Below are 72,089 nucleotides of genomic sequence, written 5' to 3' on the forward strand. Positions count from 1 at the left end.
CAATATTTGAAAAGAAAAAGGACCCCACCTTTACATCAATCAATCAAAACATGAACACGATTACACACTATTCCATTTTATATAGACATTAGTGTATAATTTATCTATTAAGTTCAAGGCCCCAATAATACAATAATGATAGCTAATCCGTCCCGAGCTGCTATAAGTCATTTTGTGACAGAAAATTTTCTGTATATAGCTGTATGGATACAAAGTTTTCTTTTGAGGTTCATGTCTGATTACATTGAATTATTTGACTTATTGAAATACCTGCAGTAAAATTAGATAACAGCTGAGGCACCATGATCATGTGACAACTTGCAGCAGAGAGTTAAGTTATCATTGAGAAGTAAGCGATTTATTATAGCTGAAAATACTAAAATTTCCTGGAATTGGGGATGGACATTCCCACAAGATGTAATAGAAATGAAAAAGTGTTTGAGAAAACTGCATAGAATTATAGACCATTTTTAGTTTATTCACTTGATTTAAGACTTCTGTGATCCACGACCTTGATTTTTCTGTGGTGTTCATCTTTTGTCTCCAGTTTTGGGCGTTTGTTTGTTTGTTAGGCCGTGTGCAACCTTCGTGTGGGCCTCTTATAAAAAAAGGTCTTTTTTAAAAAGAATCTTAACCCCGAACATGTTGACATTTTAATTTTTTATTCTTTTAAAACTGTTATTTTACGTTATTAACTGGAACACCAAACGCTAAACAAGTTGATTATTATTCCTATTCTGACAAAGAATTATATGGGACAAATTCGTTAGTTTTTTGGATTGTGAGTGCAGAGTTCTGTATTCTTACATTTTTTTAATATGCCATAGGCCATGCAGGAGATCTACACAACAAAACAGAGACAGAAACACAGCAAATGAACACATCATCGTCCTATACAGAATAGATAATGAATAGGGTGATAGACCCGAAGGGATGTGGTCGCCATATTCGCAACATTGTAAAAACACACATTATTATATGACGTTGTACACAATTTACGTATAGTTCATTTTTCACTACATTGTAAAACATTCTGTGACGTTTTTCACAATTTCAGGTTTCACAACATTGTAAGACATTATTATGTGACGTTGTACACGATTTCAGGTTTTCACAACATTGTAAGACATTATTATGTGACGTTGTACACAATTTGGTTTTCACAAAATGAACAAAAACTGTGGAGAGTGTGATCCGCATCTACTAAGTACAAAAGTAAGTGAGGCTTACTCTACAATCTGCTTATTTCATGTGTTCTTTCAAGCATTGATCTGTTTGGTAGGGACTGTTGGTAACAGCTTGGTTCTTACTGTATCCTTGTCCAGCAAAACCAAACAAAAGAAGAACGCAGATTTGACAGCGATCATAGTCTTGGCTTTTGTTGATTTATTTGTCTGTATGTTTTTGGTGCCATATGAGATTCATAAAGCCAACAACTACTACACGCAACTTAGTACCATCACGTGTAAAACATTTGAATGGATCCAGTCCTCTTCTTTAGCTATGTCCTGTTTCGTCCTCTTGGTTGTCGCTGTTGAGCGGTGTAAGTGTATCTGCAGTGGCCAACCACAAGAGTTCGGCTACTCCAAAAAGTTACGATACATCCTTTTGGCAGTGGTTGTTATATCCGCGATAGTTACATGCCCGACGCTCATTTTTAAAGGAATTCAAATAAGGCCAGTGGATATGCATTTGTTGCATCGTCTGGGTATATATGGATATAATGAAAGCTCTTTTCTCGTGAACATTTCTACCGTTACAGCTTGTGAATATTTAGATGCTTATTACAACACATGGACGTTACAAGTGTACGGTATTGTTTTCATTGCTATATTTATCGCCCTTATTATTATAACCACAATATGTTATGGAAAAATTTACATGGTGCTAAATGGTAGACCAAATGTTTCACGAAGAAAAATTATGAAAGTGGCACCAATGAAATCAAGGAATCTACCACAGACGGCGGAAGATCGGGAAACTCTTGCGCAAACTCGAAGTGCAAGTACAAAGCAGACGCAAAGCCGGGAAAACAAGATGGTAGAAACTCTTGCGCAAACTCGAAGTGCAAGTACAAAACAGACGCAAAGGCGGGAAAACAAGATGGCGGAAACTCTTGCGCAAACTCAATGTGCAAGTACAAAAGAGACGCAAAGGCGGGAAAACAAGATGGCCGAAACTCTTGCGCAAACTCAAAGTACAAGTACAAAAGAGAGGCAAACGCGTCAACTGCATAGTGAATCTCCAATCGGCGATATCGAAGAGGTCGATTTGTTTTATTCCCCCGAGACAAAAACGGGTGAACCGAAAATATCCACAAGTCTTACAAAGAAGACACACGAAAATCGAGTAAACGGCACCAACCAAGTTACAAGCGACCTCTCATATCATTTCAAATCACCAAATCACAGGAGACAGATTTTTATTGCGAAAATTTTGTTTCTGATCACTGGGCTTTTCATCGTATCATGGTTGCCATTTTGGGTGATAAACATGTGCTATTTATACATTCCCGATTTAGACAGCCGTCTTAACAAAGTAGAGGTCGCTGTCATACATACTTTGTATCATTTATATTTTTTAAATAATGCTACCAATCCCCTATTATATGCTATATATAGTGCCCAATTTAGGCGACAATGCAAAAATATATTTCAATCTTTTTGGCTTCGTGTTAAAAGGGTGTTTAGTCCCACAAAATAAATTAGACTCGCAAAGGGAGAAAGATTCGAATGGTCATTGGATTGATTCCACGAACCCTTTCTGTTTACTATGAACTCGTAAACTCGGAGTAAAATGAATGATAATTTAAACTGTTCATTGTTATTTGTTGTCAACTCATAATAATTCAACTCGTAATTTAAACTGTTTACTAGTATCTGTTTTCAACTCACTAAATGTGTTAATTTAAACTGTTTTAACAGTAGTATCTGTTTCAACTCACTAACTGTGTTAATAAAAACTGTTTACTAGTATCTGTACGTGTTAATTTAAAATAGTTATTATTGACTGATAGCGAAATGTTATTTTTAAACTGTTAACTTTTAATTGTTGTCAACGTCTGTAGTAATAGTAAAGTGTTATTTTAAACTGTTAACTAATATCTGTTGTCAACTTCTGTAATAATAGTAAAATTGAATTTTAAACTGTTAACTAGTATTTAATATTAAAAGTAGCTTTGTCTCTAACTCAATATCATCTTACAAGTTGAAAACACGAATTATTTGTCAATTCAAATCAACATTGATGTTGTAATCTTACCGGGAAAAGGTAGGCTTCTGATATTCAATATTAAATTTTAAGACAAAATAAACGTTTTACCATTGGTACACGAATCGTGTACCATAATGCATTTCAGCTTCATTTGTAACAAGTGACCAGAACGAACGAGGCTAGACATATTCAACAACTCATGTCAAACGGTGACGCCATATCTTATCTTGAGAGTATGCGCAATAAACTGGAATAACCAGACGCTAGAAATTGCCATTCGGTTGAGACTCGTACCGTATCTCGCTGGACATAAATGATTTGAAATTAGAGTCAAATCGGAAACAATTGAATGTAAATCAGTTTATATACAATCAGATTACATTATTATATGCGCTACGATCCATTTGGTTCAATTCCTAGGTCCCAAATATTAGCGATTTAGCTCCTTAAACTCATACACGGGTAGTAAAATTTTAGTCGGAATGTATGCATCCGAGGAATAAACATTTCTAATAAACATTTGGGCACTGTGATGTCTCTGGCGTCTAGGACGATTAGGCGTGTTTTCGTTGGCAACTTGGAACTTTGAGGGAAGATTAGGAGCGAATTTAGATTAACGTCAGTCTGATTAAAACACACACCCTATTTCGTTTCGTTTTTTTATAGTTCAAAATTTCGTTTTACTTGACTTCACAACACTAGGATCTGGAAGAGTTCGGGCGTTCTAGTTGATATGAGAAATTAGCCAATGAAACGGTCTGTTACGACGGCAAGTTCTTGGCGTGCTCTGTACGGAACTATGGGCAAACCCCTAGAAACGTCAACGCTGATTGATTAATCAATGTCTGACGTCATAGGGTTAAAAGTCGCCCATATGACCCCTGACGCGACCTCCCACTATAATTGGTCAGATCTTCCTGTAGTGTAGGCGATCGAAAATATAAAAAAAAACGAAACGAAATATAGAACTGTGTTAAAATATCAATATTTAGATATTGTTCCCAGTATTATATAATTGTATTGTGCATCACTGTATGTAGGCCTATTATTAATGTAGTGCATCACATCAGGGGAGTTAACTCTGTTTTTATTAAAATGTTTGAACTGTCATGGCTTCTTTCTTAAACAAACTGTATTTTAATCAGATTGGATTGACGTGTATGTAGTAAACAATGGCTTTAAGCACATGTGACTTTATATGGTCATTGTGCTCTTTAATATGCATTTACTATTGTAATACATCGATCTTTTACGGCATTTAGGAGTCCGAAAGATTCCATTTAGAAGATGAACCCAAATCAACTAAATATCAAATTAATCAAATGTAGATGATAATATTGATGGACAACTATGTTGTGTATTTACTAATCAGAGAATAGCAAATTGAGATTATATTATAATTATATACCTGACTGTCATGTTGGTGGGGTCAACAGAGAAATGCAATTAAAACGACTATCACACTAACGTATAATCGATGTGAAATAAAATGTTGTTTAACGTGTGGCAAAATAAGATCAAATAAAATGGGGTTAAACGTGTGGCAAAGCAAGTTAAAATGAGAGAGAGAGAGAGAGAGAGAGAGAGAGAGAGAGAGGGTTTAACGTCCACTCGACACAAACTAGGTAATTTCGGGACTAACACATGGTTCAATTTTATTTCAATAATTCGCTTACGCGTAGGGGTCTTTAGCTGTTGGAGGAAACCGGAGGACCAGGAGAAAACCCACGAGGTTGGACAGGCGACCCTACTCCTTGTCCCGTACAACCGGAGAAGCGAACCCCCAACAAGTTGACTCAATGACAGGCCGCATGATACAGCGCGCGCGTGCTAACCATTCGGCTAGAATGAAATGGGGTTTAACGCGTGGCAAAGCAAGATCAAATGAAAAGGGGTTTAACCTCCTTCTGTTCCGCTCCGACTGGCCTCACGAAGACAGGCATACGCCCTACAGTGTGTTATGAGCGAAATTTTACCCGGCCTGCGGCGCTATGGCCTTCTCTTATGTCGAATTTCAACTGCCAAGGGTTGTTTTATGTGCACACCAATGTGCACATGGGACTTGGTTGTAGGGTCAGTAGAATTGATTGCTACATGTATTTTTATATTAAATTGTCAGAGTATCTAAATGACAAAAATTATTGTCAATTTCAAGAATAATTGAGGCGACTTGTTTTGATACATTTCGATCAGCTTTTGTCATTGATATGCTTTGATATAGTTTGGTTGTGGTGTCTTAATTTAGACACAAATGGCGGTCGATGATGATGATTGATATATTATAGCAATGGTTATTATTTACAGTGATTTAGTTAGTGTGTGTGTGGAGAGAGAGAGAGAGAGAGAGAGAGAGAGAGAGAGAGAGAGAGAGAGAGAGAGAGAGAGAGAGTTTAACGTCCACTCGACACAATGTAGGTCATTTCAGGACAATTCAATAATTCTCTAGCGTGTAGGGATCTTTAGCAGTGGGAAGAAACCATAGAAACCCGCAGAAAAACCCCAAGGTTGGGCACTCGACCCTATTCCTTGCCACGCCCAAGCGGGGATTCGAAACCAAGCCACGACTTGTCTCAATCATAAACTTTGAGACCCTAAACCACTAGCCCCCCCCCCCCCTCCCCGCAATTCACAAACATTTAAAACATCTATAGTTTAGTTAGAAATTATTCAAATTTAGCCAGAAAGTCATGGTGTTAGGATATGAAATAAGAAATGTTAGACGGTCGAAAGGTCAAACGCTGACATGGAGTCAAGTGGCGTGGTTGCAATCACCTGCTTGTACGTGACAATGAATCTGTCTGCCCAACCTCGTGGGTATACTCTGGGTCGTCCAGTTTCCTCCCACTGCTAAAGAACCATAAGTGCATGCGAATTATTGAAATATTGAAATAAATGTCTTAGTTTGTGTCGAATGGACGTTAAACAATTAGTGGTTCAAATCCATATTGGGACTCGACAATAGTTAACTCCCCTTAATTGATTCCAACTGTATTTCACTTTCCAGTTGACGAGTGTTAATTCTGATCTCTTTTTCCACCCCCACCTTGTCCTGCATATCTGTACTGATCTATTCACGGCAAGAACAACTTCAAGAACAATTTCGCTTCCAAATTTGGGGTACAATGAAATAAAACCGTGTTTAACGTCCGACTTTTCTGCACCGACTGGATGTGCTATTTGGAAAATTTTACCCGGCGGTGGCACTACGACCTACTCTCATACCCAATTCCAATTGCCAAGGGTTCTTTTAGGCGCACGCCAATGTGTATAAGAGACCTCGGGTTTACGTCCCATCCGAACGACAAGACAGCTGTCCCTGTCTGGCCCCACCTCCTGCACCAATGACAAGGAGAAACCACACCGGGAAATCCCACGGAATTTTCTCGGCCAACATCCGAGACCTTCAGGCTAACGAGCCCCTGTCTTACTCAATGAGCCACCAAGGACCGCAAATGTTTGAGTGAGGAAATCAATAATGAGTTAAACTCCATCTGTGATAAACCGTAGCTGTAAAATGTCGCGATAAAATTGATTGCCAAAAATAAAGGGCGATAATGATTCAAGTCTGGAATAAGAAGCTTGTGTCGAATGAACACATGGCAAGCCTACAATCAACTCTTTAGATCATCGGATGGCACAGATGTAAACGGATTGAAATACGATCACCATTTAACGATTTAATTTAAAAATGGAGAAGCGAGACTGAGTCTCGATTAACAAGTAACGTTGCTACGATAATGAGCGATAATAATCTAACGAACGGGAGAGAGAGAGAGAGAGAGAGAGAGAGGGGTTTAACGTCCACTCGACACAAACTAGGTCATTTCGGGACTAACACATGGTTCAACTTAATTCGCTTGCGCGTAGGGGTCTTTAGTAGTGGGAGGATACCAGAGGACCCGGAGAAAACCCACGAGGCTGGACAGGCGACCCTACTCCTTGTCACGTACAACCAGGAAATCGAAACCACGCCAGTTGACTCAATGACAGACCTTATGATACAGCGAACACGTGCTAACCATTTGGCTATCCAACGCCCTATTGTGACCTAACCTATTACTTATAAGACAGTCACCTTTCGTCACTGACTCTTGGAGTAGTAGTTCATGTCGACCAATTGTTTGCTGGACTTAAATGTGTCGATAAACTTGAACTGTAAGGTTTAATATTTGCAGTTATTTTGTAACGGAAAATCCAACAAAGACAAGATACGACACTCATACAATAAGAATAGAATAGGGCAAACCCAAAAGCTTAAAATAAACCAGAAAAACACCTTTCTAATCTTAGACGTTATGCACAGAAATCCTGTAAAAACTCTACGTACAGGTCAGAGTTTTCGAAATATTTTTCAAATTTACTGTGATTTTTTCGGGTAGTCCTACGAAGGAGCTCTATCGAAACCTTATAAATGTTCTGCAGGTCAGAGGTCCTCTTTCTGGCTAGTCCCGGGAAGAAATCCGGACAAAGCAGTACACTGGAACCCCTACCTACAGAACCACTCACAGCAATAAAAATGTAAATGGTCGATAAAATTAAACATATTTTTGTTATATTGCAATCTGATTAAAACACAGAACCTATTTCGTTTCGTTTTTTGTAGTTCAAAATTTCGTTTTACTTGTCTTATTGATGTGAGGAATTAGCCAATGAAACGGTCTGTTACGGCGACTTCTTGGCGTTCTCTGCGTGGAACTGAGAGTATATCCCTGGAAACGTCAACGCTAATTGATTAATCAATGTCTGACGTCATAGGGTCAAAAGCCACTAGTTTGACGCCTGACGTGAACTCCCACTATAACTTGTCAGATCTTCATGTAGTATTAAAAAAAAACGAAACGAAATATAGATCTGTATATTAATCAGTTTGATTATATTGGTACTTCAAACAAAATCGGTGTTTATAAGCCTTAAAGCGAGAATTTCAAATTTTCTAAGAAAGTCAAAACATAATTATTTCTATGTCTTTTGCTCAATAGGTTATCAACTCACTATTATACGACCATGGGCATTATTTCCCACCCTTAAAAATCTATGACACAGGAAATAACAACACAATTACCTCCCCTGTTTTGCTATTGACAACACGGGGCAGCCATTTTCCAACGTTGGAATTTGAAGTTAAAAATGATATTTTTGCCAATTTCTCAGCTGGCAATAGCGAATTATAGGATTAATAGGATTATTTTTTAACAAGGTAGGACTGTTTATGGATACCATCTATTTTAAGGCTTTATTTCAATACATTTTAAAAATATAACTTGAAAATTTGAAATTTCCGCTTGAAGATAACATAATTAACACAAACATTTGAAAAAACAACATAATAGATTAGCGTGGGAAACCTGTATTCGTTCATGGAAAAATGTTGGTTCAAGTGTGAACATAATGCTGGTTTTGAATGATGACGCAGTTAAGATAATTTTTTTTTACACATTTGGTTTGTCATATTGAACAGTGCAAACCTAATTTTTAAAAGTCATTAAGTGGGTCACCTATGATTGCATATGTTACTCTGCTTGTTTCCAGAAAATTCTGAATAAATGATGACGCAGTTACGATTATCAAATTTGACAAGTTTGGTTTGTCATATTGAATATGGAAAACCCAAATCATTAAGCGGGTCACCTATGCTTGCATAAGTTATTCAACTTGTTTCCAGAAAATTCTGAATAAATGATGACGCAGTTAAGATAGTCAAATTTGACCCATTTGGTTTGTCATACAGAATAGTGAAAACCCAAATCTATGGAAGCCTATTGCGGCCATTTCATAGTCTCGGCTTCTCGCCGCGAGGGTTTTCAAAGGCGAGAACGCGGAGGAGCGAGAAGTCGAAGGAAGATGGAGCGAGAAGTCGGGCTAAAAATAATCTCGTGTCCTCGGGGCGAGATCCTCGCATTCTCGATCTGTTTTCTCGCGTTCTCGCTCACTCGCCCTCGATTTCTCGCGGCTTGAAGTGGAGATTATGAAATGGCCGTAATAGGCTTCCATACAAATCACCATTATTGCATGAATTTCATTTGTTTCCAGGAAAATCTATTTTTAGTGTGGGCGACACTATATAAGACGATTGCGCGACGGCGACAACTCAGTATGACTGTGGTATCACTTTAGTGGAAGTAGACGTTCAGGAACCAACTCTATCAACAGCGGTATGTATATACCTATATCATTCATATAGGATAGGTTAATACTGTTCTCCCTACATGTTTTAACATACCTGTATCATTCATATAGGATGGATTAATACTTATAGGAGAGGTTAATACTGTTTTATCACCCAATAATACATTCTACAGTAGATATCGCTTGTGTGATATATTTCATAATCTACTGCGATATCAACACTCGTTGATAAAGTAAAAAAAACCTCGGCTTTATCAACGAGTGTTGATATTTTTTGATACCATAAAAGACGAGTATAGGAGATTCTCTATCTACCTACACGTTAAAACATACCTGCAGTATTCGCGTCGTACGTCGCCTTTTCCAACGTTAAGCTTTAGAGAAAAAAGGCGACGTAGACTTTTTAACACCCCCTTGAAAAAGTGACGCGTCGCCCCTCGTGTCGCTTTTTCTGAACGAATATTGTTTATAGTTTTGGTGATGAAATGCACATGTACACCAGCAGAAATCATTTGCAGTTTATTTGCCGTTGCATTGGACAGTAATCTATATTGGACACAAGGGACTGCCAGAAATATCCTTTATATAACAAGACATTTCTATAATATCTAGTTTATGTGCTATATTATTATTTTAAAGTTCTATTCTAAACTTAAAATCGCAAACTCTAGTGTGAATGAGTGACCTCGTGCACTTTGTAGATCATACACTATAGCTAAACAAACAATGGCTGGGTACTGATAACGATGTGGGTATGGTTTACAGTTGTTTTATTGGTTCTCAAGTGTAGCATGAATATTCCTTTACATACAAAATTAATACGAGAATATAATTTTATTTTAATTTTTTTTTGATATCCTACGACGAATTATAAGCATCCTTGAAGAAATCAGATTAAGATCGATGTTGAAAGAATCTAAGGTTGCGTTCACTTCTGCACTAGTTAACCTAGACACTCAATCCATAATCATTGAATGGTGTAGTGTCCTTTATAAAGGGCGATGTCGCTTTTTTTTCTCCATTGCTTAACATTAAAAAAAAAGGCGACGCGCGACGCAGGAAGTGACCGAAGCAGAACACCAAATATTTTGATAAGCCACATTATGCATATACCTGTACCATTCACTGTTCCTGTAAAGTCAGTGTGCTAGACTGTCTCTGTTCTAGCCTTCTCCTCTTCCTCGATACTTGCAGAAGTTGTTCTAATTGTTTCCAAAAAAATCTATTTTTAGTGGGCGAATCTTTTTAAAAAGATTTTCATCGTTCTACGACCCTTTGTGCCCTTTTCCGAAGACACTGTGATCGTGATAGACGTTACAGTTCTTAACAGATGTTTTTGGTGAGAAGCATCGGGTTTACAGAAGACAGTTATTATTTGGCTCTGGGTTTTACATATTTTCATGCCTAATTGAATCTAGTATTTCTATTTCATTCCAGGAAAATGTTGAAACTGGTTAAAAGGCCAAAAAGTACAGTACACACAGCCAAATCAGGCTGTCGTGGAACTATCAAGAAGTATAAAACTAAAAAAACTAAGACAACGGGTCGTGTTGCTAAGCGGGTAAGTTATAATAATATATCATCTGATAGGACTGTCACGACAAGAACGTTTTATACATTACTGTATCACCTATCAGAAAGAAAGAAAGAAAGAAATATGGTTTTATGGCACGTCAGCTCCAACCGGGCTATATCGCGCCAAACATATGGTGAATCTAACGAGACAAATTAAAACGATATCACATAAATGAATTTATATATGTAAATAACAACAAATATCACAGAAAATATATTAATTAAAAAAATATATAACAAATCTTTTACATATATAAATATTTAAAAAGATATACATGATTAAATATATTCAATTTAAATTGAGAATAAAAGTTTGTCTCTTTTAAAAATGTTAGCACTTTATCATATAGCTCCGGTTGAGCAAATAGCTGACGTAATGACTGGCAACGGTAGTATTTAGATCTAATATACTTGAGATGTTTGCACTCAATCATGATGTGTTTTACTGTCAAAGGAACATGACAGTGAACACATTCCGGTTGAGGCTCTCGCTTCAAAATGAAAATATTGAGTTAAAAAGGTATGACCAATGCGACACAAAACAACTTCATCCCTCCTGTTGGTTCAATAAGAGTTGGGCCAATCTGCTAGGAGAGGCTTAATGTGATGAAGTTTATTTGTTCCTGCAAGATCCCAAGATCGTTGCCAGCGGTCATAAATAAAAAATTATTTATACATGATTTAAAATCTTTTTATGGTATTAAAAAGGGTGATTGGGGAAGATCTAAAGCAATCGTCTATCAGAGTTGTCCTTGAGATTTGCGAAGATGCATTATGTAAGAGCTAGGTCTGCCAATTTATATATAGAGATCTTGAATTAGGATTCAAATGTTTTATGAATTATTAATCAATCATTTATTCACATCACAAGCCTATAATCAACGCTCTAGATCACCGTTTGGTTGTGATTTTGAACGGATTGAATCTCGATCACCATTTGATAATTTAATTTAAAAATGGATAATCGAGACATTGTAACAACGGTAGCAATGACAATCTGGATAATCGAGACATTGTAACAACGGTAGCAATGACAATCTGGATAATCGAGACATTGTAACAACGGTAGCAATGACAATCTGGACTACGCTATTTTTTAAATGTTCATAACTTCGCACAGTATGAAATAATTTGATTGAAATTTTAATCCTATTCATTTTTCATTATCTATTTTTAAACTAAAATAGCAAGAATTATCAGCTCTTTATCTTAATTTTACACAATGCATCCTGAATAAATTAAATTAATCCCTTCTTTTTCCTTCAGCCCAGAAAAATTCCAAAGAAAGTTGCCAGCCAAATCAGGCTATCAAACACAACAAGAGGAGCTGTACAGCGAAATCATACAAAGAACACTGCTGGTATTACCAGACGAATGACTGTCAGTCGAAAGGGTGTCACATTAAGTCTAACAAGGCGTGTAACCAGAAGGTTGACGATTCCTGCTGGATGCAACAGGTATTTTATGAGTTTGTAATGATTAATGCGTTTAATGCAAAATACACAGAAAAAATAAATATTAAACAGTCAATATGGAAATTTACTTTTGTAATGAATAATGAATTTCGCGCAAAATAAATAACAAAGAAAAATTAAACAATATAAATATAAATCTATCATTGATAAATATATGCTAGTTATTTTTGATTCCTATATACTGCGCATGACACACGTCTCTGGAATCTACTACTAGGCTTCTCTCGTATTTGTTAAGCAATAATAAAATAAAAAATTTGACTGGACATTATATACATGTAGAAAACTCCAAACGCTTAGTTGATGATGTCACTAATGACCTTAAAGGAAATTCAACTAAATTTTATGAAAGTTATCAACCGATCTGTATAACTATTATATTAATAATGACTATTGAATTTCTGCAATTTCTGTTAATAACTTCTACCGTTAAGGCCCTCCTTTCACCCTGTGAACGCTCTAACGACAAACGTTATCATACCATCTGTAAGAGATTGATATCAGTGCCTTGTCACGGCCCCTGTTACCTTCAACAGAATAAATGTGCGACAACCCATGTCGACTCTGGGATGATTGGCTGCCGTGGGCGTATGTTTCTTTACCTGGCAACCTATCGGACAGAAATAAGTCGTTTCTTTTGTCGTTAGATTATGTGTAGTCTGCGAATCGCCCAGAGGAGTTTTGACATTCTTCACATTTCAGTACAACCACTAGAAATATTTTAACTCCTTTCTTTATTATTTTAATCCCTAAATTAATCCAATCTTTTTTTTTTCAGACCAACACATAAAGTTATGAAGAAAACTAAAACTAAGCCAATTGCCGGTGTTACCAAACGAGTAAGTTATTATATAGTATCTGATAGAACAGTCGCTAGGAGAAGTTATTATTCATTATTATATTTGCTTCTTTGGGGTGTTGCATGGCCGAATGGTTAGCACGTGTGTGCTGTATCATAAGGCCTGTCATTGAGTAAACTGGCGTAATTTCGAATCCCCGGTTGTATGTGACAAGGAAAAGAGTCGCCTGTCCAATCTCGTGGGTTTTCTCCGGGATCTCTGGTTTCCTCCCACAACTAAAGACCTCCACACGCAAGCGAATTATTGAAATAAAAAAAATAAACCATAAGTTAGTCCCGAAATTACCTAGTTTGTGTCGAGTGGACGTTAAACCCCATCTCTCTCTCTCTCTCACTTTGCTTCTTTTATATCTTGATCCTTGGATTACTGTTCCGCATCACCAATCAGAGTTGCCTCCCATTAACAAATTTCGTCAAGATGCATTATGTAAGAGCGAAATCTGCTTATTGCAGATCTTGCTTTTGGCCCCAAGTTATATAAATTATTTGAAATTTATTAGCATTATAATAATCAACTCTCTAGATCATCGGTTGTTTGTGATTTTGAACGGATTGAAACACGATCGCCATTTAAAAATTAAACTTAAAAATGGATAATCGAGACTTTGTTAATCATCGTAACAACGGTAGCGCATTGACAATCGAGACCATTCTATTCTTCAAACGTTCGTAACTTCGCTCAGTATAAAATAATTTTTTTTATTATCTCTTTTTATACAACTTTAATATCTTAAGCCTTAAATTAATTCCTTCCTTTTTCTTTCAGTCCAGAAAAATTCCAAAGAAACTTACCAGACAAATCAGGCTATCAAACACGACAAGAGGAGCTGTACAGCGAAATCATACAAAGAACACAGCTGGTATTACCAGACGAATGACTGTCAGTCGAAAGGGTGTCACATTAAGTCAAACGAGGCGTGTAACTAGAAGGGTGACGATTCCTGCTGGATGCAGGATGTATTTTATACATTAAACTAAATAAATGAATATTTCTTTTGTAATGATTAATTCGTTTAACGCAAAATAGATAAAGACAAATTAAACAATGAATTTATGAATATAAATCTATCATTGATAAATAGATACTATTAATTCTGGATTCCTATGTACTGACTGTATATGGGGCGGTGAGTAGGTGACCGAATGGATAGCGTGCGCGCGCTGCATCATTAGGTCTGTCATTGAGTCAATTGGCGTGGTTTCGATTCCCGGGTTGTACGTGACAAGGAGTAGAACCTAACAGAAGAAACATTTCCAGTTACATGTGACGCCTAAACGCACCAATAGCTACCGCATGGAATGCAGGTGATGCTTGGGATCATCATGGGGGTCCAACCCAAGATTTGCACGACTCTGACTTTGAATGTTACAGTCATTGTGGCATTGAATTCCAGGGTGGAAACATCAGTTTAATTGTTTTAGTGACCAGAAAACAAATTTTGATATGCGTCGGCTTACCCAAAATGAAAGGTTACGTGCCCTTGGCATGCTACAGATCGGCACAACACAGGCGGTTGTGGCGCGGACGATGAATGTTTCTCAGTCTGTCATAAGCAGGCTATGGTCCAGATACCGTGATACACAATCTGTACAGGACAGACCACGCTCAGGTCGACCAAGGGCGACAACTCAAGCCCAGGATCGATTTATCCGTACCTTGGCCTTGAGAAATCGTGTCATCACAGCAAATCAGATCAGCGCTCGTCTTTAAACAGACACTGGTGTGAGAGTGAGTGGCCAGACGATTCGGATTCGACTGCATAGGGGTCACCTTCGCGCCCGACGTCCTCGCGTGATCCCTTGTTTGAGAGATCATCACATTCAGGCAAGACGTCGTTGGTGTAGGGATCGTCAACACTGGGATAATCGACGCTGGAGCAATGTGATGTTTTCAGATGAGTCAAGGTTCACTGTTGATTTTTTGGACAGACGTAGGAAGGTGTGGCGTCGTCGAAACGAGCGCTTCCAAGACGTTAACGTCATCAGACATGATCGATTTGGGGGTGGTTCTGTTATGGTGTGGGGAGGCATCACTGTTGCTGGAAGAACGGCTTTACATGTTGTTGCAGGGCGTGTTACAGGCCAGTACTACCGGGAAAACATCTTGGCAGTCCATGTTGTGCCGTTCGCACGACGTCATGGCCGCCGTTTCATCTTCCAGGATGACAACGCAAGATGTCACAGGGCCAGGATCGTTACAGGTTACCTCCAACAACAGAACATCACCACATTACCTTGGCCAGCACTGAGTCCCGACCTCTCCCCCATCGAGCATGTCTGGGACAATCTGGACCAAAATGACCTTAGACGTCTCATTAGGAGTATGCCACGTCGGATCAATGCTTGTTTGGCAAACAGAGGAGGATTTACCCGTTACTGACTTGGTTGTGATGCTGTGGTAACTTTGCTGTTTGACCCCGGGTATCATTTTACCCTTATAATGGTCAGTCTGTGCCTTACTTAGTCTAACGATCATTTGGAATAAATCGATGAATGTGAACTTCATTTCATTTTGTCATTTGTTTCTTCGTCAGTTTCATTAGGTGACTTTAATAACACTTAAAAATCAAATATCCCCTACTTTTTTTGAATAGTATATGTTTGAGATTATGTGATTAAATGAGGGATTTTGAACATTTTAAGTTGACTTTGAATGAGAATGTTCGAATGTTTTGTACATTAAAAGTTCGTTTTATTATTATGATTAAAGCTCGATCGAGGACGATCGCCTTTCGAACGGGTGGGTAGTGTATTCTGGCATATCGTTATAATTCAGGAATTTAACAAAATTTCTTTAAAAAGCAAATAAAACGAAATGAAAATGAAAAACAAAGTAAAAATCCAAAGTAAAATAGAAACAAAAGTAAAAATAAAAGCAAAAGTAAAATCAAAAGTAAAAATTAAAGTAAAAGTTAAATCAAAAGTAAAAGTTAAAGCAAATAAAACGAAATGAAAATGAAAAACAAAGTAAAAATCCAAAGTAAAATAGAAACAAAAGTAAAAATAAAAGCAAAAGTAAAATCAAAAGTAAAAATTAAAGTAAAAGTTAAATCAAAAGTAAAAGTTAAATCAAAAGTAAATCAAAAGTAAAAGTTAAATCAAAAGTAAAAATTAAATCAAAAGTAAAAGTTAAATCAAAAGTAAAACCAGAATGTAAATTAAAATTAAAACACATATGAAAACTAAAATCATTTTTAAAAGTAATTTGAAATGTAAAACAAAAGTAAAAGTGAAACGCAAAATAAAAATATTTGTCGGCCTATTGCTATCATTCAACTTTTTTTCATCTTTTTTTTCACGCAAAAGTAAAATAAAAATTTTGGGTCGGCCTATCGCTATCATTCATGTCACGTGATTAACCCATACAGGAAGGCAGGTTAAGTAGACGGGGTTATTATCTGATAATCTAGTCTACTGATTTATTTATTTCCGGGAAATACAAACAAATTTGTAGAACGAAATTAGAATCAATGTACAAGATTACTCACAGTATTCGGTTGAAGTCTTCTTTGTACCGGGCTTTGAAATCATAATTTGTAGACAGTCCTAGTTCTTTATAGATGTCTTCTCTGTGTAACTGTAAACTCAGTTATTTATTATCTCGGCCTAACAGACTGTAAGGTTTATAACGTTAGTTGTTATCTTGGCCTAACAGACTGTAAGGTTTATAACGTTAGTTGTTATCTTGGCTTAACAGACAGTAAGGTTTATAACGTTATCGACACCCAGAAAGTACGAACGCCGAAAAAAAGAAATACTGAGGATTGATGATCTGGACTTGTTCACATACCGCGTATTTGCTATTCTGCAATAAAAATTATAAATACCGGTCATTTCACAACAAAACAAAGAAATGCTATCCCCTATTATTTTTTATGAATTAAGACAGAATCAAAATAATTTAGAAAGCAACATGCTCTGCCCCCGCCCCCTCCATACCCACTGACCCTTATAAGCAGGGATACCCTATTGGACTAGACTCAAGGGCCTCGGCTCTCTGTCAACCTCGCCATAGTCTCTCCCACTAATGTTATTCACTCCGTAACTGGTTTTCCACGAAATGTATTTTCAGCTTTCTAAGAAACCAATCTGTGTCAGCTGCATAATAATAATGAATGAACTAGACTATCTTAAACATACATTATATATACAAGAGCTAAATCGGCCTATTGCAGCCTCGTTCTTGGAATTTCTATTATATTTAAGAGAGAGAGAGAAATGGGGTTTAACGTCCACTCGACACAAACTAGGTCATTTCGGTTGATGCGTTTATTTTAATGTGGAAATTTCTTCTATTGGGAATTCTGGAGTGGGCTTAATTAACCCTAACATTTGAAGGGTGTACATTTCCGACCTACTCAACACGCCGAAAAATAGACTCTCCCAAAAGTTCAAACACGGTGGAAATAATGGTATGCCCACATTTAATCGCAGTAGCTCAAGTTGTTTCCTAGAAAACTGATTGGTGACGTCAAGATTTATTTCAAATTAACAACGGCTTCAGTTTCAGCGCAGAAGAGAAAGGTAAGAATTAAGAATATCCATTAATTCCCCCCTGGGGTGTAGGGGGTGATAAGAATATACCCTTCGTATGTCCTGCGTGTCGTAAAAGGCGACTAAAAGGATCCCGTAATGGGGCAACGTGTTTGCCGTACGTTGCGACCCGTGTCGGTGAGAGTGGAATCCTGGTAATTGAGTGGGGATTTGGTTTGCGAGCCCTTTCTCTGCAACACATTACTTTGGCCCATGGTTCACCTAGACGGGAGGTCCGAGTGGCCCACTCTGATCAATCGGCTTTGGTCGTTTTTAGCTCTGTAGAATGTACGTTTTTTCCAATTCCATTGCTTTGTTGTTTTCACTCAGCAAATTTACCTTTGTGTCCTGAGTACATTCTACAGAGCGGCGGCTTGGGTCAATCAGGTTGGCTAAGTATTTATACTTTCTGGCTTGAGTATACCCCTCGTCGAGCCCTGAGGCCATGCACCGGATATCCGTGCTAGTCCTCCCCCTGGTAGGCAGGGAAGTAACCTGGGGGACGACGAGGGGTGAATTTAAAAAAACATATTTATGGATTCCCCAATACCCCCACACCAATTAAAGAAAGAAATAAAAAACAAAAATGTCCTAATACAGAGGACGTTTCGAATTTATTTAATACCCCCCAAAAAATTATGAAGGCATGGCCGAGGTTTCTCTTAATTGAGAGTCCCTCTACCGACCTATCAAAAATTTCACCCTTTTTGATAACCAAGGGCATAGCTGGCTTGGCTGGTGAGCCCAAGGCTATCAAAAAACTAAAAAACGGGACACTCCTGATAGAATGTGCTAAGGAACAGCATGCAACCATGATGCTTAAATCCACATCCTTAGCAGACATTCCTATCAAGGTGTCGCCGCATAGGTCATTAAATTCAAGTTATTCGCTGTCGGGATCTTGAAGGCAGCAGTGAGGATGAAATGGTGGAATACCTTTCTTCTCAAGGCGTCTCGCATGTAAAAAGGATTAGCGTACGCCGGGGAGATAAGGTGATTGCTACAAGCACCTATATCCTCACTTTCAATCGTCCCGAAATACCAAAGACTCTCAAGGCAGGTTATCTTAACATACCTGTTGATTCGTACATTTCCAACCCTCTTCGCTGTTACAAATGCCAAAAGTTTGGACACAGCAAAACCGTCTGCAGAGGTAAAGACACCTGCGCTCGTTGTGGTCTTGATGGCCACGAGAGTGCTACCTGCCAGGCGGATTTTTGTTGTGTTAACTGCAAGGGTAAGCACTTTGCTTACTCTCGCGAATGTCCCATTTGGCAGAAAGAGAAACGAATCCAACAGATTATGTCTGAACGGAAAATACCATATTTTGATGCTAGAAAGCAAGTAGAGCTTACAGCAATTTTTCCCATTGCACAACAAGGGAAATCTTTCGCAAGTGCTGCAAAAGTTTCTACAAAATCAATTTCTGTTCAGACTGACCTAACCTGGCCCAGAAAAGAGAAAATGCCTAAACTTTTAACATCAGATCATAATAAAGGGGTATCCAGCTCTTCTCAAACGAGTGAGAGCTCGGATAAAATTATTCAATCTTTGTCTGGCAAGGACTCCTCTTCCTTGCCTCAAACTGAAGATGTTGGGACCATTCCCAACACTTCTAACCAGAACGGCAAGGAGCCCGCTCCCTTGCCCCCTGAAGTTGTTACTCTTGATTCCAATTCTGCTGGGTCAAGTTCGCAGCCAAAGGGTATTCAACCTACACAAGAAGTTCTTTCTAAGAAAGAAAAGAAATTGGCAAAGATGCGTGATAGAGAGAAAAAGGGTTCACAAAACCCTATTGCTCTCTATAATAGATATGGGGATGATCTGATGGACGGCATTACTGTAGCGGATGTCCATAAGGACCCCGTCAGTAAGCCGCCAAAAATTAACTATCCCTGACAATGGTCAATTCCATTATTCAATGGAATTGTCGTGGTTTAAAACCAAATTTTAATGAAGTTCAACTTTTAATTCAAAATTACAACCCTTTAGCTATTTGTTTACAGGAAACATTCTTGAGGAATTCTGACACTTTGTCTTTTAGACACTTTGTTGGTTACCATCATCATGCAGTTGGTGATGGTAGAGCTCATGGGGGTGTTTCTATTATTCTTAATGGAGATATCCCTCAGAGTCAAGTCACCCTCATCTCGCCTTTACAGGCAGTTGCGGTAAGGGTGACTTTGCATATTCCTATTACACTCTGTTCTATTTATCTTCCACCAAGTTTACATCTTAATCCCAGAGATCTTGATGACCTTGTTGCACAACTCCCTCTCCCTTTTATTATTACGGGAGATTTCAATGGTCATCATTCACTCGGGGGCAGTCCAGATGATAACAACAGAGGTAAACAAATAGCGGACTTCATTAATATTAATAATTTGTGTTTATTAAATGATGACTCGCCTACTTATCTACATCCTGCCACAGCTTCTTTTTCTTCCTTAGATCTCCGGTCCTGTTTCAGGATTTTACATGGAGGGTAAATGAAGATCTGTGTGGTAGCGACCATTTTCCTATTGTAATTGAAAACAATGGTCCCTCTCCGGTCGAAAGACCTCAGAGGTGGAAGTTGCATAAGGCTGACTGGGCTCTATTTGAATCTCTGTGTCTCTTCTCTTTTGATGCAAAGGAGTTAGAAGATGCAGATGAGCCCATGGCCTTATTCACTTCAATTCTTCAAGATGTAGCTGAGCAGGCGATTCCCCAAACCACGACTAAACCAAAACGTTTCAATAAACCATGGTATAATGACGATTGCAAATCCGCTCTAAAAGAGCGTGATCGTATCTTGAGACAATTAAAGAACCATCCTTCCATGGAGAATATTGCGGCATACCAGATGGTCCGGGCTAAGGCCCGTAGAACCATACGTCAAGCAAAGAAGTCTTCATGGCAAGGTTACGTCTCTAGGATCAATTCCCGTACAACATCCAAATCGGTATGGGATAGGATTCGTAGGATTAAAGGTAAAAGTAGTGCATTATCAGTTAACCATCTAAATGTTGATAATACCACCTTAACAACACTTCCTGATATTGCTGGCCAGTAGTATCTCATTCAATTCATCATCCAATTTCTCCTCTGATGCCTTTCGGGGCATTAAAGCACAACAGGAGAAAAGGCGACTTAATTTCAAGTCCCGCAATGATGAATGCTACAATGGAAATTTCTCTGTTGCTGAGCTCCGGGATTCATTAAAACGAGCTCGTGACACTGCAACTGGTCCAGATGAAATTCATTACCAAATTCTTAAACATTTACCTTTTCCAACTCTCCTAATTTTATTAGATCTTTTTAACCGGATTTGGGTTGATGGCAATTTCCCTCCTTCGTGGCATGAAGCCACAATAATTCCCATCCCTAAACCGGGTAAAGATCATTCGATTCCTAACAACTATCGTCCGATCGCTTTAACTAGCTGTATTTGCAAAACCATGGAGAGATTGATCAATCGAAGGCTTGTTTGGTACCTTGAGTCCAACAACCTCATTACAGACCTCCAATGTGGATTTCGGTCCCAAAGGAGCACTCTTGATCATCTCATTCGATTTGAAACGTTCGTCAGGGACGCTTTCATCCAGAAGCAACATTTAGTTGCAATATTTTTCGATCTGGAGAAAGCATATGATACCACGTGGAAACATGGTATCATGCGCGACCTCCATAACCTCGGCCTACGAGGTCGCTTACCTGTCTTCATTAAAAATTTCCTGGAAGATAGGTCATTTAAGGTACGCCTGGGATCAATATTCTCTGACCCATTTCCTCAGGAAATGGGAGTTCCTCAGGGAAGCATATTGTCTCCAACACTCTTTGCAATAAAAATTAATACCATCCCAGCGTGCCTTAAATCAGGTACAAACGGCGCTCTTTATGTTGATGACTTTCAGATGTGCTATGGTTCTACAGACATGCGGATAATCGAACGTCAATTGCAGCTTTGCTTGAATTCTAATCAACGATGGGCAACTGACAATGGATTTCGATTTTCGAAATCCAAGACTGTGTGCATGCACTTCTGCCAAAGAAGAGGTTTACATCCTGATCCGGAACTTACACTGGATGATAGTCCCATTCCAGTTGTAGATGAAACGAAATTCTTGGGGCTGATATTTGATAAGAAATTATCATTTATCCCCCACATTAAAAGCCTAAAAAAGAAATGTCTGAAAGCCCTCAACATATTGAGAGTCTTATCAAATACTGACTGGGGAGCAGACCGTAAGGTCTTGCTCCGATTATATCGAGCTTTAATAAGATCAAAACTCGATTATGGGTGTATTGTGTATGGGTCTGCCCGCGAGTCTTATCTCAAAGAGCTTGACACCATACACAACCAAGGACTTAGAATCAGTTTAGGAGCATTTCGTACATCTCCAGTGGAAAGTTTATACGTCGAGGCGCATGAGCCCTCACTGCACAACAGACGTGATAAACTGGCCCTGCAGTATGCTACGAAAATAGCATCTTTACCAAATCATATTTCATTTAACACCACATTTAGACCATATCATGAGCATCTATATCTGCTTAAGACTAAAGTTATTCCACCTTTCGGTATTCGCATACAACCCCTTTTGTCTGAGGCTGGTATCAGCCTGGACAGTATTGCGAATACCCCTTTCTTTAGGACTCCACCGTGGGCTATATCTCCCCCAAAGATTGATTTCCATCTTACACAACATAAAAAGAGAGATACTAGCTCTACGGTGTTTCAGTCTCTCTTTCGAGAGCTGAGGTCTAAATATGGTGATTATGCTCCAATTTATACAGATGGTTCGAAAGATGGTGATCGGGTAGCTTCGGCTACCGTGACACCATCTGAGACCATTTCTGTCCGCCTTCCACCTGCTGCTTCCATCTTTACAGCTGAACTCCAGGCCATTCTTCAGGCTTTGGAGTTCATTCAATCAACATCTGATTTAAAATATATAATTTTTACTGATTCTTTGTCCTCACTACAAGCAATAAATAATAAACAGTTTGAACACCCATTAGTAGCAGACATTTATGGTCTGTTACTATCAAACGAGTTCATCAGCAAGGACATTGTCCTTTGCTGGCTCCCCAGTCACATGGATATAAATGGGAATGATCAAGCAGATTTGGCTGCCAAGTCTGCCTTAGATCTTCCCTTATTCGAATTTTTAACGCCATACACGGATTTTAAATCATGTATAAATAATTTTATTTATTACCGCTGGCAACGGTCTTGGGATCTTGCAGGCACAAACAAACTTCATCACATAAAGCCTCTCCTTGGAGAATGGCCAAGCTCCTACAGGTCTAACAGGAGAGATGAAGTTGTTTTGTGTCGCTCTCGCATTGGTCATACTTTTTTATCTCATATTTTCATTTTGAAGCGAGAGCCTCAACCGGAATGTGTTCACTGTCATGTTCCTTTGACAGTGAGCCACATCTTGATTGAGTGCAAACATCTCAAGTATATTAGATCTAAATACTACCGTTGCCAGTCATTACGTCAACTATTTGCTCAACCGGAGCTATATGATAAAGTGCTAACATTTTTAAAAGAGACACACTTTTATTCTCAATTTTAATTGTATATATTTAATCATGTATATTGTTTTAAATATTTATATATGTAAAAGATTTGTTATATTTATTTTTAATTATATATTTTCTGTGATATTTGTTTTTATTTACATATATAAATTCAATTATGTGATATTGTTTTAATTTGTCTCGTTATATTCACCATATGTTTGGCGCAATATAGCCCGGTTGGAGCTGACGTGCCATTAAACAACATTTCATTTCATTTCATTTCATATCCATTAATTGATCAATCTATTGAGAAATACAGAGTACACAATCCTGCTGTCATTATGTGTACCTCTTTGTGGATCGTGGGGAAGGGGAAATGTGGGGCTGACATGTAAGTAACGAGCTTATTTTTGACCTTCGCGAACGATCGTACCGTACATACTACATAGGCTATGGTGGACGACTTCCTTGACATCACGATACCGACTATCTAATTCACACGATCGTGGCATATATAGGCTATGACCAGTGCTGGATTCACCCATGGCCTCGACATCTAGGAGCCTTCAGCCAAGGTGTATAATACGTGTATTTTTGACACGGCCTTACACGTACTGTACTGCCATCATACCCGACATAATTGTGTTTAAAATATAATAACACCGAAACTGATGGGTTTACATGACATTATTTGCAGCCCAAAGTATCTGAGCGGGCTACACCTCTCTTATAATGTGTATTGTTTCTGAAATGAAATGAAATTAAATGTTGTTTAATGGCACGTCAGCTCCAACCGGGCTATATTGCGCCAAACATATGGTGATTATTTTGAGACAGGCTAAATTATATCACAGAAAAAAATTATATGCATAAATAAAAACAATATCACAGTAAGTAAAAATTAAAAACAAAATCAACTTTTTATGCATACAAATATTTAAAAACAAAACCAGCGGCTGCCAGGCAGGATACGCCCACATTTTCGAGAGATGGATAGGGAACAAGCTAAAGAGAAAGTGATTTTTCGTACAATCCGGGGCCATAATTCAGGAACTTACGGTCCGATATGCGCGAATATCGAAAGGAACCGAGATCTTTGGGTTATAATCTCACATTTCAAGTTTCAACAAAATCGGATAAAAATTGTGACCTCTATAGGGTCCACAACCTTGATATATACCATATTTTTACGCTATTTGAGAACGAAGGGCGGCCATTTTGTCTGTCAGTTTTGGGCCGAATTTCCCGAAATTCGAACTCAGTCGTCCTTAGGGTCTAACAGTGATATAATAGAGACTTTTGGCAAGCGTAAATTTCTGGTCCGTATCGCGTATCCGTATGGATTTTGCGTGTGACGTCATCAATGTGTGTGCATTTCTCATACGTGATACGACACACGGATACGGCAGCACGTATCGAACAGCATTCATACGGAAAGTGTCCGTATAACATTGTCGTGTCCTTTTACCGTCATTTTTGCTACTTTTAGACGCTGAAATGTTGTATCGTAGCGTTTTTATGAATCTTTGTGTATTCCAGAACATGAAATGTATATTTGAAGTGATTTTAACCATGATGGTTGATCTACGTGCTAAATTTAGGGAACGGAACCTTGCAATTCTGTAAATGATTTTATTCTGTGGTAAAGGGATATAAACTTTCTGAAATGATACATTAGTGAAACGAAAAATTGCAGTCGAGTCGATGTCGAAGATTTATAATAAGATTCGAAATTGTCGGCTCTAATAGGCACTTGACTAGTACTGATGGTGATATTGGTAGATATCTGCCATCATGCTGTAATAGTACTAAGCTCAGCCGATCGACGCACACGTACGCGACGCGAAAATCTGCCAAAACTCTAAAACTACATTGACGCAACGTATCACGTATACGATACGGATACGTGATACGGATGGGAAAATTCCACTTGCCAAAAGTCTCTAATAATACGTTTTTTTAAATCGGATAAAAATTATGACCTCTATGGGCTCCACAAGCTAAAAACGCAATTTTTCGTACACTCAGGGGCCATAATTCAAGAAGTTACGGTCTGATATGTGGGAATATCGAAAGGTACCGAGATCTTTGGGTTTTAAACTTACACATTAAGTTTCATCAAAATAGGATTAAAATTGTGACCCCTATAGGTTCCACAACCTTGATATACCATATTTTTACGCTATTTGAGAACGAAGGGCGGCCATTTTGTCTATCAGTTTTGGGCCGATTTTCACGAAATTCGAACTCAGCCGTCCTTAAAATGTAACGGTGATATAATAATACGTTTTTTTAAATTGGATAAAAATTATGACCTCAATAGGGCCCACAATCAGGGGCCATAATTCAGGAAGTAACGGTCCGATATGCGCGAATATCGAAAGGAACCATGATCTTTGGGTTATAAACTTACATTTCAAGTTTCAACAAAATTGGATACAAATTGTGACCTCTATAGGGTCCACAACCTTGATATACCATATTTTTATGCTATTTGAGAACGAGGGGCGGCCATTTTGTCTGTTAGATTTGGGCCGATTTTCACGAAATTCGAACTCAGTCGTCCTTAGGGTGTAACGGTGATATAATAATACGTTTTTTTAAATCGGATAAAAATTATGACCTCTATAGGGCCCACAAGCTAAAAACGCAATTTTTCGTACACTCAGGGGCCATAATTCAAGAAGTTACGGTCTGATATGTGGGAATATCGAAAGGAACCGAGATCTGTGGGTTATAAACTTACATTTCAAGTTTCAACAAAATCGGATAAAAATTGTGACCTCTATGGGGTCCACAACCTTGATATACCATATTTTTACGCTATTTGAGAACGAACGGCGGCCATTTTGTCTGTCAGTTTTGAGCCGATCTTCACGAAATTCACACTCAGCCGCCCTTAGGGTTTAACGGTGATATAATAATACGGTTTTTTAAATCGGGTAACAATTATGACCTCTATAGGGTCCACAAGCTAAAAACGCGATTTTTCGTACAATCAGGGGCCATAATTCATGAAGTTACTTCCGATATGCGCGAATATCGAAAGGAACCGAGATCTTTGGGTTATAATCATACATTTCAAGTTTAAACTAAATCGGATAAAAATTGTGACCTCTACAGTGTTCATAAGCTAAAAACGTGATTTTTCGTACAATCAGGGGCCATAATCCATGAAGTTACAGTCCGATACATGCCAATATCGAAAGGACCGAGATCTTCGGGTGATAAACCCATATTTCAAGTTTCATTGAAATCGGATAAAAATTTGTGACCTATAGACTGTTCACAAACAATTGTGGACGGACGTCCGGAAGGACGGACGGACAGGGGCGACGACAATATACGTCCACATGGAAATGTGGGCGTATAAAAATAAAATGGTATATAATTAAAATTTATGATAAAATCCTGTCTCTTTAAAAAGTCTAACACGTTGTTATATAATCCGGTTTGGCAAACATGTGATTTAATGACTGGCAACGGTAAAATTGCGATCATATATCTTTGAGATGCTTGCACTCAATCAAAATGTGCTTAACTGTCAAAGTAACATGACAGTGTTCACATTCTGGTTGAGGCTCTCGCTTTGGTTCTATAGGAGTTTAGCCAGTCTCCTAAGAGAGGCGTAATGTGATGAAGTTTATTTGTGCCTGCAAGATCACAAGACCGTTGCTAGCGGTCATAAATAAAAAAGTTAATAGAAGATTTAAAATCTAAGTCTGCTTGATCGTTCCCTTTAATATCAACATGACTGGGGAGCCAGCAAAGGACAATCTCTTTTGCGTTAAACTCGTGTGATAGTAGCAGACGATAAATGTCTGCTACTAATGGGTGTACAAGCTGTTAATTGTCTGCAAAGAGGACAAAGAATTAGTAAATATCACGTGTTTTAAATTAGAAGATGATTGAATGAACTCCAATGCCTGAAAGATTGCCTGGAGCCCAGCAGCAAAAATGGAAGCAGCAGGTGGAAGTTTGACAGACATGATTCCAAATGGCGTGACGGTAGCCGAAGCTACCCGATCACCATCTTTGGAACCATCTGTGTAAATGGGAGCATAATCACCATATTTAGACCTCAGCTCTCGAAAGAGAGTCTGAAAAACCGTGGAACTAGTATCTATCTTTTTGTTTTTCGTTAGATCTAAATCGATCTTTGGAGGCGATATAGTCCAGGGTGGAGTACTAAACAAAGGGGTATTCGCAATACTGTCATGACTGATCCCAGCCTCTGACAAAAGGGGTTGGATGCGAATACCGAATGATGGAATAACGTTAGTTTTCAGTAAATACAGATGTTCATGAAATTGTCTAAATATGGTGTTATGATGAGGCAGAGATGCAATTTTTGTAGCATACTGCAGTGCAAGTTTATCACGTCTGTCGTGCAATGAGGGCTCGTGCGCCTCGACGTATAAACTCTGCACTGGAGATGTTCGGAATGCTCCTAAACTGATTCTAAGTCCTTGGTTGTGTATGGTGTCAAGCTCTTTGAGATAAGACTCACGGGCAGACCCATACACAATACACACTGAAAAAAAACTTGTGTTGAAACAACACAAACTTGTGTTATTTTCAACACAAGTTAGGTGTCTCTATTTAACAACACAATCTTGTGTTAAATGTTGAAACAACACAAAACTTGTGTTAAATGTTGAAACAACACAAAACTTGTGTGAAAATCTACACATTATTTGTGTTGAAATTTCTGAAACTTGTTTGTCTGAAACTCGTGTTGTTTCGTACAAACTTGTGTATAACAAAAACTTGTCTTGTATTTTACCAATTTATATCCAGTATAGCAACCTTTCGAATGCAACCCCTTCCATTCGTTCTGTTTAAACTGTAATTATTGATAAATGACATAATAATTTTGTTTGTTAAATTATTATTTATTCAATAAATGATATGAAAAAATAAATTAATGCCTAATTAATACCAATACAGACATCTCGAAGGTTAATAAACAAAGTTAATTCCAATACTAATAAAATTGTGTTATACAATGAAAAAATACCCCCCCCCCCCCATTCCCAATTATTAAATAAAAAGTAGCTATTTAAATTGAAAAATAAAGCACCGAGACATTTGGAATATTAATCAACAAAGTTAATTTCAATACTAATAAAATTGTGTTCAATAATAACAATATCCCCCCACCCCTCAAAAAAAGCTATTTAATTTTTTTTTTACAATTAACCTTAAAAAGAACTGAGAATATAATATATATGTTCACAATATCCCTACCCCATGGTCCCAAAACATACATTTTAAATATATCTAAATTTAATATCAACCAAACCAAGCACTAAAGACATTAATAATGCACTAAATTGAAATACTTTTAAGAAAAAATAGTCCCTTTAACAGATTAGGAATTCAAAATTTTCTACAGTATATGAATGGGAACTAATAGATAAAGCACAGGCAAATAATTATAGATAGATAAAATAAATATAGCATAAAAATCAAACAAAATGGAGAAAATTAAAAATTTGTAAAACAAAAATTGATTAATTAATAAAACCATTTTATATAAAAGAGGCATCAACATTCGAAATGTTCACTAAATGTTTAAAAATAAAGGTTGATTTCATCCTACAATAATACATTTTTATAATTATCGAATGTTACTATTAATTATTGATGATCCCTCTATATTATTTCAAGTTTTCAGGCCAAATCTTTAGTGTTTAGGATTACACTGCATTCTATATAATGAAACAATTTTAGAGATGGTTTGGTATTAAAAACAAAAATGTGATTAAAAAGGCAATGGTGACATATAACTTTTGGGTTTCCACAATAAGATCTGTAAAAGAATTTGATGACTTTATATTCAGAATTTAGAGTTGTTTTCTTTCTTTGGTATTAATATTCACTAAATAGATATAATTCTCCAAGGATGTTCAAGTGATTATTATAAATACACTTATCGACAAATGGGGTTTTGATGTGGATTTAACTTGGTACACCAGTCATGAGTATAGAGTTAATTAGATGGCAGAATAAAAGTAAAATAACTCATTGAGCAGGGGGCGGCGGCGGGGGAGTTGAAAAGAGCATAATTTAACAATATATTATATTATTTTGAGACTCATATGTATGACTACATGCGAATGCAAGAGGGGGGGGGGTATTTTAGTCAGGTAGCATTATTGCTTACTCATGTACACCAAAAACACGTCATCTCGCCTAAACAGATGTTTTACGCCAAACCGCTTCAACTTGATTGATTGCCATGTTTTTGGTGTATATTTATATCTTTTCTTGGGCGCCGAATCGAACTACGGCTTTTAAAATGTTCAAAAATCGACGTAAATTGATTTTTTCAACGATAGTTGGTATACAACGATGAGCACATGAGTGAGTAGACTGTGGGAAAGTTACGACAACTCATTTCCAGGCGCCATTTTGGGTCCCAATTATGACGCCATAAAAGCTATGACGTCATGGCTTCATACAGGTTTACATACCAAAATTTGTTTTTTTCTTGCAGTATTAGACGTTGAGGGATAATATAACGTTTTACCCTAAAAAAAAAATGCAAAAGAAACCAATGCAGTTTGGTTCAGTGATAAATATATCAAACAAAATCATACCCAAAATCGGGGAATTTTCTGAGATCGATATCTCGTAATCAGTGTGTTTTACTATTTACTCGTTGGATTATAAATGATTTCTTTTTAAATTCCTCAAACACAGAGTGGTTATGAAAGCGAAATGTGCCGAAAAATCGAATTTGACAAACGTCAAATTAAAAAAAAGAAGTATTTGTTATATGGTGCCGGGCGTTTCTTTCATAATGGCCGCCAAATTTGGTAATATTATTATTATTATTATTATTATTATTATTACAGCATATTTATAGCGCGCCCTTTCATAAAACATGTTCAGGGGCACTTTACAAAGTGACAATGTAATCATAAATAAACAACAAGATTATGGACATGTTAACAATTGTATACAGAGTCAGTTAAAAGCCTCATTAAATAAATGTGATTTAAGTTGTTTTTTAAAAGAATATAGAGATGTACAACATCTTAAACTAAATGGTAGATTATCCCATAAAACAGGTGCTTGATAACTAAAAGAGACTAGTTGAACAGTTTTGGGCTTTAAAAATAGTTTATCTGATGTACGTAATGTTCGACCATTATATCGTGGTTATATACGCGAAATGTGCGGAAATCGAATTTGACAAACATCAATTAAAGAAATGTATTTTCCATGTGGTGGCGGGCATTTCTTTTAAAAGGGCTACCGAATTTGGTAATACATGTATAAGGCAATTTAACAAAAAAAACATAAATTTGGTAGACTAAAAGGGCATCTCTTAAGATATGACTTTTGCAATGTCTTTTATATGGTTTTCGATGTCTCTGAATTTGAAGATAAATTTTGAAAATACAAAATAGCAGCAACACCAATTGGCGGATATTAAATTAATCGTCATTTTTCCTGTTGGATATTAGATAGTGTCTCTTAAGCATGATGTACACTGTAGTTCGATGTACCCTGTAGTTCAGATACAGTCTCCAAACCGTGTTTACACTGACTGTAGTTTGGGTGTAGTTCGTCAAATGAAGATGAATTTTACGATACAAAAAAATGAATATATTGTAAACGCGCTTTAAATATCTGGATGCGATAGACTTCGTGATAAAAAATTCAAGGTACATTATATCATTGGCAATAATAAGATCCAATTTTAGTTTTTAGTTACACACTGTTAACCACCAATAGATGTTTTAATGACAATAAATCATAAAATGTTTTCAGCTCGACGTAAGACATAAATAGATACAGTTGGTTTAACTTGAATAGAAGTTTTAATTATCTATGCTGCATATATGCATATATCACCTTGATGTTCATATCGTCTTACGTATTTGTCAACATCAAGGTTAGTGCGACCCATTTGTGACAATTTCTAGTTCCCAAATATTAGCGATTTAGCTCCTTTAAAAGCGAATGCAAGTTAAATATGTTTAATCAGAGGCGGATTCAATGTGGGGCGCGAGGGGCGCCCCCCCCCCCCCTAATTTTCAACAGTGCCCTTTTTTACGGCTGAAAGTGCCTTTTCTCAGACTCAAATATGTCCGTTCCCAACCCGTTGTAGGGATCCTAAATGACTCGAACCATCGACTCAAACACACCAGTCTGGGAAATAGCTCTTGGAATGGCTACAGATGCAAGGAAATGACGGATAATTTTTCTTTGGGACCCCCCCCCCCCCTCAGCGGCAAGCCCCGTCTCCGCGGTCAATGCCTTCATTTTGCAGCGCCCCCCCCCTTTTCAAAATTCCTAGATCCGCCCCTGGTTTAATAGTACTTTTATCTAGTGTATCTTTTATTTTGATTTTTCTTATAGAATAAGGCTATATAACAATAATGTGCGCTTCTTGTTATATAATACTAATAATAGTATGTTCAGCTATACTTTTCGTTTAAAAAATGTACGTTTTATGTCCTATATACACTTATTCGCTGAAATCTATGACATCCAACAATATAATAGGTCATATAAATAGATAATAAGTTTGCATGACGTCATATGAAATTCCTGGCTTCACAGTTGTCGCAACTTTATCTATACACGGCGTTGCGTCGACCAACCATGCAATGTGAAGTAGATGTCAATATGGTTATGTGCATAGGCGTACGAGCTGGGGGGGGGGGGCTGGGAACCAAATGCTGGGAAAATTTGGGCACACAATTGTACTTTGTAAAAGTTGTATAAAAAAATATTGTGTTCTTGAATGTTTCCAATTTAACAGCGAATTTATTATTATTATGTAACATATTAAGAACCTAACTACATTTTTGGGGCACCAACCACCACCGCCCCCCAGTCAAAAATTTCCCCGTACGCCTATGGTTATGTGTAAGAATATTCAGTTCAATATATTCACGGTGTATGATTTTATTCATACTTCAATTTAAGTGAGTTACTTCTGCAACGTTTTTAGAAAAAATTGCTAATATTAGCGATTTAGCTCCTTTAAAAGCGAATGCAAGTTAAATATGTTTAATCAGAGGCGGATTCAATGTGGGGCGCGAGGGGCGCCCCCCCCCCCCTAATTTTCAACAGTGCCTTTTTTTACGGCTGAAAGTGCCTTTTCTCAGACTCAAATATGTCCGTTCCCAACCCGTTGTAGGGATCCTAAATGACTCGAACCATCGACTCAAACACACCAGTCTGGGAAATAGCTCTTGGAATGGCTACAGATGCAAGGAAATGACGGATAATTTTTCTTTGGGACCCCCCCCCCCCCCCTCAGCGGCAAGCCCCGTCTCCGCGGTCAATGCCTTCATTTTGCAGCGCCCCCCCCCCTTTTCAAAATTCCTAGATCCGCCCCTGGTTTAATAGTACTTTTATCTAGTGTATCTTTTATTTTGATTTTTCTTATAGAATAAGGCTATATAACAATAATGTGCGCTTCTTGTTATATAATACTAATAATAGTATGTTCAGCTATATTTTTCGTTTAAAAAATGTACGTTTTATGTCCTATATACACTTATTCGTTGATATTTATGACATCCAACAATATAATAGGTCATATAAATAGATAATAAGTTTGCATGACGTCATATGAAATTCCTGGCTTCACAGTTGTCGCAACTTTATCTATACACGGCGTTGCGTCGACCAACCATGCAATGTGAAGTAGATGTCAATATGGTTATGTGCATAGGCGTACGAGCTGGGGGGGGGGGGGCTGGGAAAATTTGGGCACACAATTGTACTTTGTAAAAGTTGTATAAAAAAATATTGTGTTCTTGAATGTTTCCAATTTAACAGCGAATTTATTATTATTATGTAACATATTAAGAACCTAACTACATTTTTGGGGCACCAACCACCACCGCCCCCCAGTCAAAAATTTCCCCGTACGCCTATGGTTATGTGTAAGAATATTCAGTTCAATATATTCACGGTGTATGATTTTATTCATACTTCAATTTTAGTGAGTTACTTCTGCAACGTTTTTAGAAAAAATTGCTATTAATTTGGCCAGTACTGTAATAGCAAGTGTATAAATATTTTCTGTTCAGTCTGTACACAGTAACATATCTGAGAACCATATTATCATTTCTGACCAAGGCTCCCTGTGATTTATAGTTAGCAGTGATACAAGGCAAATACCAATTGTCCATGCTCTTGGCCTGAAGAAATAAAATAATAAAAGTCAAGTTTTTATTATTATGCAAGTGGAAAAATACAATTCTTCATGGTATGATTTGAATAAATACAACTGATTTGAAGTTGGAATTATTATTTGTCTAAGATGACTGGGCATTTACAAATTGAAATAGCTACTCTTCGTCAAGAAAATACATGAATATTTTTCCAAATTCACCTGGATTTTATTGTAGGTCTTTGTACGTGAAATAGCTTTATTTAACGTCCGCTTCCACCGAAGTGATATTGCAGAAAATTAACAAATTCGGATTCCCTTTTAAAGGAATTAGACTACACTATCGCTGGATTGTATTATATTCAAAATGGCGCCCAGAACACAAAACAAACATTGCAATTCAGGGCGGACTGGTGTCGAGGTTGTATCCTAAGAATGATTTTTTGAATATTTAATCAAACAGAAACACAATTATGCACATGCAGTTATGATATAATATTAAATTAGCTTACCTCAAATACCTCGAAATATACTGTTTGGTCAGTTTGTCCGCCCGCCATATTTCTATTAGTCACACATCCTTCGGCCAATTAAAATGGACGTATATTTTGTTTTAACCGAAACGAAAAATTTGCGTTATAAATACATTGTATTAAAAAATACCAAAATCACAAACCCGATATTCTTATTTTCTGAACAAACTTTTTTCACAACAATATCACTTTTTTCGATACTAATGCTTAATAATACAGTTAACATTTGCAGTACCACAGGGTTTAATACCGCAAAATTACTTCAATAAATATTTCTTTCTTTGTTTTAAGAGTAATTCATTTTAATTGGTCATTTACAGGTAAGAATAAATTTCCAATTTCGATTAATGAACCAATTAAATTAAATAAAAAGATTAACTCGACTATTTCCACGCCCATTCAAACATTTTTTTAAAACGTAGATATAACACAATTGTTATTGTCTTTGATGTGTCAAATTTATTGGGGCGATATCAATCAGACACTTCCAAATGCAGACATTGTAATAACCTGTCTCTGTATATTGTCTTAGACAAGATGTGAAAATAAACAAAGAGTAGAATCAGAATAATCTTTTATTATATCTAATTAAATAAATAGTTTATATTTAGATAATAATTGACTAAAACTTTGATCTCTTATATCAGTATACTGTTATAAAATACGTTGTTTTAAAAGAGCTATTAAATGCATCGCACGATACATACATTGCGATTTCTACTTAATGTTTGTAATAATTAATATATCCTTTTAGATAATTAGAAATATTAAAAAATAAATCGAGTGAATTACTCGACATTCAAATTCAGGAAGAGTGGTTTTACATATAGGCTAGGCCAGATCCCTAATCCAGTTCCCCAATCCCATTCAGATTTTCTCAATAAATAAAAAACATAATGTGATAAAGGAACATAATAAATGTTACCTTTAATGTCGACGTAATTAATTATATGGAAAAAAAACCACATAAGATTTTATAAATGTACACAAGTTTGTGTTAAGACATTGAAAAGAACACAAACTTGTGTCATTGCAATGCAATACAACACAAACATGTGTTAAATATTTTTAACACAAGTTCTTGTGTTGAGATCCAACACAAGGGTTTTTTCAGTGCACCCATAATCGAGTTTAGATCTTATTAATGTTCGATATAATCTGAGCAAGACCTTACGGTCTGCTCCCCAGTCAGTGTTTGATAAGACTCTCAATATGTTGAAGGCTTTCAGACATTTCTTCTTCAGGGTTTTAATATGAGGGATAAATGATAATTTCTTATCAAATATCAAACCCAAGAATTTCGTTTCATCTACAACTGGAATGGGACTATCATCCAGTGTAAGTTCCGGATCAGGATGTAAACCTCTTCTTTGGCAGAAGTGCATGCACACAGTCTTGGATTTCGAAAATCGAAATCCATTGTCAGTTGCCCATCGTTGAATAGAATTCAAGCAAAGCTGCAATTGACGTTCGATTGTCTGCATACTTGTCGATCCGTAACATAGAGAGCCGTCGACCCCACGTTTAAGGCACGTTGGTATGGTATTTATTTTGATAGAAAAAAAGAGTGGGAGATAATATACTTCTCTGAGGAACTCCCTTTTCCTGGGGAAATGGGTCAGAGAAAATTGATCCCAAACGTACCTTAAACGACCTTTCTTCTAAGAAGATAGGTAAGCGACCCGCAGACCGACGTTATGCAGGTCGCGCATGATACCATATTTCCATGTGGTATCATAAGCTTTCAAAATCTAACGAGATGATCAAGAGTGCTCCTTTGGGACCGAAATCCACATTGGAGATCTGTAATGAGGTTGTTGGACTCAAGGTACCAAACAAGCATTCGATTGACCAATCTCTCCATGGTTTTGCAAATGCAGCTAGTTAAAGCGATCGGGCGATAATTGGTAGGATTCGTAGGATCTTTACCCGGTTTAGGGATGGGGTTTATTATGGCTTCATGCCATGAAGGAGGGAAAATATTGTTTATGATAAAAATTTGTAACATAATACATTAATACATATGTACCGTATTTAAATACGAGAATGTTATATTATTATGACAATTATAGGATACCCAGCCCAATAACTGCAAAGCTTATCGGTTAATTTATTCATGCAGTGGTTTTGATCGGCCATGGAAATTCATTGATAGATATCGCGAATATAAGCAGTGAGACGTGCAAACCTCTTTTAACATAAAATGAAAACGCACTGAGTTGATTCTGTTGCTGTCCAATGCCGACTTCGTGATATTTTGACTAATGGTTAAACACGTGCGGGCTAGATCATAACGTCTGCCATTGAGTCAAGTACGTACAACTGGTACGTGACAAGGAGTGGCGTCGCCTGTTCCAACCTCGTGGGGTTTCTCCTGGTTTACTTGTCCTAGTAAAGAACACCTCCGCGCAAGCAAATTTTTGAAATAAAAATTGAACCATATTTTAGTTGTGAAATGACTTAGTGGACGTCAAATAGAGAATCATTTACTCGTCTTTTTTGATATCAAGTCGATAAAGTAAAAAAAAAAACAAACCCAAAAAAAGGGGCTCTGCCGAGTTTTTTTTACTTTATCGACGAGTGTTGATATTTTTTGATATTAAAAAGGACGAGTAGGAGATTTTATTTATCACCCAATCCTTTCTTACATGCACAAATAAATAAATATAATTCTTTGCTATAGATTTCACTTCTACTGAATCTGATTAAATTACGGCGTAGTGATACATCATTTTTTGACAGCAATTCAACCATTGGAAAGTCCTTTATATTGACCCAGTGTTTCCATCAAGGTCAATTAAATAACGATAGTTTATTTTTAATAAAAAAAAAGAAGTTACTTTTAACAAAAAATGAATTGTTCTTTGAAAATAAAAAAAAGGAGTTCCTTTTCAACTGACCAATCAAATTCATGTAAAGCGATAAAGGAGATGTCGCAATAGAGTATGAAATTTATCCCACAAGCGATATCTACTGTAGAATGTATTATTTGGTGATAAACCTCATTCTTTTTAGTCTAGCCCGAGAATCGCCCCGACATTCACTGTTATATAGACATACAGTGGGTCTATTAAAAACATGAACATTATAAAGATACATTATAAATATCTGTATTTCGTTTGGATTTTTTTCAGAGTTAATACGAAAACCAAACAGATATTTAAATCTAAGAATAACTTAGTTTATAAGGTAAATAAAACTGTTTGATTCAGACTGATCGAAAAGTACAGCAGTCGAATGACATTTCTTTAGCATACTAATTTCTGAAAAAATAACCTCCTACTTTTGTGCTCCGACTGAGATAATGAAGACGGGCTTACGCCATACAGTATGTTATAAGGGAAATTTTGCCCGGACAGCTACACTATGACCTACTTTTATTTCGAATTCCAACTCTCAAGGGTTCTTTTACGTGTATTCCAGTGTGTACACTGGGCATCGATTTTTCCTCCCATCCGAACGACTAGGAAATATCAAAATGCCAGCCCCCACCCTGCACAACTGACGCTGACGGGGGGGGGGGGGCGCACCGGAAAATCCCGAGGAATTCCAGTGTCTTACCCACTGAGGCTCCACAATAATTTCTTCCCATTGATTAAATATCAAGTGATACAGAAGTACAACAGACATATCTGGCTATGTGAAGTGGTTTTACGGAAAGGGTACGGACAGTGCGTTAATCTGATTAAAACACAGATCCTATTTCGTTTCGTTTTTTATAGTTCCAAATTTCGTTTTACTTGTCTTTACTACACTAGGATCTGGAAGAGTTGTTATCAATGACGTGTTCTGGATGGTGTGAGCCAATGAAACAATATGTTACAGTGAGCTTTAGGCGTGTTTTGCATGGAACTGTGGGTAATGCTCGTATGAACTCTGGCTCGACCTATCGTTACAACTTGCCAGATTTTCACGTAGTGTAGGCCATCGAAAGTATAATAAAAACGAAACGAAATATAGATCTGTATTTTGATCAGATTTCATTTACAAAGTTATAGTGTGTATTACCGAAACTAATCCAGTATTTTCTTTTTTTTCAATTCAGAAACATGTCGAAGCAGGTTGCGAAAGGAACCGGTACACCCAACCAAATTAGGGTATCGCAAACCACAAGAGGAGCCGTGCAGCAAAGTAATGCAAGGCAAGCCGCCAGTGTTACGGAACGGGTGACTGTCAGTCCAAAGGGTGTCACAATAAGTCAAACAACCCGAGAAACCAGAAGCGTGACGATTCCTGCTGGAAAGCAGATACAAGGAAAACGTAAATGATGATAATAAAATATTACTTTTGTAATGATTAATGAGTTTAAACTCAAAATAAAAAGCTAAAGCTGAACAATTATTGGTCTATTAATAAATACGATATATATTTACCAATGATTAATCTAGTATTATGACCCAATTCTATGGAGTTTTAGATTTTGACTCAATGTTTTACCAAAAACTCGGAAATGGGATCCACTAGGTCAAGTTAGGGGACGTTGCAAAATCAAAAATAAGACTCAATGTTTTACCCAAAACTCGGAAATGGGGTCCACTAGGTCAACTTTGGGGACGTTGCAAAAATAAGTCTACGAGGTCAAAAAGGCCACCAAGGCCAGATTGGGGTAAAGTAAGGAAATGCTACATAAATGAAATCATCCGGGTCAAGTAGTGATCAGTGGGCCAATATAAGGGCTAACCAGTTGGGAAATAGGTTAGTGAGGTCAGAAAAGGTCGCCAAGGTCAAACTGGGGTAAAGTAAAGACACATCACGAAGGCTACTGTGTTCACTTCAGGGAGTGTTGGGGTTACCTAGTTGATCCCTGATGTGAGCGTATTAGGCTTGGTGATAGGGGCGCCTACTGGTTCTCCGTTTTTCTCCCACAATTAAGATAACTGAAAAATGAAATTAAGACCAGAACTGGTCTGCGGGCTAAATGATTTAACCTATTACTTATGAGGCAGTTTTGTTTTGCCACTCGTACTTGGGCTAGTAGTTCATGTTAAAAGGCCAATCTCGATTATTTTTTGGAGAAAAAAACTGCTTAAGTTTGTGTTACAAGCAACTAACTCAATATACGTGATACGTTTTTAAACAACTTAAACCCGTCAGTCTTTATCTGGAGACCGGAGCCCCAAGCTGCTGTATTATATGTTGTCTGGATAAAACCAGACTTTTATTTCATAAAAAATAATGTGTATGTGAAATTTACCTTTCGTTATCAAGTACAGCACGTGGGTCATTCACTGTATACACCTCTAAATCAGGTCACCCAACGAAGAAATTGACCCGAAATCTTAAAAAAAGTTACGTGTCCGGATAAGCTATTTCAACGTTCACGTCCAAACGACTCAATATTTTGAGCTGAAATTTGAGACAAGGTAAATACACCATTCCTCTATATTGTGGCGCTTAAAAATACACCATTCCTCTATATTGTGGCGCTTAAAAATACACCATTCCTCTATATTGTGGCGCTTAAAAATACACCATTCCTCTATATTGTGGCGGTTAAATTTCACTTTCATTTACGAGACTGTTAAAATCGGGATGGTCCCTTTAAACTCTTGTTTGCTGGACTCAGATCTGTGGATAAACTTGAACTGTATTTTACTTAGGTTTAATATTTGCAGTCATTTGGTAGTTGAATATCCATCAAATACGAAATAGACATTCGTACAAAAAAATAGAATAGGGCAAACCCAAAAGCTTAAAATAAACCAGGAAAACACCATTCTAATTTTAGACATGATGCAATCTTTACGCAGTGGTCAGAGATATCGAGATATTTTCCAAATTTACACTGATTTTTCCATCGAAACCTAATAAATGTTCTGCAATCAGAAGTTTTCTGGGCAAAGCAATGCACTGGGGCCCCGACCTACGTAACAGCTCACAGACATGATGCAACCTTTACGTAGAGGTCTTAGACATGATGCAACCTTTACGTAGAGGTCAGAGATATCGAGATATTTTCCAAATTTACTGTGATTTTTCTATCGAAACCTAATAAATGTTCTGCTTGTCAGAGGTTTTCTGGGCAAAGCAATGTAACAGCTCACATGTAAATGGTCAATGAAAAATAAACATATATTTATTATATCGGTGCTTCCAATAAAATTATTGTTTAAACATTAAAAACAAAACAGGCTGTACAGCAAAGATTAAGGGCGTTGAGTAATCTAAAAATAAACAAATATTTATTGTATTGGTACGAAATTAAGTGTTTAAACATTAAAAAAAAAAATTAACACAAACATTTGAAAAACATTAAGATTAGCGTGGGAACCTTGTATTCATTCCTGGAAAAAAGTTGGTTTCAACAAGCCAACAGTGAGGCTGATGCCCCCCGCCGAAATTGCAAAATAAATAGATGACAGATATTAATTAATCGCACATTTATTTTTTTCACTAAGTTTCATCACTCTCTATCAGATAGAATCAAGATTATCTTGTCCCAAACCATCGACAAATGAAATCGATTAGCTCTGCTTAGCTTCAGCTCGAAATGTTAATTATTGAACTCAGTCAAGACATTCACCCAATGAACATCCACCTAATAGACACCTATGCCAAGTTTGAACATTCTACCTCAATTAGAAGGAGAGTTATTGTGTTCCAAAGTTTCGACCAATCAAATTGCTTATCACTCTGCTTACCCTCAGCAAAAAATGTTCATTATCGAACTTAGTTAAGGTATTCATATAATAAATCTATACACCAAGTGTCCTCACTTTCACTTAATTAGAGCCAAAGTTATCGTGTCCCAAAGCATCAAACTGCTTATCTCTGCTTACCCTAAGCAGAAAATTCCCATCTTCAAACTCCATCAAGGCATTCACCTAATTGACACCTACGCCAAGAGTTATTGTGTTCCAAAGTCTCGACCAATCAAATTACTTATCACTCTGCTTACCCTAAGCAGGAAATGCTCATTGTCGAACTTAGTCAAGGCATTGACCTAATAAACACCTACACCAAGTTTGAACATTCTAGCTCAATTAGAAGGAGGGTTATTGTGTCCCAAAAAGTGTGACGGACAGACGGACGGACAGACAGACGGACGAACCCATTTTAATAGTCCCGTGCTTTCTTCGAAAGGCGGGGGACAATAAAATTTGAATGAATGATGGCACAGTTAAGACAATCAAATTTCACCCATATGGAATAGGGAAAACCCGATTTTTAATAAACAGGCGCATGTATATACCCATACCATTCATTAAGTGAGTCACCTATGATTGAATAACTTTTTTCATTGGACAAGCATTTGTGTTTGAAACGTATCACATGATCTGATCATCCGACACTACATAAAACGATTGCGCGCCGGTGCCAATTTTATTTGATTATTACAGACAGAAGAGGAACGCACGAAATAAATCGTATGTAAGTAAAACAAGTATTTAATATAGTTTTATAACCGTTAATGGTCAAGGAGGAGAAACATAATATTTGTTACCCTAAAATACTATGAGACCAGAAATAGTGTAGATATTTTGGAATAAGTTTGTTTTTATAATCCAAATCTGTTTCGTTGATGAATCTATTCGGTATCGGGTTAAATGTCATTCATTATATCCTCCATGAAATTCGGCGTGACGAATTTGGATAATGTTGATGAGACCAGAAATAGTGTAGATTGTTTTTTATAATCAAAATCTGTTTCGATGATGAATTTATTCGGTATCGGGATTATTTCATTCAATATATCCTCCATGAAATTTGGTATGACAAAATTGGATAATGTAGATGAAAAAGTGTAAATATTTTGTATTTCGACCGGGCTTCACCAAAACACAACACCATTATTTGATCTATGTTTGCTTGGTGGACGATAAATTATGTCGTCATACATGCCTCTCCGTCCATAATTTCAATGATAAATTTATTATTAATTGTAAATTTGTTGTCGTCCCATAGTCTCTTCCACGAATCTCATTCACTCCGTAACACACGGCCTTTTCCCAAAAAATGTATCCACTTTCTAGGAAACTTAAAATGTATCTACTTTCTAGGAAACTTAAAATGTATCTACTTTCACTTTCTAGGAAACTTAAAATGTATCTACTTTCTAGGAAACTTAAAATGTATCTACTTTCACTTTCTAGGAAACTTAAAATGTATCAACTTTCTAGGAAACTTAAAATGTATCTACTTTCACTTTCTAGGAAACTTAAAATGTATCTACTTTCTAGGAAACTTAAAATGTATCTACTTTCTAGGAAACTTAAAATGTATCTACTTTCACTTTCTAGGAAACTTAAAATGTATCCACTTTCTAGGAAACTTAAAATGTATCTACTTTCACTTTCTAGGAAACTTAAAATGTATCTACTTTCACTTTCTAGGAAACGAAACGTAACCGTGTCAGCTTGACAAAAGAACCTATGATGATAATCTCTATATATATTTGTGACTGTCGTTTGTCTGTCTTTCTGTCTGTCTGTTCGGGGTTGGCGGCTACACTAGGTCTGCCCCAAGTCTGAAATTTGGGGTATAGGGGTAACTCGGACCGGGGAGTAACATAGGCCAGGTGGCGTTAGTCTACCACTTCCGGTTTCGGAGTTATGACCCCCGAGCGAAGCCGGTCTGTTCGGGTTTGGCGGCTACACTAGGTCTGCCCCGAGTCTGAAATTTGGGTTATAGGGGTTTCAATTCCCCAGTTGTACGTGACAAGGAGTAGGGTCGTCTGTCGAACCTCGTGGGCTTTCTCCGGTTCCTCCCACTGCTAAAGACCCCTACGCGCAAGCGAATTATTGAAATAAAATTAAACCATGTGTTAGTCCCGAAATGACCTAGTTTGTGTCGAGTGGACGTTAAACCCCATTTCTCTCTCTCTCTCTCGCGCTCTTTAGATTCTGGCAACGATATCTGCGTATCTTTACATTTATAATAATTCATTCTTACATAATATATTTATCACTATGACATAGTTTTTATCAACTATTCCCCTCATTTATAGATCGGCCCCTAAAACTAGTTATGTCCCTTGATAGATAGAAGCAATACAAAATACATGTAGTAACATAAGTTATATTCATTAGTGCTTCACTTTCTAACCTACCTGGGGGGTTGGATGGCTGAATGGTTAGCGTGCGCGCGCTGTATCATAAAGTCTGTATCCCGAGTGTCAGTGACTAGTTTCGTTCGTCTACATTGGGTTTACCCTATTCTGTTCTTTCATTCAACAATGGATTGAGAACAGAGGCTTTCTATTATCGCGTTGTGATTGAAATTTTTATTCAAAATAGATATGTAGATTATATAACCCGGTTTTATCGACCACCGATTAGCCAAAGTGATTTGCATTCAATCACATTTTCAATCTTTAACGTTCATCTAATTCAAATTGATTACCCTAATCAACGAATTTATCGACACCGATTTCCGAAGCGATTACATCAAATCGCCATATACTTCAGGGTGCGATTTGACGAATTGATTGGGTGATCACGTGTTTTTTTTCAACTGTGTCCAGCCACAAGAATTGTTTACAGCTAATCGGAGCATTTAAAGGGACTATCCCGATTTGAACAGAGTCTCACAAATAAAAGTCCGAGTAAGTATTTACCCTGTCCCAAAAATTCAGCTCAAAATATTGAGTCGTTTGGACGTGAACGCCAAAACTGCTTATCCGGACACGTAACCCTTTTAAGATTTCGGGTCAATTTTTTCGTTGGGTGAACTGATAATCGATTCCCGTTCCTTTAGAGGTCTATACAGTGAATGACCAATGTGCTGTACATAACGAAAGGTAAATTTCACCTACACATTATTTTTTTAAAATAAAAGTCTGGTTTTATCCAGACACCGCATAATACAGCTTAAGACACCGGTCTCCGTTTCTAGATTTAGAGACTGACGGGTTTAAGTTGTTTGAAAACGTATCACATATATTGAGTTAGTTGCTCGGCCCTAAGGTAGAGGATTTTAAGGGACTTTAACACAAAACTAAGCAGTTTTATTCTCCAAACTATTTTCGGGATTGGCCCTTTAACGAACTCGCCAAATTACTTTGAAATCGACTCTACTGTCACATGACATCTCAACTAAATTCAAATAATAATATAATAATAATAATAATATCTTTATTTTCAAAGGTGAAAAATTAGGCTTAAAGCCTGTTTACAATTTTTCCCTTTATAACAAAGAAATGAAAAAGACAGTAACAGAACAAGTCACTTAACAAATACTCACACACAAAACATTCAAATATATATTGATAAGCTAAATAGTTTAACTAAAAGTAATATGACAGATAATATCAATTTGGTAAGTCGATAAAAAAGCCTTTAGTATACGAGCGTGGCCTGCAGTCAAAATGTCTGACTGATTAGTATAAATATAGTACGATACACTGTAGATATTATAAAACGATTGCACGCCGTCAATTTATGACAGTTAAGATACTATTTTAAATCGAATCACGTGACACTATACAACCATTGCACGCGCTCTATATCAGACACTTGGTCATGTATTACTGTTCTAGATCTCCGACAGGGAATATACTTGGAAATATTTCAACTAAATATTCATTATATAGACAATTCTGCTCAATATATAGGAATACTATCTAAGATCTTATCATATAATTGTTTAACCGTGGAGCATACGTTTACATTTGGAAACAGTTCCAAAACCCTTTCTACTAATGTTTTTGTTGTATAGAAGTCCAGAATGATTTCATAGCTAATATGTGCTCATGTTGTCAATTGACTCTTAATGTCACAATTCTTAATGGATCTTCTGTTTTCTTAATTCAGACTGTTTCACAACCTCGTCAATATTTCGAGGTGTATTCCATGCATAGAATATTTAATATTGGGTGATTTCTTGTTCCAATTCAGGACTGGAATTGTACATAATTTTGATGAGATTAATGTATGACTACTTTCCCTATAAAGTTTAACTACTTACTTTACCACCAAATATTTAATATAGATTTTTTTTTATCTTCGTCAATTATTCTTTCCAATTTAGGTATATTTATATGATTAGTCGTTATTAAATCAGAATGAATATTTTCAATTTTGTTACATTGACTTTCCACCCGATACTCTACAATATTGCGTAATAGATTTGAAGGCCGCCTCACCAAATCACTCGACACTATAAAACCCGTTTATTTTAATTTTATTTGAAAACAGTATGTTAAAACCAAAAGTGTTAAAATGTTTGAATTATAATGTGCTAGGTTTATTTCTGTAACGTATTCGCCAGTAAAGCACCTGTTATTATCAAAGCCGTATAAAGATCCCTATATAGGAGGACTTTGGTTATTATCACCGTCACCAGATGTGTAGATTAAGGTAGAACCTCCGTCTACAAATCTCCGAGCGTGGCCTCTTCTTGTGCTCACAGTGGATTTGTAAGATGGAAATGATACGCCTCCCTGTCATTTAAGGGGACTATTAACATAAATACTCATATTTTAAAAATGATATTAAAAACTATGACTGAATAGACGAGGAGAGAATTCAATCATCTACAAGTTCTGATACAATACGACAATCAATTATAATAGGGCAAACCCAATAGTTTAAAATAGACCAGGAAAACACCTTTCTAATTTTAGACACGATACATGGACTAGTAATTCAATGTTAAACGGCTGTAACATCAAAGCTTTTTGCTCAACATCCCGTTGGTTCCAATCTTTATAGGGGCACACAGGGGCCCACGTTAAAATTTTGTAGGAGGGGGCGTTCAGGTTTTTTCTGTATTATCATCAGTAATGCCCAAAATTGCAAATTTGATCCCTTTTCTCCAATTCTAGACCAAAAGATCAACCAAAAAATGCAGGAAAAGGGGAGAAAATTTTTTTTTTTCTTTCAGTTCATTTTAGAACCGATTTTGGAATTCGATCAGTTGCGTTTTTAAAATCTGAAATTGTTTGTCCATTGCCCGATTTGTATTCGGCGATTTATCCGAAGGACTGTTTGTAGACGAGAGTGTAATATTTGTATCACCGCAAGTTATTTCGTGCAGATATGGCGCCTTTTTGCGTACTCGAACTAGACCCGGTCGTTGAAGAAGACGAGTGAGTAATAGCTCTTTTGAGTCTAAACATTTCCCCCGTTTACGCTTGGGTTTTTCGGGAACAGATAAAAATGATGTTGGCCAAATCGAATTCCGTTTGAACATTATCAGCAACACCGTCAGTGTTCTTTGAGCCTTATCCCGTATCAACAGATACTATCTCCGCCGCTGCTACTTTTGTTCCCTGGGTGGACATGTAAATAACCAATTCAACTTGGACAGCGAAATGGATTAAATACACCTAAACTTGTAAAAAGTGTTGCGGAGAGACACAAAACAACCCAATTGTTAGTATTGGCGGCCAGACCTAATCGTAGGTATGATAGGCAAATTATAAATCACTACGAAGACTTCAGCACATGTTCGCATGGCTGAATCTAGCACGCTAATGACTTCTAGCTGGCGCGCGCATCTCATGGGGCCTCTTATCCAATAGTTAAACAGCAAGGTATACTTGTATTCAAAAATCCAATAAATAGGAGTTCATTTCTGAAAATTTTCATTCAGTCACCAAGCCACTGAAGTGAACAGATCATAGAAAACTATCTAACAACAGCGGAAATTCCTCGCTAAATTCCTAAAGATATTTAGGAAAAAGAAGAATATTTTGTAATCGTCAACACGATTCAATCCATTATTGTCGTTACGTGAAACGATCAAAGACAACAAGAGGGATTATATAGGCTTTGCCCATTTACCCAATCCCAAAATTAAAAAAAGAATAATTTTTAATCGTCAACACAATCATATCTAATATTATTGTCTCGAGCATTATGGAAAACCACCAGTTTTTAAGTCAGATCGCACAGTGGATGCGAGATCGTGATGACCAATCGGTAAACCTCACCGTTAACCTCACTTATAATGGTAAAGATTTAACCGAATCATACATGCAGATCGCACAGTGGATGCGAGATTGTGATGACCAATTGGGTTATTTCACAGTTAACCTCACTTATAATGGTAAAGATTTAACCGAATCATACATGCAGATCGCACAGTGGATGCGAGATTGTGATGACCAATCGGTAAACCTCACCGTTAACCTCACTTATAATGGTAAAGATTTAACAGAATCATAAATGCAGATCGCACAGTGGATGCGAGATCGTGATGACCAATCGGTAAACCTCACCGTTAACCTCACTTATAATGGTAAAGATTTAACCGAATCATACATGCAGATCGCACAGTGGATGCGAGATTGTGATGACCAATCGGGTTATTTCACCGTTAACCTCACTTATAATGGTAAAGATTTAACAGAATCATACATGCAGATCGCACAGTGGATGCGAGATTGTGATGACCAATCGGGTTATTTCACCGTTAACCTCACTTATAATGGTAAAGATTTAACAGAATCATACATGCAGATCGCACAGTGGATGCGAGATCGCGATGTCCAATCGGGTTATTTCACCGTTAACCTCACTTATAATGGTAAAGATTTAACAGAATCATACATGCAGATGCAGGCCAAAATAGAACAAGGAGTATTGGTTACATCGGAATTTCGTGTAAGGAAAATAAACCTTAACGATGTTGAACTGGACATGGAGATTGACGATAACTAGATCCAAAACGATTTTAAAAGATAAAATTTTTAATAAGAAATATTGAAATTTTGTTTTAGTGTTTGGACGTAGGAGAGAAAGGTAAACATTTAAGAATTAGGATGCATCAGGTTTGTCATCAACATATTCGCCACTAGAATACCTGTTATTATCACCATCACCAGATGTGTAGATTATGTTAGAACCTCCGTCTACAAATCTCCGAGAAGAGAGAATTCAATCATCTACAAGTTCTGATACAATACGACAATCAATTATAATAGGGCAAACCCAATAGTTTAAAATAGACCAGGAAAACACCTTTCTACTTTTAGACACGATACATGGTCTCGAAAAAAAAAATTGTCTATAAACCACTTGCGCATAAGCCCTCTGGTGTAATAATGTTGATAATTCATTATATTTTTCTGGACATTTTCATTTCAAGATTTTAACTTCAAGACTTTTTGAAACGTAGAAAATATTTTCATAAGAGTTCAAATTCCAGATTTTTTTTTTAGATACTTTCAGAAACCAATGAATTGATTTCTTTGTCGTGTAAAATTAAGAATTCTTTTTAAATTTTAATATAAAAGTTACCGATAAAATGACGAAAATGAAACATAAAGTCAATTTTTTGTTTAAAATGTTGATTTTGTGCATGAAATGTTGACAATCATTAGTTTAGAATGTTGCGTTCGTGTCTAAAATGTTCAAACTGGAATGTTGAAACAAGAATCATGAATATTGTCCCATTTGGTCTTATATACTCAACAAGATAACATCTTGCGCGTAGATCAGTACCACATTCGCCTATGTAAAATTGTTTTCATTGGTTACAAACAAGAACATAAACTAAATTTTTATAATTACAATTCATATTATGATTTATTGTAAATGTATAATTAATATTAGAAAAGGTGAATTTAGTATCAATAATCACCTGACCACGCCCTAAACATGGAGCTTGTTGTAGTTGAAACTTGACAGAAATATGGATTATGAGATTGAAAATGGTTTTTTTTCTTCTTCATAAGAATAATAAACTTTATTCGCAATCGTCACCAGAAGATAAACAAATTTACACGATACAGTCGAACTTGACAATGAATCAATTTAAACATTAAATTGACTACAGCTATTTACATTTAATTTATCGCGAATAAAAACTTATTTAGTAAAGCGATTTGATATAACTGATATAAATTTGCTTAATTTTATTGAATTTGTATTTTGAATATTAAATAAATCTTTCATTTTATAGGTTGAGGGAGATCTGTTATCAAAACGAGTTAACAAAGCCCTTTCTTTAAGAAAAAAGGAACATTTGAATATATAGTGATATTCATTATCATAACATAATGTACAGTTTCTAGCCATAAATGTTAGAGCTTTCACCAAGTCATATCGACCTTTATATCCCCCGCCAGTCGGCTCTATATAAAATTCACTATAAATTTGTACCTTGAACATTAAATGAATCTTTCATTTTATAGTTATAGGTTGGGAGAGATATATTAATATTTGAAGACGCCTATAGAGGGCAGGGGATCACGTGGCTAAGTGGGTAAGACGCTAGCTCGCTAGCCTGGAGGTCGGGTGTTCGATCCCTGCATTGGCCGAGAAAGTTCATCCAGATTTTCCGGCGTGGTTCTCCCTTGTCAGTGATGCAGGACGGAGGGGCTGACAAGGAAAGCTGTCTAGTCGTTCGGATGGGACGAAAAACCGAGGTCCCGTGTACACATTGGCGTGCACGTAAAAGATCCCTGGCAGTTGGAATTCGATATAAGAGTAGGCCGTAGTGCCGCTGTCCGGGCAAAATTTCCCTCATAGCACACTGTATGGCGTATGCCCGTCTTCATTAGCCCAGGTTAGGAGCAGAACAGTAGGACGTTAAATCCCATTTCATTTCATTTTCTATAGAGGGCAGGCAGCTAGCTTATATGATACGTCATCTATGATTGCATAACTTGGTTGGGCGGTTGAGTCAGTAATATTCTTGGAACGCGTTACCTAATCACGTGACACTATATAACCAGTACACGCCACCAGTTCTTCAGTTCAATGGGGATTTAACAGTTGAAGTGGAAGGTAAGAAATGATTAAGTAATATAATTTTATAACAAGTTTAGATTTGTCGTCGATTCCATAAAGTAGTTAGGTTTTAAAACGTTGAATATTGTGTAATTCAATATGGCTATGAAGACCTAGTTATCTCAAGTGTCAGTGACTAGTTTCATTCGTCTATATAGGGTTTACCCTATTCTGTTCTTTCATTCAACGAGGGTTTCTATTATTGCGTTGTGATTAAAAATTTATTTTGATGAGATTAATGTATGACTACTTTCCCTATAAAGGTTAACTAATTACTTTATGACCAAATATTTAATATAGTTTTTTTTTATCTTCATCAATTATTCTTTCCAATTTAATATTTCACATTGTTTCTTATTATTAACCACAAGATACAAACCTAGCATCTTTGTGCAATTCGCCGTCTTCATTAGCCCAGTCGCGGCAGACGGACGTTAAACCCCATTTCTTTTTAATTTTATGCAATTTTTATTTATAGGAATATTTATATGATTAGTCGTTATTAAATCAGAATGAATATTTCCAATTTTTTTATATTGACTTTCCACCCGATACTCTACAATATTGCGTAATAGATTTGAAGGCCACCTATGATTGCATAACCGCATCACCAAATCACTCGACACTATAAACCCATTTATTTTAATTTTGTTTGAAAACAGTATGTTAAAACCAAAAGTGTTAAAATGTTTGAATTATGATGTACTAGATTTATTTCTGTAACGTATTCGCCAGTAGAGCACCTGTTATTATCAAAGCCGTATAAAGATCTGTATATAGGACTTTGGTTATTATCACCGTCTCCAGATATGTAGATTAAGGTAGAACCTCCGTCTACAAATCTCCGAGCGTGGGGTCTTCTTGTGCTCATACTGTCATAGTAGATTTGTTAGATAGAAATGATACGCCATCTCTGTCATTTAAGGGGACTAACATAAATTGTCACATTTTAAAAATGATATTAAAAACGATCACTGAATAGACGAGGAGAGAATTCAATCATCAACAAGTTCTGATACAATACGACAATCAATCATAATAGGGCAAACCCAATAGTTTAAAATAGACCAGGAAAACACCTTTCTAATTTTAGACACGATACATGGACTAGTAATTCAATGTTAAACGGCTGTAACATCAATGAACAGTCTGAGCGAGTACAGATACGATTCTACGGGGCCAACAGCCGCCTGTAAGGCGAGCATAGGTATTGGTCAGAGGTCTCTTGTCGCTCCATGCGAGCTGAAGTTGGCAGAGGTCCTTCGCAATTATATATAAAATAAATAAAAGATTCTACTTTCAGCTAAAAGTATTTAGAAAGAAACACGATAGCATGTAGTTAAAGAATAAAAACATAACTCAATGATCACTGAATACCGCTCGGGTTATTCAGTGGTTCACTCGATGTATCCCTACCGCATTTAAAAACTGAAGTGGGAGGTATGAAATAACCACGTGATATAATTTTATGACAGTTAACATTGCTTTCGACACCCCACAATAATATCAGTCCCCAGAGAGTGTGTGAATAATTTGGACTAAGTTTTTTTTTATAATCAAAAATGTTAAAATGTTAAGGAGCGAAAATTAGAAATGGTACAGACTTCCATACAATAATAGTTTCATAACTATGGTGGCTGATAGTGGCCATGTTAAATCTCGCCCTTTTCATAACGCGACAACACGACATCACGACAGTAATGGCGCAATCATACGACACTTAACTCTGTCGTATCATCGTGTTATTTTTATCCTAACGTCGAGATGTCGACTTATTGGCATAGTCTCTTTCTACAAGTCACAAAAATACAGCTGTACTCATTACACTCATTACATCAGATTAGATACAATAAGACTCGTCAAAAGAGATAATAGGAAAGTGTTGATTAATTATTCGTTTTCTCAAATAATGAAACATTTTGCGCCCAAAATTGAATTATTGGTATTATATTCAAAAAATCTAGAATTATAGTAGCAGGACAAAAGTGAGTCAGCTATGTTAATTCCTTGAATAAGAAGTGGTGTCGGTAGGTATCGAACAAGCATGCATTGCCTCGTGTACGACACCCACCAATAATTATAGATTACTGAAGCGATAGTTTAGAAGCGATTTCAGAAGATTTCCAATTTATTTTATTAGAGTGGGAAGGGGATAATATAAAACCTCAAATCAGATCACAGAAAATCACTGCATTGGTGTAGGGGAGGTTTTTTATGAGGTGAAGAAAGCGATTTGCAGCTGTTATTGACCTTATCGCGTATTCATCCGTTTGGCATCACTAATGGGATCGGGGCCTAGATGATTAAAAATAGGCCCAGTATTGCCTTCAGCTATGAACACACTCCGAAAGTCCCCTACGCACCCCCCCCCCTCTTATTTTCTTTAACAAATAATTTCGGAATCAAAAAAATGGCAGGTCCCTATCAATGATGTTTGATACGACTGGAAATTAATGTGTCTAAAATTGATTAAACAACATAGGGTAGTAAATATTACATTTCGAATCCGTATCAATGATACATTTACTCAAAATGTTCCTTCTAATGGATCACCATTTAACTTGAAAACAAGGGAAGCAGCCGATCGAAGAAAAAAAGATTTTAAAAAACAAGTTTCAATATGACAGTCGTGGTTCGGTCATGCATTTACATCCGTGGGTGTCATCCTTTCTTTGAAAGTAATGATTGTGCCAATTTTGAACAAAGTCCAAAATTTCCCTCATAGCACACTGTATGGCGTATGCCCGTCTTCATTAGCCCAGGTTAGGAGCAGAACAGTAGGACGTTAAACCCCATTTCATTTCATTTCATTTTCTATAGAGGGCAGGCAGCTAGCTTATATGATACGTCATCTATGATTGCATAACTTGGTTGGGCGGTTGAGTCAGTAATATTCTTGGAACGCGTTACCTAATCACGTGACACTATATAACCAGTACACGCCACCAGTTCTTCAGTTCAATGGGGATTTAACAGTTGAAGTGGAAGGTAAGAAATGATTAAGTAATATAATTTTATAACAAGTTTAGATTTGTCGTCGATTCCATAAAGTAGTTAGGTTTTAAAACGTTGAATATTGTGTAATTCAATATGGCTATGAAGACCTAGTTATCTCAAGTGTCAGTGACTAGTTTCGTTCGTCTATATAGGGTTTACCCTATTCTGTTCTTTCATTCAACGAGGGTTTCTATTATTGCGTTGTGATTAAAAATTTATTTTGATGAGATTAATGTATGACTACTTTCCCTATAAAGGTTAACTAATTACTTTATGACCAAATATTTAATATAGTTTTTTTTTATCTTCATCAATTATTCTTTCCAATTTAATATTTCACATTGTTTCTTATTATTAACCACAAGATACAAACCTAGCATCTTTGTGCAATTCGCCGTCTTCATTAGCCCAGTCGCGGCAGACGGACGTTAAACCCCATTTCTTTTTAATTTTATGCAATTTTTATTTATAGGAATATTTATATGATTAGTCGTTATTAAATCAGAATGAATATTTCCAATTTTTTTATATTGACTTTCCACCCGATACTCTACAATATTGCGTAATAGATTTGAAGGCCACCTATGATTGCATAACCGCATCACCAAATCACTCGACACTATAAAACCCATTTATTTTAATTTTGTTTGAAAACAGTATGTTAAAACCAAAAGTGTTAAAATGTTTGAATTATGATGTACTAGATTTATTTCTGTAACGTATTCGCCAGTAGAGCACCTGTTATTATCAAAGCCGTATAAAGATCTGTATATAGGACTTTGGTTATTATCACCGTCTCCAGATATGTAGATTAAGGTAGAACCTCCGTCTACAAATCTCCGAGCGTGGCCTCTTCTTGTGCTCACAGTAGATTTGTTAGATAGAAATGATACGCCATCTCTGTCATTTAAGGGGACTAACATAAATTGTCACATTTTAAAAATGATATTAAAAACGATCACTGAATAGACGAGGAGAGAATTCAATCATCAACAAGTTCTGATACAATACGACAATCAATCATAATAGGGCAAACCCAATAGTTAAAAATAGACCAGGAAAACACCTTTCTAATTTTAGACACGATACATGGACTAGTAATTCAATGTTAAACGGCTGTAACATCAATGAACAGTCTGAGCGAGGACAGATACGATTCTACGGGGCCAACAGCCGCCTGTAAGGCGAGCATAGGTATTGGTCAGAGGTCTCTTGTCGCTCTATGCGAGCTGAAGTTGGCAGAGGTCCTTCGCAATTATATATAAAATAAATAAAAGATTCTACTTTCAGCTAAAAGTATTTAGAAAGAAACACGATAGCATGTTGTTAAAGAATAAAAACATAACTCAATGACCACTGAATACCGCTCGGGTTATTCAGTGGTTCACTCGATGTATCCCTACCGCATTTAAAAACTGAAGTGGGAGGTATGAAATAACCACGTGATATAATTTTATGACAGTTAACATTGCTTTCGACACCCCACAATAATATCAGTCCCCAGAGAGTGAATAATTTGGACTATTTTTTTTTTTTTATAATCAAAAATGTTAAAATGTTAAGGAGCGAAAATTAGAAATGGTACAGACTTCCATACAATAATAGTTTCATAACAGATCTCCAAAAACAAAACTGTGAATATTGAAAAGGGTGCACCCATTTTATAAAAAAGGGACAGGATGCTATCTGTTATTTGTGTTCGTTTTTGAAATATCACCTATGTTTGAATAAGTCAGTGATATTTTTCAAGCGCGTCACGTGACACTATATAGCCATTGCACGCCGCCAGTTCAGTTCAGTTGGAATTCAAAAACCGAAGAGAAAGGTAAGAAACGATTAAGTTATATAATTTTATGGCGGGGTATCGGGTGGGATTTTCTCCTTTACTTTTCTATCGACTGACTATAGATCGCATTGTGAACACGCTACCCCTTGTGATATAGTATCAATGAAGCTGGTTCTGGTTACATCTCGTTTATTATAACAGTGTTGGAACAAAATTACAAAAATATGGCGATTTGTATAATATATATACACAAATGTCACAATTCAGGCAATTTCTGAATTCGCCGATGTGTCCAAATTACGAAGCTCACAATTCAAAAAATTTCTGAATTTGGCGATCTGAATAATATACGATGCTCACAATTCAGAAAATTTCTGAATTTGGCGATCTGTATAATATATATGTTGTCATCAACGTTATTCTCCGCTAGAAGACTGTTTTCATTATCGTCACCAGGCATGTTAAAATGTTGTCATCTATGTATTATCACCGTCATCAACGTATTCTCCACTAGAGGACCTGTTATTAATGTCTCCAGATGTGTAGATTATGTTAGAACCTCCGTCTACAAATCTCCGAGCGTGGCCTCTTCTTGTGCTCACAGTAGATTTGTTAGATAGAAATGATACGCCATCTCTGTCATTTAAGGGGACTAACATAAATTGTCACATTTTAAAAATGATATTAAAAACGATCACTGAATAGACGAGGAGAGAATTCAATCATCTACAAGTTCTGATACAATACGACAATCAATCATAATAGGGCAAACCCAATAGTTTAAAATAGACCAGGAAAACACCTTTCTAATTTTAGACACGATACATGGACTAGTAATTCAATGTTAAACGGCTGTAACATCAATGAACAGTCTGAGCGAGGACACATACGATTCTACGGGGCCAACAGCCGCCTGTAAGGCGAGCATAGGTATTGGTCAGAGGTCTCTTGTCGCTCTATGCGAGCTGAAGTTGGCAGAGGTCCTTCGCAATTATATATAAAATAAATAAAAGATTCTACTTTCAGCTAAAAGTATTTAGAAAGAAACACGATAGCATGTTGTTAAAGAATAAAAACATAACTCAATGACCACTGAATACCGCTCGGGTTATTCAGTGGTTCACTCGATGTATCCCTACCGCATTTAAAAACTGAAGTGGGAGGTATGAAATAACCACGTGATATAATTTTATGACAGTTAACATTGCTTTCGACACCCCACAATAATATCAGTCCCCAGAGAGTGAATAATTTGGACTATTTTTTTTTTTTTATAATCAAAAATGTTAAAATGTTAAGGAGCGAAAATTAGAAATGGTACAGACTTCCATACAATAATAGTTTCATAACAGATCTCCAAAAACAAAACTGTGAATATTGAAAAGGGTGCACCCATTTTATAAAAAAGGGACAGGATGCTATCTGTTATTTGTGTTCGTTTTTGAAATATCACCTATGTTTGAATAAGTCAGTGATATTTTTCAAGCGCGTCACGTGACACTATATAGCCATTGCACGCCGCCAGTTCAGTTCAGTTGGAATTCAAAAACCGAAGAGAAAGGTAAGAAACGATTAAGTTATATAATTTTATGGCGGGGTATCGGGTGGGATTTTCTCCTTTACTTTTCTATCGACTGACTATAGATCGCATTGTGAACACGCTACCCCTTGTGATATAGTATCAATGAAGCTGGTTCTGGTTACATCTCGTTTATTATAACAGTGTTGGAACAAAATTACAAAAATATGGCGATTTGTATAATATATATACACAAATGTCACAATTCAGGCAATTTCTGAATTCGGCGATGTGTCCAAATTACGAAGCTCACAATTCAAAAAATTTCTGAATTTGGCGATCTGAATAATATACGATGCTCACAATTCAGAAAATTTCTGAATTTGGCGATCTGTATAATATATATGTTGTCATCAACGTTATTCTCCGCTAGAAGACTGTTTTCATTATCGTCACCAGGCATGTTAAAATGTTGTCATCTATGTATTATCACCGTCATCAACGTATTCTCCACTAGAGGACCTGTTATTAATGTCTCCAGATGTGTAGATTATGTTAGAACCTCCGTCTACAAATCTCCGAGCGTGGCCTCTTCTTGTGCTCACAGTAGATTTGTTAGATAGAAATGATACGCCATCTCTGTCATTTAAGGGGACTAACATGAATACTGATGTGATCAACACAGTAGATATTAAAAACTCGACACCATGAACACGACGGTCCGCAATGACAGTGTCTCTTTTGTTCGCGTAAAAATCAATTGGACGGCAGAGCGCCTTCCTCGAGAAGGGTCGTGAACACCTACCGATAGAAGAGAAGCCGTGCCGAGGCCATGCTGACGGAACTTGTCGAAAGTTGGGGGAACGAGGGTCCCTGTCCAGAAGGGACGCGGAGAGATGAATTTGGAAGGGCAGAAAAGCCTTCGAAACTGAAAACATCGAGGCGAAAACCTACTTCTGCACGCCTCGTCCGCGTCTCTTTCAGCCGTCGGACGCGGCTGAGCGAATTCGGCAGCGACGAGGAAGTGCATCCCAGTGATCCTACTCGAAACCCGCGGTCATTAAAAATCGTATAAATAGGAGTTCGTTTCTTAAATTGTCATTCAGTCATCAAACCACTCAAGTGAACAGATCTAGCAAACTATTAACCACATCTAAGCGTACGAAAGATATTTAGAAAACGAAAGAGTTTTTTTTTAAATTTTCTACACATTTCAATCCATTATCATCTTTAAGTCAAACGATTAAAGAAAACGAATCTACAATTATATCTAACGTTATGGAAGTCCACCTGTTATTAGATCAGTTCACACAGTTGATGCAAGATTTTAACATCACTTATGCTTCCCGGTGTAATAACTACCGAAGTCATAAACAATATTATGTTGAGGGATGTTCCACAGAAGCAGGTGCGAGCATGCATATTATACTAGAACATGTAGTTACATTGGACTTCAGTGGATGGAAGATAAACCTTAACGATATAGAACAGGACATGGAGATTGACGATAACGGCATCGAAAACTCCCAGACTCATTTAACTCAACACCACGATGTAGGCAGTTTAGTACAACAGTTAGAGAAGCTAACCCATAACGACGAAAAAGTGGAAATGGACGATAACTAGATCGAAAATGTTTTTAAAAGATAGTATAATTTGTTTTAAAAAACATTAGAATTTTGTTTTAAAAAAAATATTAAAATTTTGTTTTAAAAAAAATATTAAAATTTTGTTTTAAAAAAAAATATTAAAATTGTTTAAAAAAAAAATATTAAAATTTTGTTTTAAAAAAAAATATTAAAATTTTGTTTTAAAAAAATATTAAAATTTTGTTTTAAAAAAATATTAAAAATTTGTTTTAAAAAAATATTGAAATTTTGTTTTAATGTTTGAACATAGGAGAGATGGGTAACAATTCTCCACTAGAATACCTGTTTTCAATGTCTCCAGATGTGTAGATTATGTTAGAACCTCCGTCTACAAATCTCCGAGCGTGGCCTCTTCTTGTGCTCACAGTAGATTTGTTAGATAGAAATGATACGCCATCTCTGTCATTTAAGGGGACTAACACGAATACTGATGTGATCAACACAGTAGATATTAAGAACTCGACACCATGACCAAGTGTTCTTTAACGCTGCCGTTTTTCCATTCCAAGCTTGTCGTTACATACAAGGTTGAGAGTCGCTTATCCAATCTCGTGGGTTTTCTCCTTCAAATGCGTAAACTATCTGGCGGTGTGTTTTACTTCGGCTCTTCAAATCGACTTTTATCGGTGTTTATTTTAGATATAATTCTATACATAAGACTGTCTAGGACGAGGATTATATAAATACATTAAACTGGTGTGAGCGTGGGGCCTTTGTCCCCGACTCTTCGTGAGACTACTCAGAAATGGCTTCATCTCGACCTGTTCAACCATCATCGAATGACGGCGAAACGCGCTCCTTTAAGAAGGCGTGTTTAATTAAGAACCCCTTAATTGGGGCTGTAGAAAATGTTTGTGGTGAAGGATCGTGTTTTGATTGCGTTCCGAGATCTCCAACGCATTTTGAAGTAACCGTGCACAAGTTGCTTTGTGAAGGTTCGAAAATTAATGATGATAATTTTCTGTGGGATAGATTCTGTTAAAAGAAGATTGAACACTAATGCCATCGACATCTTGAACGATTTGATTCGTCGGCAAAGTAATACCACGTTGATCGTGGAACGAGAACGTTGAATTGGTTCGGGATGCCGTACCCATATCAGGCGCCAATGCCATCGACATCTTGAACGATTTGATTCGTCGGCAAAGTAATACCGCGTCTCTTTCGGCCGTCGGCCGGGGCTGAGCGAATTCGGCAGCGACGAAGAAGTGCGTCCCAGTGACCCTACTCGAGACCCGCGGTCATCAAAAATGGTATAAATAGAAGTTCATTTCTTAAATTTTCATTCAGTCTTCAAACCACTCAAGTGAACAGATCATAGCAAACTATTTAACCACATCTAAGCGTACTAAAGATATTTAGAAAATAGAAGAGTTTTTTTTAAAAATTTTCTACACATTTCAATCCACTATCATCTTTAAGTGAAACGATTGAAGAAAACGAATCTACAATACTACATCTAGCGTTATGGAAGTTCACCTGTTATTAGATCAGTTCACCCAGTTGATGCGAGATTGTGTTGTCCAATCGGGAAATCTCAGCGTTAATATCACTTATTCTTCAAGAGTTTCAACAGAATCATACATGCAGATACGTGGCACAATAGAACATGAAATAATGGCTAGTTCGACTCTACATCATGTTGTAGACAATTTAGTAGAACAATTCAAACAGTTGATGCGAGATTGTGTGGTCCAATCTGACAATTTCCAATTTAACATCACTTATGCTTCCCGGTGTAATAACTACCGATGTCATAAACAATATTATGTTGAGGGATGTTCCACAGAAGCAGAACAGGACATGGAGACTGGCGATAACGGCATCGAAAACTTCCCAACTCTAACTCAACACCATGATGTAGACAGTTTAGTACAACAGTTAGAGAAGCTAAACCTTAACGATGAAGAAGTGGAGATGGACGATAACTAGATCGAAAATGTTTTTAAAAGATAGCATATGTTGTTTTAAAAAATATATTAAAATTTTGTTTTAAAAGAACATTGAACACTAATGTCATCGACATCTTGAACGATTTGATTCGTCGGCAAGGTAATACCACGTTGATCGTGGAACGAAAACGTTGAATTGGTTCGGGATGCCGTACCCATATCAGGCGCCAATGCCATCGACATCTTGAACGATTTGATTCGTCGGCAAAGTAATACCGCGTCTCTGCGAATTCGGCAGCGACGAGGAAGTGCGTCCCAGTGACCCTACTCGAGACCCGCGGTCATCAAAAATGGTATAAATAGAAGTTCATTTCTTAAATTTTCATTCAGTCTTCAAACTACTCAAGTGAACAGATCATAGCAAACTATTTAACCACATCTAAGCGAACTAAAGATATTTAGAAAACAGAAGAGTTTTTTTAAAAGTTTTCTACACATTTCAATCCACTATCATCTTTAAGTGAAACGATTGAAGAAAACGAATCTACAATACTACATCTAGCGTTATGGAAGTTCACCTGTTATTAGATCAGTTCACCCAGTTGATGCGAGATTGTGTTGTCCAATCGGGAATTCTCACCGTTAACATCACTTATTCTTCAAGAGTTTCAACAGAATCATACATGCAGATGCATGCCACAATAGAACATGAAATAATGACTAGTTCGACTCTACATCATGTTGTAGATAATTTAGTAGAACAATTCAAACAGTTGATGCGAGATTGTGTGGTCCAATCTGACAATTTGCAATTTAACATCACTTATGCTTCCCGGTGTAATAACTACCGATGTCATAAACAATATTATGTTGAGGGATGTTCCAAAGAAGCAGAACAGGACATGGAGATTGACGATAACGGCATCGAAAACTTCCCGACTTGTTTAACTCAACACCATGATGTAGACAGTTTAGTACAACAGTTAGAGCATCTAAACCTTAACGATGAAGAAGTGGAGATGGACGATAACTAGATCGAAAATGTTTTTAAAAGATAGCATATTTTTTTTTTTACAAAAAATATTAAAATTTTGTTTTAAAAAAAAATTTAAATTTTGTTTTAAAAAAAATTTAAAATTTTGTTTTAAAAACATATTAAAAATATTAAAATTTTGTTTTAAAAACATATTAAAAATATTAAAATTTTGTTTTAAAAAAATATTAAAATTTTGTTTTTTTAAAAAAAATATTAAAATTTTGTTTTAAAAAAATATATAAATTTTGTTGAAAAAAAATATTAAAATTTTGTTTTAAAAAAATGTTGAAATTTTGTTTTAATGTTTGAACATAGGAGATATGGGTAACAATTCTCCACTAGAATACCTGTTATCAATGTCTCCGGATATGTAGATTATGTTAGAACCTCCGTCTACAAATCTCCGAGCGTGACCTGTACTTGTGCTCACAGTAGATTTTTTTTAGATAGAAATATGGAAGCGTGTAGGGGTCAATAGCGAGATACATACCGCAATATTAAGTTGGTAATATGTTAACAAATTGTGATTGTTCTGATGATTTTATCTCTGAAAAGACAATTTTTGTCAAGTTGAATGAGCAACGCGCTATGTTATATGTCTCCATTTCGATTTAAATGTGCTCGTTTGCGTTAAGATATTGCTACTCTGAAGCTTTGTCGACATATTCCATTTCGCCGTAGCATATGTCGACATTTTCGCGAAATATTGCCATGCGTTATGTCGGCGTGTGCATTTAAAACGAAATGACGACATACAACATAGCGAGTTATTTAATTAACTTGGCAATAATTGTCTTTTCAGAGATAAAATCTTCATAACAATTACAATATGTTAACATATTACCAACTTAATATTGCGGTATTTATCGCGCTATTGACCCCTATACGCTTCCATATAGAAATGATTCGCCATCTCTGTCATTTAAGGGGACTAACATGAATACTGATGTGATCAACACAGTAGATATTAAGAACTCGACACCATGACCAAGTGTTCTTTAACGCTGCCGTTTTTCCATTCCAAGCTTGACGTTACATACAAGGTTGAGAGTCGCTTATCCAATCTCGTGGGTTTTCTACTTCAAATGCGTAAACTATCTGGCGGCGTGTTTTACTTCGGCTCTTCAAATCGACTTTTATCGGTGTTTACTTTAGATATAATTCTATGTTTTTAGAGGACTTAAGACTGTCTAAACGAGGATTATATGGATACATATTCGTCGAGAGCTTCCAACAGAATTATACTTGCAGATGCGTGGCACAATAGAACATGAAATAATGGCTAGTTCGACTCGACATCATGTTGTAGACAATTTAGTAGAACAATTCAAACATTTGCTGCGAGATTGTGTGGTCCAATCCGACAATTTACATCGATGTCATAAACAATATTATGTTGAGGGATGTTCCACAGACGCACTTATGCGCATTCATGTTATATTAGAAAATGGAGTATTGGTTATATTGGAATTTTGTGAACGGAAGACCCCGACTCCTTTGACTCAACGTCACGATGTAGATAGTTTAGTATAACAGTTCGAGAAGCTAAACCGTAACGATGTAGGGAGTTTAGTCCGACGGTTAGAGAATGAATATTTCGTACCTTGGACGAAATGGGGCAATGGGTCGTACTTTTCTTGGTATACGGTACACCAAAGTCACACATGCCGTGCTGAATGGTATACGGTACACCAAAGACACAGATGCCGTGCTGAATGGTGTAAACGGGAATACTTGTCGTCTGAGAAACCCTAACCCATGGCCCGCCAATTTTTATAATTCGCCTAGCCGGACCCATGACCCACCTAGGGTGCCTAGCGTGACCCATTACACACCTAGAATGTCAACCATGTTCATACGTTACCTAAACGTCCACACAATTTTTATGTGTGACCTAGCTCGTCTGACCCATAACTAACCTAACAAATTGTCTAGGTTGTTTTTTTGGGGGTATTTAGTTATTTTTCGGTACTTTCTGATTTTTTCGGTAGTTAGTATCAAAAAAGTTTTTCGGTGTTTTTTCTAGTATATTTTGGAGATTTTCGGTGTTTTTCCTGTCTTTTTTGAATTTTTTTCGGTATATGGTACCACTGGAATCTGCCCGTCTATCCGTATATATATACTGAACTATATATATATATAAAAGTACAGAAATGCAATGCCTGTTGAAGCCTCGATTTTACCTGCTCTCGATTTGGCTCGTTTTTTTTAACAATTCGTAATGTCAGGCAAATCAAACCTCTGCCGATTCACCAAGATATGTTTTCCTTCAATGTAGCCGTTTTGATATGTATAAATACTCCCAAAAAAACTATACCATAGCCACTTGTTTCCAATATTAACAACATTATTTTCGTTCGTTAACGTTAGTCATCGACTCCATGCGCTGGCGTCACAGAAAAACCTAAGCACCTGTTAAGTCTCGTATCCTTCCGCCTCACAATGATGAATATTCACCTAAACCTGGTATATTCAAACCCTTTTCTTTGATTTTACATCCCAAAGTCAACAAAGATCGTCATGGAAAAGGGAAAGGGAGAGAAAAGCTAAACATAACTTTGGCCCTTCTTTCGATAGTCTATTCCCTGCGGATCGATTTTCGCTAAAGACCACCTACGCACAAGGGAATTATTGAAATTGTTTAAGCGACGTTACCCCCCTCGTGGGGTTTCTCCGGGTCCCCCGTTTCATCCCACTGCCAAAGATCCCTACGCACAAGCGAATTATTGAAATAAAATTGAACCATATGTTAGTCCCGAAATTACCTAGATTGTGTCGAGTGGACGTTAACCCCTCTCCCACTCTCTCTGTGAAATAGTTTAGTCAATGAGAAGTGTTATCATGTGTTCCAGAAAGAATCGGCAAACACTCTGGTTCATGCACAATACAGATTGATAGTCTAAGGGATTAAATAGAAAAAAAAGTATTCTTTCGATTTCATTAGAAAAAACTGAAAAAAAGCTAACAACCCTATGACCCTATGGTTAAGATATTTAAATGGCACAACGTGATGTTATGGATCGAATCCTGTTGGGTTGGACGTGCCAATTGCTTTTATTTCATTTTCTTGTTTAGATACAAAAGGGCAATAATCAATCATTTGTATAGTTTCCCTACATGTTCTATTAACATATACGACGTGTTACCAAGTGTTTCTAGATTCACCGGCAACAAAAAGAAAAAAGTACGAGCGGAGATTACCAATGACATTTTTGACAGATTCTGCGTTCAAAACTCGAATATAAATGGGGTACCTTGATAGGGGATTTTAATGCGTTTTCTTGATACACTTTTCCCGCTAATTAAACAAGAAAAACGAAACTCTTGACCGGAGATGATAAATCCAGAAGATGGATATCAAGAATTTATGGGATGGAAGACCACGACTCCTTTGACTCAACGCCATGACGTCGACATCTTAGCGATGAAGAAGAGGAGATGGATGTCCCTAGGATCTAAAACTTAAGCACACTTATAAGCTATGCTATTTTGCTTCGATCATTTCATATAAAACAAATTATTCCGTAGTTACATGTACAATGATTGCGTAATTTTTTTATAGACTTGGGTCACAAAATTCTTGGAAGCGCGATACCTAAAAAATTGACACTATAAAAGTTCATTCGGAATATAGTATCACAGTATATAATAAAAACTGGTCGTGGTTTATTATCTCGTTTATTATAACAGTACAGTAACGTAATTATAATTCAATAATAATTATAGTAGTCGTAGCATGGGTACAGGGACGTGCGCAGAAGCTCTAGCATTCACAAGCATTTTACAGGTTTCTTGACCAAGTTGTCGATCTACGCGTGAAGTCAAGTAATTCACCCTTCAAAAATTGTTTCTGTTTCATTCTATATATAATTTTCTAAACTCGTGTCAGTTTGTGAATTCTTTATTATCAATTAAATAGACAATGAGAGAATAGATAAAATACATTCAATCATAATAGGGCAAACCCAAAAGTTTAAAATAGACCAAGAAAACCCCTTTCTAATTTTAGACACAATACACTTTACATATACTATTCAAAAAAAGTAGGGGATATTTGATTTTTAAGTGTTATTAAAGTCACCTAATGAAACTGACGAAGAAACAAATGACAAAATGAAATGAAGTTCACATTCATCGATTTATTCCAAATGATCGTTAGACTAAGTAAGGCACAGACTGACCATTATAAGGGTAAAATGATACCCGGGGTCAAACAGCAAAGTTACCACAGCATCACAACCAAGTCAGTAACAGGTAAATCCTCCTCTGTTTGCCAAACAAGCATTGATCCGACGTGGCATACTCCTAATGAGACGTCTAAGGTCATTTTGGTCCAGATTGTCCCATTCCTGTTGCAACGCAGCAGCAAGTTCTTGGACATTGGCAGGACGTTGTTGACGTTGACGTAACCTCTGTCCAAGCATGTCCCAGACATGCTCGATGGGGGAGAGGTCGGGACTCAGTGCTGGCCAAGGTAATGTGGTGATGTTCTGTTGTTGGAGGTAACCTGTAACGATCCTGGCCCTGTGACATCTTGCGTTGTCATCCTGGAAGATGAAACGGCGGCCACGACGTCGTGCGAACGGCACAACATGGACTGCCAAGATGTTGTCCCGGTAGTACTGGCCTGTAACACGCCCTGCAACAACATGTAAAGCCGTTCTTCCAGCAACAGTGATGCCTCCCCACACCATAACAGAACCACCCCCAAATCGATCATGTCTGATGACGTTAACGTCTTGGAAGCGCTCGTTTCGACGACGCCACACCCTCCTACGTCTGTCCAAAAAATCAACAGTGAACCTTGACTCATCTGAAAACATCACATTGCTCCAGCGTCGATTATCCCAGTGTTGACGATCCCTACACCAACGACGTCTTGCCTGAATGTGATGATCTCTCAAACAAGGGATCACGCGAGGACGTCGGGCGCGAAGGTAACCCCTATGCAGTCGATTCCGAATCGTCTGGCCACTCACTCTCACACCTGTGTCTGTTTGAAGACGAGCGCTGATCTGATTTGCTGTGATGACACGATTTCTCAAGGCCAAGGTACGGATAAATCGATCCTGGGCTTGAGTTGTCGCCCTTGGTCGACCTGAGCGTGGTCTGTCCTGTACAGATTGTGTATCACGGTATCTGGACCATAGCCTGCTTATGACAGACTGAGAAACATTCATCGTCCGCGCCACATCCGCCTGTGTTGTGCCGATCTGTAGCATGCCAAGGGCACGTAAACTTTCATTTTGGGTAAGCCGACGCATATCAAAATTTGTTTTCTGGTCACTAAAACAATTAAACTGATGTTTCCACCCTGGAATTCAATGTCACAATGACTGTAACATTCAAAGTCAGAGTCGTGCAAATCTTGGGTTGGACCCCAATGATGATCCCAAGCATCACCTGCATTCCATGCGGTAGCTATTGGTGCGTTTGGGCGTCACATCTAACTGGAAATGTTTCTTCTGTTAGGTTCTATAGTGACTTTTTTCGTAGTCATTTGCATATTTTAGTATTATGCCCCCAAAATCAAATATCCCCTACTTTTTTGGAATAGTATATTATAAGACATTGACAAGAATAAATACAAAAATAGGATTTCAATCGACAGTCGACATCATCACGCTCACAATCAAAAATGCATGTCAAAAATTACAAGTCGCGACAAAACGATTTTGTTATGACTTCTACTTTTCCGACTTTCGTGTTCTGAAGGGTAATATAGACTTCCAAACAATAACATTCTTACAGCATCTCGACTAAAAATGAGAGAACAGAATAGGGTAAACCCTATCTTTGAAAGCAATCGGGTTAATTGTTGTTAGTATTCAGTTCAGTTGGAATTTAATAATCGAAGAGGAAGGTAAGAATTGACTAAGTAATATAACTGTATGACAGTTAACAAATGATTGGGAATCGGGTAGGATATATATTTTCTTTTAGTTTTCTACCTTTTAACAACAGATCGCATTTTGAACCTGCTACCCCTTGTGATATAGTATCACAGTATATAATAAAAACTTGTTGTGGTTTATTATCTCGTTTATTATAACAGAACAGGAACGTAATTATAATTCTATACTAATATAAGTAGTGGTAGCATAGTAGTGGTAGCATGGGTACAGGGACGTTCGCGCACATGCGCAGAAGCCGCAGCAGCGATCTACGTCATCACCATGACATCACTGGATTTTGGTGTCGAGGGTCATCATTATGGCAATGGTGATCACGTCAGCGTCGACCATATCATCATACGTGACGTCATAGGGGATTCACCTTCGTTTTTAGGGTGCGACCCCACATCTATATATGGGGACTATGTTGAGCACAGCTGGATTTTATGTAATTCTTGCCTCTCAGGTGAAATGATTACCCCGTCCTCCAGCGGTGGACTGGTATGGTTTAGTGTATCTTGATTTTCACGAGAAATAGAATGAGGGGGGGGGGGCGTTGCCCATGTCGCCAAGGGTTAAATGGGATTCCGGCGAGCGGGGTAGGGGTCCTCTCGCCCCACAGTTAAGGTGGTTACCTAGGGAGTCTAGTGTTAAGATGATATATCCAGAAGACAAACATCAAGGAGATAGGAATGAGGAATGAAGCTGATCGAAACTTCATGGATTATGTCCACAAGCTAAAAACGTGATTTTTCGTAGAAACAGGGGCATAATCCATGAAGTTTCGATCCGATACATGCCAATAACGAAAGCAGCCGAGATCTTTTGGCGATAAACCTATATTACAAGTTTCGTCAAAATCGGATAAGTATTGTGACCTGTAGAGAGTCCACAAACAATTGTGGACGGACGGACGTCCAGTCATACGGACGTCCGGACGGACAGGGGCGACGACAATATACGTCCATATGAAAATGTGGGCGTATAAAAACAGAGTGTCGCGTTTTGAGCTCTACCTAGCCGCTCACCTCTTCCTTCCGGTCGAGGAGAGGGGTGGGGTGGCCGAATAGTTAGTACGTGCGCGCTGTATCATAAGGCCCGTCATCGAGTCAACTGGCGTGGTTTCGATTCCCCAGTTGTACGTGACAAGGAGTAGGGTCGCCTGTCCAACCTCGTGGGTTTTCTCCGGGTCATCCGGTTTCCTCCCACAGCTAAAGGCCCCTACGCGCAAGCGAATTATTGAAATAAAATTGAACCATATGTTAGTCCCGAAATGACCAGGTTTGTGTCGAGTGGACGTTAAACCTCATTTCTCTCTCTCGCCTTCCGGTCGTTGTTTCGACCACTGGTGTGAACGTATGTGACTTCCAAATAACTCAACGGGTGATTGACCTCCTGCTGTACAACTAGACTGTTATTTAATTCAAATCGGAAAGTTTTTGCTCTTGCCAACTCATTTTTCCATATTAAAATACCGTACATAGACAAACTAACCCGTTATCACGATCAGTAATACGGCAATTCGTTCTTCGGACTTTTGTGCTAATTTTATATATATAGTTAACGACCCATAAAATTAAAGAGTCCGTCCATTAGTCCGAAAAGTTCGTTCTTCAGACGTTCTGGTAGATGGCTCATAATTCCATCGTCCCTTCCCAGTAACCATTAAAGCATCTATATGATGTTGGTGAAATATCATATATTTAACGACCCATAATAAACCACGACCAGCTTTTATTACATACTGTGATACTATATTCCGAATGAACTTTTATAGTGTCACTTGATTAGGTATCGCGCTTCCAAGAATTTTGTGACCCAATTCTTTAAAACAATTACGCAGTCATTGTACATGACTTGGTTTCATATCTTTCAAGTTCATTCCCATCTCCTTGATTTGCCATCTTAAAACTACAACGGGTAGCCTCCTCACCACCAGTTTCAACGCTTTCAAATAGATGTCCATCTGCCCGAGGTATCATTTTACGTTTTCTCTGTACAACCTGTCGGGTATCCGTTATGTTGTCAAAAGATTTTAACGGTGACTGCACTGGATATTCCTCTTTCGATATTTCGCAGATTTCAGCTTCATTCCTATCTCCTTGATGTTTGTCTGCTGGATATATCATCTTAACACTAGACTCCCTAGGTAACCACCTTAACTGTGGGGCGAGAGGAACCTCACCCCCTCTCGCCGGAATCCCATTTAACCCTTGGCGACATGGGGCTATTGCAACCTAGCTGCGATACCTTAAAAGGGGATATGGTCTATACACACACTGTCAGTTACCAGTAACAAAATTTCACTGAAATATTAATATGTTTCTATCTATTACTGCCATTTACCCGTAACAAAATTTCACTGAAATATTAATATGTTTCTGTCTATTACTTTCATGAAATAAAGTTTGGTTGATACATACCCAGCGCAAGCTCACATAAAAAAAGATTTGCAAAATCACCGGTAAAATGGAAGGTTCTAATGTAGATAGAATTGAAATTGATATCCCAGCCCATAAAAGGGATGAAATTATAATTGATATGCCTGGCCATGAAGAGGATGAAATCACTCCTGATGTATCAGCAACCAGTAAATTCCATCAGGAAGAAAATAATTCTCGTGAAAAGCATGATACACTAAACCACACCACTCCACCGCTGGAGGACGGGGTAATCATTTCACCTCAGAGACAAGAATTACTTCAAATAGTGAAGAAAATGGCAGAAAAGCCGGCAGATTATTATAGGAAATGTGGGCTTGAAGAAACACAATTAGATCTTATTCGATGGCATAATCCACGCCTGCAGAAACATTAAAAGCCCTTTCTTTTCAAGGAAGAATTAGCACGCAACGTTCATAATTATGAAGTTGGTGTTCATTTTGTGTCTGACAAAAACCAGAAAGAAAAGGGCGAAATGCTCCATTGTACACTTCTTATTGTTTTCCTCCAAGATGGTGTACGTAAAGTTTGTTATTTTGATTCTAATGGAGATGTCCCTGACAAGTTATTTTATGAGGTTGAAGAATGGAACCAGTTAAAACTACAGCAACCTGGGAACAATACATGTGCCTTATATTGTTTGATGGTTTTTGACAAACTGACAAGCTATCTGCTAGAAGGGCCGGATTCAAATTTGTCCACGTTCTCAATGAGAAACCTGTTTCTACCTGAAGCAAAGATACCTGTAGATTTTGATCAATATGTCATCGACTACTTAAAGAACAATATTTTGCCCGCTGTAATAATTTAAATAGGAATAAGACCGATAGCTATGGAAAACTATGTTCATGGTTATATATCTTGTTTAATAGTTATTGGTATGTACGATTATATCTGTTTCAATAAAATTAGTGAAAATATTTGTACTTTGTGTTGATGATCTTTTTATAACCATTAGTTTTAATTCCAAATTTAATTCATACAGATATCAAATGTATGTTTTATTACTCACGCTATTTGACAAGTGCACATAAAATCCAGCTGTGCTCAACATAGTCCCCATGTATAGATGTGGGGTCGCACCCTAACAACGAAGGTGAATCATCCCCTATGACGTCACGTATGATGATATGGTCGACGCTGACGTGATCACCATTGCCATAATGATGACCCTCGACACCAAAATCCAGTGATGACGTAGATCGCTGCTGATGCTTCTGCGCATGTGCGTGAACGTCCCTGTGCCCATGCTACCACTACTTATATTAGTATAGAATGATGACCCTCGACACCAAAATCCAGTGATGTCATTGTGATGACGTAGATCGCTGCTGATGCTTCTGCGCATGTGCGTGAACGTCCCTGTGCCCATGCTACCACTACTTATATTAGTATAGAATGATGACCCTCGACACCAAAATCCAGTGATGTCATTGTGATGACGTAGATCGCTGCTGATGCTTCTGCGCATGTGCGTGAACGTCCCTGTGCCCATGCTACCACTACTTATATTAGTATAGAATTATATTTTTGTTCCTGTACTGTTATAATAAACGAGATAATAAACCACGACCAGCTTTTATTATATACTGTGATACTATATTCCGAATGAACTTTTATAGTGTCACTTGATTAGGTATCGCGCTTCCAAGAATTTTGTGACCCAAGTCTTCAAAAATATTACGCAATCATTGTACATGTAACTACGGAATAATTTGTAATATATGAAATGAGCGAAGCAAAATAGCATAGCTTATAAGAAGTGTGCTTAAGTTTTAGATCCTAGGGACATCCATCTCGTCGTCTTCATCGCTAAGATGTAGCATTTTTAACTGTTGTACTAAAATGTCGACGTCATGGCGTTGAGTCAAAGGAGTATTAATATGTTTCTGTCATGAAATAAAGTTTGGTTGATACATACCCACCGCAAGCTCACATAAAAAAAGATTTGCAAAATCACCGGTAAAATGGAAGGTTCTAATGTAGATAGAATTGAAATTGATATCCCAGCCCATAAAAGGGATGAAATTATAATTGATATGCCTGGCCATGAAGAGGATGAAATCACTCCTGATGTATCAGCAACCAGTAAATTCCATCAGGAAGAAAATAATTCTCGTGAAAAGCATGATACACTAAACCACACCACTCCACCGCTGGAGGACGGGGTAATCATTTCACCTCAGAGACAAGAATTACTTCAAATAGTGAAGAAAATGGCAGAAAAGCCGGCAGATTATTATAGGAAATGTGGGCTTGAAGAAACACAATTAGATCTTATTCGATGGCATAATCCACGCCTGCAGAAACATTACAAGCCCTGAAGTTGGTGTTCATTTTGTGTCTGACAAAAACCAGAAAGAAAAGGGCGAAATGCTCCATTGTACACTTCTTATTGTTTTCCTCCAAGATGGTGTACGTAAAGTTTGTTATTTTGATTCTAATGGAGATGTCCCTGACAAGTTATTTTATGAGGTTGAAGAATGGAACCAGTTAAAACTACAGCAACCTGGGAACAATACATGTGCCTTATATTGTTTGATGGTTTTTGACAAACTGACAAGCTATCTGCTAGAAGGGCCGGATTCAAATTTGTCCACGTTCTCAATGAGAAACCTGTTTCTACCTGAAGCAAAGATACCTGTAGATTTTGATCAATATGTCATCGACTACTTAAAGAACAATATTTTGCCCGCTGTAATAATTTAAATAGGAATAAGACCGATAGCTATGGAAAACGACCCAAACTGGATCTTAACCTTTGGGGATTTTGTAGACCGAAGAAATAGCATATTTTTGCATTATGAAAAATGATTAAGATTATTATACATGATAATATTCTGGAAGACTTATATTCGTAATATGTAAACACTCTAAAATATGTTTACAGTTGTGTTACTAATGAAATTAACGCCATATTTTACAAATACACTTAAATTGGAGTACACAAACACTTGTGTGACACAAGATACGGTATAAAACTGACAACTTATTCAGAGTTACAACTATCCTGGTGTTCATTACTCATGAATATCGATTACACTTTTACAACCCAATAAATGCTGTAATATTAACACTGTCCTAGGATTTATACCCCAATAATAGTTACACCCTTTGGTGTAAATGCAGTATATCGGATCTTATATGATTTACTATGTTCATGGTTATATATCTTGTTTAATAGTTATTGGTATATACGATTATATCTGTTTCAATAAAATTA

The 72,089-nt window shown here is 37.1% G+C and overlaps 1 protein-coding gene and 2 long non-coding RNA genes across 3 annotated transcripts; all 3 read left to right on the forward strand.

The window, feature by feature from the left end:
• Window positions 1-398: 398 nt before the first annotated feature.
• LOC130013589 (uncharacterized) lies at window positions 399-5,488 on the forward strand. The gene is made up of 4 exons (XM_056102341.1): window positions 399-417; window positions 1,283-1,396; window positions 2,435-2,484; window positions 5,459-5,488. Exons 1-4 carry the CDS (start codon window positions 399-401, stop codon window positions 5,486-5,488), a joined length of 213 nt encoding a protein of 70 aa, XP_055958316.1.
• A 3,721-nt stretch (window positions 5,489-9,209) lies between these two features.
• On the forward strand, window positions 9,210-14,298 carry LOC126827283 (uncharacterized). The gene is made up of 5 exons (XR_007682636.2): window positions 9,210-9,365; window positions 10,777-10,900; window positions 12,181-12,371; window positions 13,168-13,228; window positions 14,015-14,298. It is a non-coding gene; the product is annotated as an uncharacterized LOC126827283 (long non-coding RNA).
• A 3,293-nt stretch (window positions 14,299-17,591) lies between these two features.
• LOC126827281 (uncharacterized) lies at window positions 17,592-38,347 on the forward strand. The gene is made up of 3 exons (XR_007682634.2): window positions 17,592-17,772; window positions 37,110-37,164; window positions 38,021-38,347. It is a non-coding gene; the product is annotated as an uncharacterized LOC126827281 (long non-coding RNA).
• The last annotated feature ends 33,742 nt before the right edge of the window (window positions 38,348-72,089 follow it).

The sequence above is a fragment of the Patella vulgata genome, chromosome 7 (assembly GCF_932274485.2).
Source record: "Patella vulgata chromosome 7, xgPatVulg1.2, whole genome shotgun sequence".
NCBI classification, from domain to species: domain Eukaryota; kingdom Metazoa; phylum Mollusca; class Gastropoda; family Patellidae; genus Patella; species Patella vulgata.

Coding starts and splice junctions, on each gene's coding strand:
- LOC130013589 (XM_056102341.1), top strand. Junction 1,397..2,434: donor TTTTGTTGATTTATTTGTCT/GTATGTTTTTGG, acceptor TTATTGCGAAAA/TTTTGTTTCTGATCACTGGG. Junction 2,485..5,458: donor TATCATGGTTGCCATTTTGG/GTGATAAACATG, acceptor GTCTTAATTTAG/ACACAAATGGCGGTCGATGA.